This window comes from Coloeus monedula, assembly GCF_965178545.1.
Source record: "Coloeus monedula genome assembly, chromosome: Z".
Classification (NCBI taxonomy): domain Eukaryota; kingdom Metazoa; phylum Chordata; class Aves; order Passeriformes; family Corvidae; genus Coloeus; species Coloeus monedula.
This window is the reverse complement of record NC_138822.1, coordinates 60,663,950-60,736,038: the sequence shown is the minus strand read 5'-3', so window position 1 is coordinate 60,736,038 and position 72,089 is coordinate 60,663,950. Positions and strand designations below refer to the sequence as shown.

The following is a 72,089-nucleotide window of genomic DNA, read 5'->3' as shown; positions in this document are numbered from 1 at the left end:
CCAGGGCCAGCTCTGAGTGGGGCTCAGAATAAAAACTCTATCAAACCTCAACTCCACTGGAAGATTCCCTTCCTTGTCACCCTGTGAATAAGCTCTGCATTCACTTTCTGAATTGTCTGTTGTTTTTTCAAGATGGAAAGTCCTTTTATGGTGGTTTTGTTATGGTTAGGAATTGGGGAAGGGTCTCCCCTTCCCTCATCAACTCCACACTGCAGTGCCTTTGGAATATGGCCCACTGGCCGTTTTTTGCTCAGCCATGGTACTTCTACATGAGGCAGAAAGTGCAATTGCATTTCCAGCCAAAAGCCCATGAAGAGTGGGGCAGCCAGAGCATCCTGTGCAGATAGAGGCCGGCAGCTGTGACTCGAGAGCGTTTTGGTTCCTCCCCAGCACAGCAGATGCGTCTCCTCTGTGACTGCCCCTTCTTCCCAGGTGCCCGTGGATAGTAGGTACAAGGCTCTGTAGGGGGAATGGAACAGGGTGGGGACGTCTGCTGGCAGTAGAGTGCAGCGGAGAGCAAACAGTGCAGGATGTTCCTGGAGTGTGTGACGGAGAACTTCTGACACAGCTGGTGACTGAGCCCGTGAGGGAAGGCACTGCTGGACCTGCTGTTTGTGAAGGGAGAAGGGCTGGTGAGTGACGGGAGGGTTGGAGGCCACCTTGGGCTCGGTGATCACGAGATGCGTGTGTTTGATTGCCAGAGAAGGAAGGAGAGGTGTTGGGAAAAGGTTTACCTGTAACAAATTGTGAATTCCTTAAGCTTTAACAGACAGTGCTTAGTCCTGTATTCTCCCACACCAGTGATTAATGTGTGCAAGCGGATAACTTAGCCTTGAGGATAAAGAGAGGGGGCCTGCTAAGAAGACAGCTGCAATGCATTCAAGGGAAAGAAAGTGGTTTTAGGAGGCTCTTGAGCACAGAAGGAGAATTTGCAGAACAACCACCAGAGGCCCTCAAGAGACCCTTCCTCTCAATGTCAGTAATTTTGGGGAAGTGATTTAAATATGTCAAATACTTTGTGGGAATGTTTAGCCTGTGAGTTTGAGCAAAGTAATGAATATGTCTTAGTTCCATGGATTCAAACGAGTAGGTGAGATTGCTGGGTGTGCACATGTTGGAGAAGTGATCCCCCACACACCCGGTGCTGAAATAAAGTGATGCCTCCTTTCTAACGCTGAGCTGGCAGAGTTACAGAGTTTTATTATCCCAACGTTTTTGGTGACAGAGGGGTGCGCAGAAGTGCTGCCTGGGAGCACCGTGCCCAGGGGACTCTTCTCTGTTGCTGTGGATGCCAGGAAGACTAGGTGCTTATTTCCAGAAACATGTAAAAATTTTATTATTTGGGCTAAACTAAACTGCCATGTAAGATATCCCCTTTTTCACAGCTGTGCCTTTCTCCTTGACACAGCACAGACTGCAATCACTGCACAGCCTAGAGGGAACGTCTATTCCTTTTGTTCTGTCCTCATTTCAAAGGGACCCGGAAACAAGAATCAACCATTGTCTTTTCCAAACAGCAACGTAGCCATGTATGTTCATCTCCACGCCCTTGTTTCCTTCCTTCAGCTACCTTGTGGATGAGTTATGGAGTACATGGACAGAGGCACTCTGAGTGATGTCATCAGTGAGACGCACATGTCTGAAGAAGAGATTGCAGCTGTCAGTCGGGAGGTCAGGGATCCCACCTGTGCTTCCTTCCGAGGGCGTGGGCAGGATTGTCTGGGAAACAGGGGCTCAGAACAGCAGAGACTTCACGTACCAAGCTTTGTTTCTGTGTTGCTGCTATGCTATGGAGAAGCAAGAGCATCTCAAGTGAACTGTGCGGCAGTGTGCCTGCACTCACTGTACTCTGTTCTTGTACTCTTATCTCCCGCTGTTGTATTCTCGCTCTGTCTCTTGTATTTGTATTTGCTGTTCTCCACCTTGCCTCTCCGAAAGTTTGCCTGGAGCCTGTCTGCACTGCGTTCCCTGCCTGTAAAAGCAAAGGTGCTGGTGGCAGGATTTGAAACTAATGGCAAAGAAAAAGAGAGACTCCTTTCTCACAGTCCTCAGCTGAAAAGGATAGTGGTCCAGCCAAAACAGTGTTTGCTTCTTAAAAGTGAATAATGTGGAACCTTCTGGTTCTGTTTTCTCTCTCAGTTCCTGCTCTTACTCCCATTTCTTAGAGTAAAATGAGTGCGAGTATGCGTAACAGCGACTTGCATATGTACAAGCATAAAGCAATGGAACCCAGGAAAGACATTTCAAAATCCCAGCCCGGGAAAGAAAGACGGGAAACAGCGCCGGGGAAGCGCGTCCCGCCCGCAGCCGCCGGCGCTGCCGCCACGCACAAGATGGCGGCCGGGCTGAGGCGGCGCCTCTCGGCGCGTCCTGCGGCCCCTCCCGGCCCAGCCCCGGCCCGGAGCAGCGCGGGGCCGGCGGAGCCCCCTCTTTCAGCCGCCTGTTTAAATGGAGAGTAACAGAGAGCCGGGGGACTGACACAGTGTGGCAGCACCTTTGTTCTGTGCGCACAGGGATACAGGAGCCAGTTTGTAACCTCGGCTGGCAGTGCTTTAATCTGATCTCAAGTCAATTCAAATCGGTAGATATAGAAAAAAATCCAGGGTTTGAACGTTTTAAAATAAAAACATTTTCTTTCCCCCTGCTCCCCTCCCCCCCCCAAAAAAAACCAAAAAAGACCAAAAGCATTTCCTGTGCAGATGGAGGTCCTTCAATACAGAGAGGCAGCACAACCAGTTTATTCCAGGCAGGAGTCATAGTGACTGTGTGGTGATGAAGAAGGAGATGGGATCTACCTGAAGCAGATCATGCAGTGGGTGCTCACCTGCGATGTGTATCCCTCAGGGTACCTATTTATTTAGAACATTATGAAAACTATATAGAATTGAAGAAAAAAAACAAACCAAAACTGCAGCAGGAAGTCCATTGCACTTTAGGTTGTTCTTAATGAGATTCCTCAGGTTGAGCACAGACGTTCTGTTCAGCAGACACACAGGAAGGAGCTTCTTGGGCCGCTGCTCTGGCACCCATTATTTTGAGTAGGGGATTGCAGGAAAAAAAGAAGAGAAGCTCATAAACTACTGAAGAGAAACAGTCACTGACAAGAACCAGTGGCTGAAAAAGCGTGGGAAATGTGAGGGGTAAAAGGGCAGAAAATGTGAGGTGACAAGTGTGAGAAACATGAGGGGAAGAGGTTGAGAAATGTGAGTGAAAAAAGGAGAGAAGTGTGAGGGCAGAAAAGCGTAGGAACCTGAGGGGGAAATGGTGAGAAATGTGAGTGAAAATAGGAGAGGAAGGTGAGGGGAGAAAAGGGCAGGAAACATGACTGGAAAATTCTAAGAAACATGAGTGGAAAAGGGTGAGAAATATAAGGGGAATGAAGGTGTACTAGTTTGAAAACAAACCAGTGGGAGGCACCAAGTCAGAATAACAATTTAATGGGGAAATTAAAGAAAAGGAAAAAAATAAAAGAAAACGCTGGTTCAAACTGACAGAGTCAGGATACAACCTGGCACCCTGTTAGTCAGGGTGGCGGTAGCAGTCTGGTAGAATGGTGGCTGCAGTCCTCCTGAAGCAGTGGTCCTGTAGAAAGGGTCTGCTCTTCCTCAGAAGGTCCAGTGGTGGCTGTGTAGCTCCTGTCCTCTGGAAATCCAGTGGAAAGGTTGTCTCTGGAGTTCAGAACCTCAGATTATATCCAGGATGGAATGCTTGGTTCCTCTCTCTGGGTGGAGCATCTCACAATGGGGTAATGAGTCATGAGGCCAAGTGTTGATTAGGCTCATTAGCAGAAGATGGTCCAGAGGGAGTTATCTATGAGTCATGTGGCAGGACAATGATGGGCCATTAACAGAAAGTTAGTCCGGGGGAAGGAGGCAAGGAAACACTGCCCCACCTGGTTTCAACAGCTCATGAGGATGGTAATAGAATACACTGCAACCCAGGACAGAAGGGAAGGAAACGTGAGGGGGAAAAGGTGAGAAACTTAACAGACAAAGAGAGAGAATCGGGAAGGAAATGTGAGGGGGACATTTTGAGAAATGCGAAGGGAAAAGTGAGAGAAGCGTGAGGGGAAAAAGGTGAGAAACCAGAGCAGGGAAAAGGCAGAAAATATGAGCAAAGAAAGGGTGGAAGATGTGAGGGGTGAAGTGAGAAACAAGAGGAGAAAAGGGTGAGAAAGCTGAGTGGAAAAAAGGAGAGAAACATGAGGGGAGAAAATAGCAGGAAACATGAGGAGAAAAGTGCAAGAATCATGAGAGGAAAAGTAAGAAACTTGGGGAGGAAAGGGCAAGAAACATGACTGGAAAGAGAGAAAGGTGAGGGGAGAAAAGGGCAGGAAATATGAGGGGAAAATTGTGAAAAACATGAGTGAAAAAAATGGCAGGAAACATGAGCGGAAAGGGATGGGAAATGCAAGAGGAAGAGTGTGAGGAAAGTAGGTGAAAAGGGTGGTAAACGTGAGTGAAAAACGGGCAGGAAACAGGGTGGGAAAATTGTGAGAATTGTGCCTGGGGGAGAGGGAGATGTGAGGGGGAAAAGGACAGGAAATGTGAAGAGAGAAAAGGGCTGGAAATAAGGGGAAAAGGGCAGGAAAGTGCAGCCAGGTCCCTTGAAGGGGAAGCAAAACAAGCTGCAAAGTCAGCTACAAAATCCATGCTCCCTGCAGCGAGGCGCGCTGAAAGCCACTGCTTCCAACACACGATGTCATGGTGAGAATGCCAAGCACACCTTGTGCGAGTGCTGCCGGCTCTGGATACGGCTCCTGCCTTTGTTGGCGCTCTGATTGGGACACAACTGTGCCAGAAGTCACTGCTGCCCTCTCACTGCTCCCCCTTAGCCCCAAATGACTCCCCTGACGCCATATGGCCCCCCAGCCCAAGATGGCACCCCCTCACTCAATACAGCCTGCAAAGCTGCGCACCACAGCCGCTGGCTGCCCCCTGCCTCGTGCCAGCTTTGGGGGCGGCGGTGGGCAACATCTGCCTGATGGACGCTGCCTTCCTGTTCCCTCAGAGTGGCCAGGAAGTTGCCCACGGCAAACCTGCTCCTCCTCAGGCAGCTGCTGGCACCGCACATTGTCCAGCACAAGTCCACCAGGAGAATGACCTGCAGCAACCTGGCCATCTGCCTGGGGCCAAGCCTGCTGAGCCCATCCAAGGAGGAGCAGCTGGAGCTCGAGGCTGTGCTGGCCAAGACCGAGAAGGTCACGCTGGCTTCAGCAGCCGGCCGTGGCCAGCCCAGCCCGTGCGAGCTTGGCTGCCCAGAGGTGCCTGTGCCTGGCAGCCACCTCTCTCCAACGAATGCCTGCAAGAGCTGCCCTCAGCCACAGCCTTCTGTGCAGAGGAAAAGGCTCGGGAGAGATGGCAAGGGCTGCTTGGCACACTGTCAGCACCTGGGCTGAGAGCAAGGCTTTCCTGTGTGCGGGTGAAGGTGCTGGTGGAGTTTATGATGGGAAAATTGGATGACCTTCGGGGGGGGAGTAGAAGGGTGGTCTGGAGGAACCACCAGCACCCACAGACACATCCACAGATCTGAGGAGGGGTGGAGGGTTGTCACAGCCTTGGAGTTGGGATACGAGAAACGTCAGCATCAAGAAGATAACTGGGGAAGGGCTTGGGCGGGTTTTGCTTTACGTGTTCTTGTCTTGCAAGAAGTCGCTTAGCTGCACATGCTTTTGCTTTCTTGACCTGTGTTTGGAAGAGCCAAGTGTCCCTGCAGGCAGAGCAGACAAGGACCAAAAGGCAAAAACCTGTCTGGATGCATGCCCCTCTCTCTGCCAGACATCCTCAGAGGAGATGGGGGAGACACCGTGGTGGAGCCCAAGGGGCAGGGGTATGTCAGCTTCACAAGCACTGGGACAAGGGTGGGGAATTTCTGATGAGGTCAAGCAGCTGCTGTGCCTCCCCCTGACAGCCCATGTCATGAGCCTTTGGGGTTCCTTCCTCACCCCGCAGTGACACATCTAACGAAAACCGGACAGGTTGTTTCTCAAATGCCTTAGGCATGTGCTTAATCCAAGTCCAAAATACCTACAAATTAAAGGTAGGGAGGGGTAGCTGCCAGCCGGAGAGGGCTTTTGCTCAGATCCTTCTTCATCATAGCTTCCTCCAGCCTGTTGTGGGACAGGTGTCCTGGGCGAGACGTGGCTGCTGCAAAGCAACATCTCTGCAGAGCTAAGGTGGCGATTTGGCAGTCGGTCACTGTTACAACCTGCGGCTGGAGAAATAAACATCTCTCTGGAACAGCTATCAAGAATCTGTCTGTCCATATATATTTCCTTTCCACGGGACTCCTGGTTTGATATATGCATGTTGCAGTATCCCCACTGCAACAACAACCCATGTCCATGAAGGCAAGAGTAACCCATGTTCTTGTTAAAAATCCCTTGGATCGGCTTAGAGTGAATCAATACTGAACAAATGAGCGAATGAATGAATGAATGAATGATCAGCGTTTGTAAATATTTAGGGTTTCTTTTAGAACAATTTGGTTGCAATGGAAAGCAGGCATGTAGCCATTTCGGTTACTATTAGCTGTAGATGTATAGCAATATGACAACACAAAAATATTACATAAGGAAATGTAAGATTAAGATAGAGAGATAGATAAAGAGACAGAGAGAGAGAGAAAAGATAGAGTAAAAAACGTATCGCCTCTCACAGATCTTGTGATGGGACTGGGCTGCTGCAGCTTAGACGTTTGCTGGTCAAAGTGACGGTCATCATCTGTCAGGGATGGGGGAAGAAGCCCGTGAAACACAAAGTCCAGTGGATTTAAATAAGGTCAGGCTCAGTGGGAATGCCCAGGTACCTGCCTGGACAGCTGGGAGTTGTGTAAGGGAGAGCAATTAGCAAAGTAAGAAGCCTTCCAGGATTTGCCTCTTAATCAGCCTCAAAGCCCGATTTGTAGCCTCCAGGCAGTGATAGTTCACCCCCTCTGCAGTAGCTATTACTCACCAAAGCCTCACCTCCTCCCTCGAGGGATGCAAACCTGGCCTTGCAAAGCACCCTGGCCCTGCACAAGTGAGCAAATGTGTTGAGTCATTGATCCTTAAGAGATAGTGCAGTCTCTCACAGTCACTACGCCAGGCTGTCTCTTGCCTCCAAAATTTCTGGTTTAGGCACCTCCAGATTTAGCTCCAAACACCCATAAGAATCTAAACAACGCACATCAAAAGCTGTTCTTCCTCCTGGACCTGGCTTAGTTCCAGCATGCTGGGGATTGAAAGCTGGCACAGCAGGTGTGCCAGAGACATTCCCACAGCTTGGCTGGTGTGCACCAAGAGGACTCTGTCTTCTACCACCATGGTCATGCCCCCATGCCCAGGGAGAAAGGCCGGTGTTGCTGGCCAGGCCCCTAAAGGGAGGACAGAAGAGCAGGGATGCAGACACCACCTTTGCCGGCAGCCCACCAGGACGGACTGTGCTGATGGGCCTGTGGGGGTGGTCGGGGGACACAGCATTCAACCTGAATGACCTCCATGAGATACAGTTGTCCTGAGCTTTGGTGCAAGTGGGCCCAGGAGCTGGTCCCGGAAATCACCAATCCAGGGCTTGGGAAGCTTTTAGCAGCTGTGGCTCTCCCGGAATAGACTGTGTCACGTGCTTCCAGCTAAGAGCGCCTCTCCTAGAAATGGAGGGTTTGTCCTAGGAAAGACTTTTGCTGGGGAAGAGGCACCAGTGAGTGTTTGAGAGGGAGGAAAGCTTCACATAGCACAAGGAACCAGCTGTAAACAGTTTTACTTGTTTAATTTTTCTTTGTTTACTTAAGGAAGGGCGTGGAGGGCGGGGCCCTGTGTCACAACCCATCAGTAGGGGCTGTGATGTTCAGAGCTGAGTCCCGCACCCGGGGAGGAACAAGCCCTCGCACCAGGAGATGCTGGGGAAGAGCCAGCTGTAGAGCAGCTGTGCACACACCTGGGGTCATGGTCAACTGCAGGCTGAGCAATTTGGAGCTGCTGAAGCGGCCCTGGGGCAAGGGCAGCTGACTGCATGCTGGGCTGCAGGAGGCAAAGCCTTGGCAGCAGGTGGAGGAAGATGAGCCTTGGCCTCGGGTGTGTCTGGGCTCCCGAGTGCAAAGCAGGCATTGTCCATCCTGGAAGCAAGTCCTGCCCCGGTGTCCCTCCTCAGTGCCTAGCCCAGCTTCTCTTGGGCTCTAATTGTTGGTCAGTTGGAGCCAGCGTCCAGCAGAACCAGCAGCAAGGAGCTGTCCCGGCACAGATGGACACCGGGAGAAGGCAGGGTCTGGCCGAGCGGCACCAACCCAGCCCTGCCATCCTGCTTCCCATCCTCGCTGTCAGCGACTGGCCCGCGTCCTTGCGGCAAGGCCAGGGTCCTCCTGTCCGAGGCCAGGAGCTGCTTCGGCTCCAGGTAGGCTCCCCTACAGCTCGGGGACACGCGGGCACGGCCGGGTCCCGCGGCAGAAGGGGCCGCCTTCCTCACGGCCGCCGCTCTCTGCACTGCAGGAAGGTTCTCAGCAGCGGCGAGGCCGTGCTGAGCGCGGACGTGGCTCTGAGTTGCGGCCCAAAGATGAGTGACAAGCGCCTTCTCCTCCTCCAGGAGGAACTGGTGGTGGCCAAGGTGCAGTAAAACCTTCAGAGCCCAGCTGCCTTTGCCCCATCCCTGGCTCTGGGGCAAAGACACCTTGCCGTAAGTGCCAGGCCCCAGCACCTTGGTGCTGGATGCACCAGTGTCATCCCAACATCAGCAGGGCAGGATGCCAGGGCTCTGCACCAGGGAATGTGTGGGAGGCCACATGCAACTCCCTGCTTGCCTCTGCTCTCTGCAGCCGGGACACCACCCCATGCCCACGGCTCTGCCCGGACGTGGAGCAGCTGTGGGTGCTGAGCAGCAGTGGTGGAGAGAGAAGTGGAGGAGCAGCAGGAAAGCAGCAATGAAGATGGCACCTCCAACATCCTCACCTGTCCCACCAGCTCCTGTACTGCCACTTTTGGGTGAGTTGTGGTGCCACATGCCATGGCAGGGCAGGAGAGGTTTCCAGCCATGCACACACCAGCCTGGGACTGACCTCTGCCCTTCATGCTGAGCCTGGGCAGGGAGTGGATGTGGGTATTTCCACGTCCTACATCCCCCAGGCACTCTTTGGTCCCCAGAAGGGAGGGGTGAGAGCCTCTGCTTGGGGCACATCAGAGGGAACCAGGGCTTGGGCAGCAACTCTGTCCTACCCCCACCATGGGGCTTCGTCCTGCCCCTGTGTCCTTCCCGCAGGACCGGGCAGGTGCACGTCTGCCCTCGGGCTGGGGAGCAGCAGGGCCTGTGCTCGCCTCTTTTTGAGGCTCCCAGGTGCTGAAGGAGCTGTGGGTGGGCACCCCACAGGGGGAAGCTGGGGAGTGCTTCGGGAGCAGCCGTACAGGGGAGCACAGCTCACCAGCTGGGGGAGAGCTGCCCCTGCAGCTGTGGGCAGCTCTCAGGCAGAGCTGCCTGACAAGAGAGGAGAGGCAGCTTGGGGGTCACCCAGCTCTCTCCCTCTTCACAGGACCAAGGGAGCCCGAGTCACCTGTGTCCCATCCATGAAAGCCCTGGAGAAGGAGTTGAGCCGGGCTGTGCAGTGAGTGTCTCCCTGCTCTGGGCTCTGTGCCTGAGCACCGCTCCCCCAGCCGACCTGCAGAGACATCACCGCTCACCTCCTTCCACTTCTCTTTTGCCCCGAGGAGGACACTGAGTGCCAGGAGGGTGGAGAGGCTGATTGAGGACCTGGCAAATGTGAGAATGGCTGCCTTTCACCCACGTCTGGCTGCGCTGGTGTGCCAGGGATGGGGGGCTAGGGAGGGAGGAATTGTCTGTGGTGCCACTCAGCACGCAGAGGCACTGGGGAGCCACTGGCGACACTGGCACGTCCTTGCCTTGCTGTGGCCAGTGGCAGGACTGCTGTTGCGCGGGGCAGAGAGGCCGGTGGGCCAGAGGCTGCCAGCTGTGTGCCACGCTCAGGCTGCCAGGGCTGGCTGGCACCCGGCCGCCGGCCCTTTGTGCTGTTCTGCGAGCGCACCTGGCTTCTTGCAGGCTGATCCCGAGCACGGTCCTGCCGTAGCCCCGTCCGACCAGGGAGGATGACCTGGCCGCTCACTTCCCGGGTGAGCTTGGGAAGGTAAGGCGAGCTTCTGCTCTGGCCGAGCTGCGCTCGCTCGTCCCCCGAGTGCGGCTGTGCAGCTGTGGCACCCTGAGCGAGGACATCCCCTGGACGGGCAAGGGCACCTGCGGGGCGGCGGCCACTGCAGCCAACTGAGCAGGGACAGAGAGCCTGTGCTGCTGCCTGCAGCCTGGAGAAGGGCAGGACCAGGGCTGGGGCGGCTTGTCCCAGCGCCGCGCCAGCTCTCAGGAGCCCCCGTGCCACAGCCCCACGTGCGGCTGCCGGCTGCCTGCCAGGGGTGCCGCACGGCTCCGCGCGGTGCTGAAGGCAGGGCAGGGCAGGCTGCGCTGGCCTGGTGGTCTCCACTGGACTGCGTTTTGCCCTCACAGCGAAGCAACTTTGGCAGCTGTGTTTTGTTCCCTATTCCTTGGTCTTATATGACTGCTGCCAGGATTCACCAGACATTCCCCGTGGATAGAAGGAAGCGGTACGTGATTTAGGAGCTTTGTGCTACAACCTTTACTCACACCCCAGCAGTACCAAAATGCAGTACGATCACTCATGTCTGCAAACTTAAAAGAGATGAGGCCATAAATCTCAGAGCTGTGCACTATACAGCACAAGGCAAAAATTAGTAATTTTACACCCACATGGTGTCAAATCAGCTTTGAAATTGCTTCTTGGCTTGACACAAATAAAATAGAGCCTCCTCTAGACTGCCTGATTTGGCAATGAGGTATGCTTTTTAGTGTTTTCAGGACTATTCTCTAATGTAATACAACCCCCAATCTGCTTTCCTTAGAACCAATTTGCTTTTAAACCCAGACTTACCCTTCCTGTTTAGGTGACACATTTGAACATCTGCCAAAAGAAACAAAACAGCAAATAAAGCTTTTAATCCAGCAGCATCACCTACTTTGTGCACGGCGGTTCCTGTTAGAAGATGCAACAAAGGCAGCGGGGGTGACGCAACGCAACCCTGTGATCCACAGGGAAGGAAAACAGAGCAGCTAAGTGGGAACAGGAAGATGCAGAGAACACGAGACTAACTGCTAATGTTTTCCATATAGTGACCACGACGACTGAATACATCTGGAGAAGTGGCTGCTCTGACCAATCACTACAGCATCATTTCACAAAAACAAAAGTTAGAATTAGTAGCTGCAAAAACCACTCTTAACTCGCTCTAAAGACAAAGTGCCTGGGAACAACTATGGACTAATCCAACCACAAGCCTGTGGTGGGCCTGCCAGGTAGGAGCTGTGATTTCATTTCTACAACAGCCAGTGCCAAGCATTTAAAATGGAAGCTACAAAAAATCCCTCACTACAATTAAGCCCACCATGTCTTTGTAGATGTTGTGATGACGGAGCAGAAATTACACCAGCTCAATAGTGGGGGAAAAAAAATGCAAGAAAGCAAATCCTGAAGCAAATAGCTGCGACAGATTAGCGATTTCACGCTACACAGTATTTAACAACAACAACAAAAAAGTCTATGGCTAAACAGCTTGCCACCTTTACCTGTTTGCAGGAATATGTTCCTGAGGAGGCAGCACAGCTCAGCATTTTCCCATGAGACATTGGCAAAGCTCGTACCTTCTGTGTTGAGGAACATGACTGGAGTTGTCCTGAACCAGCACTTCTCAGCCAAGTTTTGTTCATGTATGAACAAACTTTGCAAAACTCTCGGCCATCCTTCAGAACCCTATTTATGTTCCCTTCCTCCACACTCTAGTTATGGACAATGGTCTAGCTTGCAAGAACTTAATTTACTCTTTAACACAGAACAACCTCCAATCTGGGATTTTTTACTGTTGCTGAGGGGATGGTCACAGGCCATTTCTCCCATTTGTCATCACCAATGCAAGGATTGTGTTGAACTGCTGGCTGTTGCTGCCCTATTACTTTTCAGATAGATTCAGGTCCTTGCCCTTCTTCCTGCTTTAGTTTTCACTTCAGGTATGATGATCACACTCAGTCATGATCAGGCAGGTGGGGTGTCTCTAAAAACTATGCTGCAGTGCTGGAGTTCTTCTGCAGGCTGATGATGCTGTTGGTATCATCACAGAAAGTGGCAGTCCACTTGTGCTACTGGAGCGTAAGGGCTTTAGGCAGCCCTGCTAAAAGCAGACGGTTACAAGACACCAGACCAACAGCTTAAGGGATAAACAGTCCACCTCTAAATACAGTGCACGAGAAAATACAGATCAGTAGTACAGTTACTTGGGTAATAATAATAATAATATCATGTAATTCACCATGACTGGGGCTAGATCTAACATCTGGGCATACAAAGACTTACCACGACCATGTCTCTGTCAGGCAGGCAAGCAAGCAGGGTACAAGCTCTTCTCCACTCAAGTGTTCTAGACTGGCCAGTGGCCTTGTGGAATGCAAATTCCATGGCTGGACTGTCCTTTTTATCATCAAGCTGCAGAAGTCCTACCTGGGCTGGTTAACCAAACATTACACCCCACCTGTGCTCCCTCTCTGGGCCAGCTCCGTCCCTGGAGCGCACAGGGCCCTGTAAATCTGTACAAGGCACTACTGCCCCACATTCCTGCGTGGGCACAGGCCTGGAAGTACTGTAAAAGGCAGCAAGAGCCTCATGCACTGTCTTGAGACACAATGTATTAGGCAGTACAGCCTTACATGCACCCAGTTAGTCCTGGCAAAAGTAAAACTGATGGTTCATGTGTGGAGGTCGCTACACAGAAGGCAAAATGGATGCACAGGGTAATATCCTGAACAGACATGAGAAAATAGGTAGAGGCTCAGCAGCAGAAAAAAGTTTTGGTTTAGCCAAAGAATGGCCACAAACAGTGCTGACAGTGATCACACTGAATTTATACCAGCCTTACAGTACAGTACGTTAAGGACTAAGAAAAAGCCAAATAAACCAAGTCAGTAGTGGTATGGAAGAAAAAGAAACAACTTGAAAGAAAGCATGAAGACTATGTTAAATGATCAAGGAAATTGTACCGGTAATTATTTTTTATACTCTTTTAAAGAAATACAACTCTCCTACCAGTGCCTAAGTTAGTGAACTATTGAAGTGCCACTTGGCCACAGGCCTCTGAAAGACTGTTTCAGCTTGTCAAGGTGCGAGTTCCATCTTAAAGGTGAAAAATAATCGAAACATCAGTGGACGCACCCAATCTCAAAAGTCTCATGCTCCTTCTTCTTTATTTAAATTAAATTTAATTAAAATAATCAAACCCAATAATAATTAAATAATTAATAAATAAAATAAATTTAAACCAATTAAAAATAATTACATTTAAATAAATTAAAAATTCACATCTCCAGCTGCTTAGGTGTTTGTATGACTACATTCTTCTCTCTTGCACTGTGGATGCAGAAGTTCAACCAACACTTACGGAGCCTTTCAACATATTTGGAGTTATTATTTTTTTAACTGAACTGCAAGACTGATTAATTAACATTTACATTCTCATACCTTGTACTGGGCTGAGAAAGCTTTAATTATAAACTGCGTATCTGAACTGTCTGCTATGCTATTTTAAACCCACAGACAACTTACAAGGGGTCCGTTGTTTCAAACTTTGTTTTGAACTTCACTGTATTTTTAAGTATCAGCTGCACACTACTGTAAAAAAACCAACTCAGCCAAAAACCAGGCTGGCAAGAAAACACTGAAAACAACACAATTCCCTCTTATTTTTCCACTTCTAGCTGCACAGCATGACTAAGAACGTCAGGAGGTTGTTGCGCCGCCTTCTTCCTCATCTTTACTGTAGACGTGCTGCTGGTTCTCGTGGCTGATGTTTCAACAACCTAAACCAGCTGGAAAAAAATCAAAATGCATATTTAGTACCAAGTGTACCTGTCCTTCCACAAGCTACAAAGACTGTACTGTAATGATACAGTGTATGCGGACAGCTTTTCCTCTACCACAAAACCAGGAAGCAACGCAGGAGTAACTACCTCTGCCATACTACTTGGCACGCTCAGTCAGGTTTTTTCCTGCCAAAGGAATACGGTCCCAAAGCTGCAGCAACTGCTCTCCAACTTGTGGTTCCAGCTCCTAGAAAGGATCAGGAAATCCGGGAAGTTATCTGCACCGCTACTATTGAGCATACAGAAACGATTTATTACTGAATTAGGTGAGGTTGCCGGTGATGGCTTTCAAACTTTCTACAAGAGCTCATCCCTTTTGCTATTGGGACAAACATCAGAACTCCCAGCAGAGCAAGGTTTTCTTACTAGGGCTCAGCAGGAGACAAAAACGTTCATAAGCCACCCTGGCCTAGAGGGTGTTTGGGGTGTTTCCATTCCCAGTGAGATGTCAGTTCTCACAAAGATAATTCCAGTGAACACACTACCTCCATACACAAGAACAGATACTTCGTACCTCCCACAGGTCACTCACTTACTAACTCAAGATCATTATTTTCCACATCTTTTAAGTTGAATTCCATCAAGCGTGGTGGAGAATGTGGAAAGAGAGGTCACAGGAAATACAGTGGCTGTCCTTTCCCTGTACTTCTTTCCTCCAGTTTCTTACAACTGGAGAGAGTTTCAGAGAAGAGAAGGTGAAACAAAAACTTTAGCTCTTGAGTCATCAAGATGTTTTGGGAGGGGATGGAGAGAGGGCAGAAACTGCCACAGAGAAATTCTGTGCCAATTCTTTGGCTTTTTGTAGTTGCAGTTAGAGCTTTAACAGATTTGAGAACAGTCCTAAGCTTTACCTCAAAACTCGGGATTCTCTTCAGGCTTTACAGAAAAAATCTTTTAATTATGAACAGTTATTTGGGTGTAACAGACTGTCTAAGAGAATACATCTCAACCAAACATGGCACAAACCTCCAGAACTAAATTACAAAAAAACCCCAACAACTTCTTTTTGGAAGCATCCACCTTTAAATCATTTTTTAAACACATAAGCAAGAAACTGTTTTGATTTTATCAAAAGGTCTCCATTACTTCAGCGGTAATTCTGCATTCGCTGAAGGTACAATGCACCAATGAACTGGGATTCAGATTAGCAGACACATGAACAAGTGGCGATAAACTGAACAAGCCAATAAAAAAATACACAGTTCTACCAAGTGAAGAAAACTTTAGAAGAGAGTAACATTACCTGGCCATCTCTACTTATCTGTACTTTCTTACTGTCGTTCCACGGGTTGAGCAAATGGTGTGCAAACTGAAAAGGAATGCTTTCTTTTCGGATCCAGTCCACCTTAAACACACCTCCGAAACCAGCAGATCCCCAGTCTTGACTTTTCTCACGCCCAATTGCTGAACCCATTCTAGCAAACCCCTGGGACAAAAATGGAAAGAACAGACATAATGGGACCACATCTGTCTGCGGCAGAACGAGATAAATAACTGAACTTCCTGTGAAACTTTCAAAATAGTTTCAAAGTGATTAACACACTCTCCACCATGAAGCTGGAGCTTCCAAAATGTTTTACATCTAGAAAGTTAGAAGTAACACTTCTTTTTCCACTTCAAATATGCCTTGTAGGGTTTGACCGTAAGGAATGTCTCTCAATGACAAAATTATCACTGAAGGTTTTTTGAGCTTCATAACAGATTAAAAAGCTGTTGCAAAACCACCTGAAGCAGAAGGAAATCAAGATGAATAGTCTAGTACGGAACAGTCCGTTAGATATTCACATTCCTCGTCAGCTGTAGGTTATTTTTGCAGAAATCCCTTTGTTCCTTCTCATGTTCCCTCTGTCTACATTAACTTTCACATAGAACCGGGACAGTGTAGCTGTTCTTCCAAGAAAGAAGTCAAAGTTGCTTTTATTTGCTTCTTTAGTGAAGCTGGACAAAATTCCACCATGACAAGTATTCAGAAGGAAAATGCAAGGAACCCCAAACCCGAGATAGCATTTAACTTACTTCAGGACATCCTGATTTGCCCACACACCAAACAAACCAGAAGTGAACCCAACCCCACAGACAACGGATCTGCTATTCAGGTGAATTGATGCCAGTTAGGATGTAGCAGTCCAAAAGATGCAGTTCACTGTGTAAATTACCAGCACTCACTGCTGTTGTAAGACATGCAGTCCTAGATAGCTCAAGGCAGACTTAAATGAGAATTAATGAAAGGAACAGTGGAAAAAAAATAAATGTGGACTAGAAAGAGACAGTTGGGACAACAGAAGATTAATAGGGAAGTTAATCCCACATTCCCATGAGGGTGCAGTGCCCTATCACAACTGGAAGGGCAGGGCAAGGTCAACCACCTGCACTCCTGACGCCGGCGTGTCTTCCCTTCCCCGCTTCCCTGCCTGAGAGCACCAATGCAACCGCCCATTTTCGGTATCAACCGGCTTGCTGAAAATTACTTGCCAGTATTACACCTGCGTTTGCCAAATCATCGTACACAGTATGTCAGTGCAGTCCTTCAGTGGTATTGCCAAGACAGCTGTGTTTTGGTTGGTTCCTCAGATTTTAAGTTCAGCTCGTTTTTACGAATAGCTTATATATGAAGAAGTAAGCGGGCCTTTCTTTAGCTGGAACAACTGAATTTAGCTGGCTCAAAGCCAACGTGCAACTTTGCACTACCAGGTCAAGGTTTTTAACTTCAAACTGACCACAGATTTGACCAACAAACTGTTGACATGTATCTCACTGAACATGAAGTCAAGACACAGCTCTGGAAGAATCATGGCCAGCTTCCTAACTGGAAGTGAATAAAACCAGCTTTTATTAAGATTTTAATAAAGAAATGTATGAGTTTCCTGGCTTTAGAAAGCTATGACTTGCCTGTAACTCCTTGCTCACTTACAATACACACTTTGGCATGCAAAGAGTAGCAATCCCTGACTTTGTCAGGATTTTTGGGGCGCTTTTTGTTGTTTTAGAGGATTAATGTAGGGTATAAACATTATTCTGACTCATGATGTTTGGAGGCAATTCTGTCTCCGCCTTCGAGGGACAAACTGAGCTAACTAGAAGAGCATGTTTCAGAGAAGAATTAAATGCTCTTTCTTCAGCAAGCACAGACATTTGCACACTGCTCTGCTTCTCAGAAGGCCAGGAGTCATAAGCAAAGCTGTCCACACTACACACAGTCATCTGCTGCACCCTCCTAAACCACCAACTACTGCTAATACTTAGTTTTAGATTAGGACTCACCTGAAAGCATCCAGACCCTTGAACAGAAAATATTAAGTAAACCACGCTGCTCTCCCAAAAGGCTCCATTCAGTTTCCCTTCATTACTTGGCGTAGTGGACCATATTCCCTTCTGTTGAGAAATATCAATGTTTTGCAAGTTGCTACTTTTCATTATAAAGTACCGAACTGGCCTATTTTGTCTTGGTGAAGGAGATCTGCAACCCTGGAAAAAATAAATTAAATTAATAAATACAACAAAATAAACCAGGCTTTATTTCTGAAGCTTTACACACACGAACATAGAAATCCTTGACTGTGCTCCTCCCTTCCTCCTCCAGATTCTGGAAGAAACGTAAAATCAGCTGGTCCTGTCTGAAATGGCTTTAAAATGTATCCGACGTCTATTTTACATTTTGAAAGCACTTCTCAATAATTCCTCCGTGAGGGGCCGAAAACAAGTAGAGCAGAATAGGAGTAAAAAGTAGAGTGATTAATTACAATTTCTTTAAGTCTGACACGCCTTGAGATGGCGCCAAAATTAATCATCCTAGACTGCAGCCTACAGCAGACCACTCCCATTTCTACCTTCGGAAACACGTTTTCTTCCTTTTACACTGGCTCAACCTAAAAGCTGAAAAACTCAAGAGGAATTACTAAATCCTCCAGTGAGTCCGTGAGGTTTCCTTTCAGTGATCTGTTTAGTATCACTGCAGTTTACCATTCAAGTATATGGGGACAATTATGACAATAAGCTCGTTAAACGTGTGCTTTGTTAAAATAACCCTCACAAAAAACCCCAAGCAGTCATAATAAGGCAGGTAACACAGATAACACAATATTTCAAGAGAATCTGTATCAATGGATGCTGTTACAGAAACAGAAAGGCAGAATCCAAAAAACTTCAGAAGTGTGTGTACAATGTACTAATTCAGTTGAAAAAAATTAATACACCTTCACCGTTTATTAGAAAAAAAAAAAAATCTCATTTTTTTACTTTGGATAGCTTTACCTCAGCAGTCCACAAATACTATCTTTGCTGTATTAAACTAGCGTAACAAGGATATTTAGTCTAGATTTTAAGTTCCAGAAGGAAGTATTATGCAGCTGTTATAAATGAAAAGTTAAGTCAGGTTGCTAATTTAGCAGTAAAATGCCTAATTGTTGCAGAATGGTATCAGCAAGACATCCCTTTACTTTCGAAGAGCAGGGTGGTACTTTGGAGAACTCTACCTTTGCAGATACTGGAGAAGAAGGACTAGCACAGGGGCTGGGACAGCTACCGCTGTCTGCAGGCTTCACTGAGGACTGAGCTGATCTGTCATCTGAGGATCGTTTGGAGAGCAAAATGTCTTTTTCTTTGTACTTCTTTGGCTGGTGGAGTGCAGGAGATGTAGATTTCACTGAAACTCTAAAAAGGACATGCCTTGAGTTTCACGAGCACTCACTGAACAATTTACATACATACCTGTCAGCCTACTGCATGGCCACGTGTATTACAGCAACTACAACATATATTAAACACTAACTAAAACCCCATACCGGTCATGCATTGTTTTTTAACGCTACTGCTAAACCTCGTCTGCTACTTCTCAAAGATCACAATTCATGGACAATATTCCTGACTGCTCTCTCAAACAGCAGGCCCATGTATGAAATACTTCTCAGTGAAACTACAATGCAGCATAGGACAGTATCACACCTTTCAACTGCTACTTCCACTATTTCCACCTCCTTATTACTAGCAGAAATTTAAGTGATGCTTGCATACATAAATTGCAACCTACAGTGTCTAGAAGACTTCAACATCTTACTTTTCAGCACTAGAGGAGTCAGAGAATTCAGTTTCTGTTGAGCTTTTTCTGCTGTTGGTTGACTTCCATGTAGATGCCAAAGGAAGCTCTTCGCAAGTCACAGGTCTCGGTCTCTGGCCAATTCCTGAAGGCTGCTGCAGACCTGCAGACTGTTCTTCAGCACTCAGAACAGCTGTAATTGCTCTTACAGTTGTTTCATCAACTTGAGACCACGGTTTAGAAGGAGCTCGCATACGACGCAGGAACAAACTGTGCCACTTCTGCCTGAGTTGCAACAGCATCCCAGCAGCCTGTAATGAATTCCAATTCTGTTACAGACTGATGAAAATTACATCAGGCAGGTGAGAGTACCCTACTCTTTCCTATCAGGCAGCACCTCGCATTCCAGTGAGAACAAGGTCCAAACTGAAAGGCAAGACCAAGGTCCTGGGGAGGGGGAATAACTCTTACTTGAAGTAAGATGTTAATTTACTTTCTTTTCCTTGGACGCAAGGTAATTTTTGGAACATTTCCTTTAGCTCTGTACTAAACTTTACACTGTATTGCAAATCCACAGATTTTTTTTTCCTTTTTATCTTTCTAGAAAACCCACTTTTTTCATGCTTTATGCCCTTCCTATCAAATCAATCTGTACTCATGCACTCTTGAGTCATACCTGAGGGAAAAGAGCTCTAAGTGACATTTTTCTTACACAGACTTCTGCTCAAATGCAATGACTAAATTCAGAAGACTAGAGTCTAATTCCCATGTTATCAGAAATGCTTCCATTGAAAAAAAATTTTTAAAAATCACTCTTCTGGACATGTCTAGGACAGACAGCATTATTATTAGAGCTGGTAAGTTCCAGTGTTTCATGATCCATAAACTACCTCCTACCACAGCCACAGCTCTTCAATGACCTAAAGCCTTCTGTTTTCAAAGAGGTTTTTATTTCTCCTTCCGAAATCTGATAGCAACTTTCTTTCAGCAGCTCCAGCTTCAAGTGCTCCTTTTTCGATCCGATGCTCTCAGAGAAAGAAAAACACAGTATGCCAATGTGACTGTTCTCTCAGCTCCTGTTCAGATTTTGACTATCCCAGCTCATGCTGTGGCCTGATGGAGCACCACACAGGCAGGACAGGAGGCCAGAAAGAGCAAAAGGGCCATTATGCAGCCACTGTCACGTGCAGCCTGCTGTCCCCTGCAGCCCTCATCTTTTGTCTGGCAGACTCTTCAGAATGTGCTCACTTGTGGAAACAGACAAAACTGCCAAGCTCAGACACATAAAACATCATATTGCCCAGAAAGTTTCTGAAGCAGATCCAACAGCATCTGGACTGCTGAGGCTTTCCTGCTCCTTCATGTGAGAGACAGGACACCCACACCATGATGGAGGAAGAGGGATGAGCACTCTCACTGTTGGATTAGGTGACCAATTATTTTTTGTCTTTTTGCTCATAGGTACAAGGTTTGAAAGGTATGGGTGGTAGGTTACGAAACCTTGCGACTTGCACGTTGAATACGTGAATTCACGTGACAACTCTGGGCCAAAGGGGATTGAAGCCCTTTAACTCTTGATGGGCTAAATCACAGAGTACTTAGTTTGACAGACCCCAACGGACCATGGCATTCTTAGAGAAAATTCTTGGCTACTCAAATGTTACAAAAAACCTTTTTACATCTTTTTATAATCCTTCTACATGAAGCAAACACAGGAGTGAATTCTTACGTACTTCAGGGTCCAGTTTGAGATGAAGCCATTCATCCAGCTTCAGTAGTGCCAGATCAGCAGTTGTTTTGTCCTCCATCTCACTGTCACTGCTATCATTAGATACCCCTCCCCCTGAATTAAAGAGAAAAGGTGCATTAGCATTTCTGTATTATTTCTACTTATATACAAAAACTTGAACACTACCGTATTACCAGCAATAAATATTTTTCCTTCTAAAATTGACTTTACAATGTAAACTGTTGTAAAACTACTTCTTCTTTTCTGCAAATACACTGCAGAGTCTTTGCTCCAGATAGGAGCAGTCAAGTAGCCAGACCTGCTGAAGATCCTACTGTGTAAAAACCTGTACTGACGTGGTCTGACTCAACTCATGTACCTTCACCAGTATTCACGAGCCACAATCCAGCTGCTGCCCAAAGCTGTTTCTAAAACCACACGTGGCTCAATTTCCTAGTAAAAGAGCAGATTTTTTTACTAGATTACTAGATAAAGACCTAGTAAGAAAAAAAAAAAAAAAATTATAGATACGTATGGCTATTAATTAGGAATCCTTATTTCCTAGAGTGCAATTCAATCAGCATGAACACTATTCTAAGGTCAACAGTTTAAAAGCAAGACAGAAAAGCTTCAAAAATAAGTTGGACTTTCAGTTTGATTCAACCTATGAGAACCAGCAGCAGTTATTTTTGCTTCCATTCCTACAGCACTCTATTTAAATAAAGAAAAAAAAGGAAATTTCTATATATTCTCCATTACTTCTAGTTAGCAGCACAGCTAATTGACATTAGAAATTATCAGTGGAAAATATCTTGAAAATGCATGTGTCGGCTAGAAGCAGTATGTCTTTTTTGCCATACTGATTGTTTCTAAATTATTCAGTTTGAATAATCTGGTCTGAAGTATCAAATAAAGCAGTCTGCAGAAAAAGAAAACACATGCTACACTTCTCAGTACTAGTATTATCATCAGACATTGTGGCTGCATTCTCTCCTTACAAACTGCACTGCAGTTTCTGAGACCCCAGAACTGTGTCAATTATGGATATGAATCTGTAAGGAATCCCAAAACTGAGACATTTGTTACAGAACCTACAAACTATTCCTGAATAGCTACAGGAATCATTACACTGTTATTTCAGAAGTCGCCAATATATGCATTAAAAATGATTGAAAAAGAAGCTTTGCACACCACACACTGGTGTATGCCAATAGAAACATTCCAAATCCACACTCCAGTGTACCTCGGAAGGCTGAAGATGCCTGCAAGGCGTTACTTGGCAGTCTGGCTGGTCCACAGAAGAGGGACACGGTGACAGGTGTCACAACAGAGCAGCACCTGATGTTTGCTGTCTTGCGAGCTCTCGTCATTTCGTCATAGATAAGCCAGTCTGTAGGGAGGGCCTGGATGGCTGCAGCTTGTCCATCTGCTGGGGGAACCTGTGCAAGAGCAGGTAAGACTGGGCTATTATACCCTCTACCTGTAGTTAACATACATTTTAATATCTTTCTGATTTTATCCAGAGACATTGTGGATGCCTCAACCTGGCAGTGTTCAAGGCCAGGCTGCGTGGGGCTCTGAGCAAGCTGGACTAGTGGAAGGTGTCCCTGCCCATGGCAGGGGGCTGGAATGAGATAAGCTTTAAGGTCCCTTCCAACCCAAACTGTTCTATGATTCTGTATCTTTAGAAAGAAATACGTATATAATTATATACGTATATAATACATACATATCATATACATACATAAAAATAAAAATAAATAAAAATACACATGCAAATAAAAAAGCATGAGAGAATTCAACCAGATGCACAAATTATCCTACCACCATGAAACAAAACACTTAGCTTTAAAAAGAGATGTTAAAGAAGAAAAGTTTCAGAGCAGAACTTCTTGCTTTTAAGAGCAGGGATCATTATATCTTTACAACAATTTTACAGCTAGGGGTGGTTTTTTGTCATTTTGCCTCGTTCCATCTAGAGAAAGGACTAATTGAAACAATGGAAAAATGAACCAACTCCAATTCTACCAACTGGTAGGAAAAGTATTTTCTAAAGCTGCAGTGTTTAATGCCCTTGCTGCTTTTAAAGTACTGACAACCAGGAAAAGACGTTTCTAAAACATCTGATAGATTCTAGTGCTCTATTTTGTGAACTATAAATTCCAAGTGATTTTACCTTTTTATACTGAGATTGACCAAGAACAGAGGTAGGATGAAATCGCACTTTCTTCTCCTTTGGTTCAGTCAACACCAGGCTTTCTCTGTCTACGTGCACAAGATTGGGATACATCCCGGCCACTAAGGCAGCTTTAATTACAGCCCAGTTCTCAGAGTTAGTATTAACATCTCTAATATCAGCCACTCCTCTGGCTCTCACAAAACCTGTCAGAAGAACAGGACAAAACGGTGCCACGTTAGCTTGTGTTTGGTTCCCAAAAGGAATTTGAAAACAAAGGTGAAATAAACTACTAATTTGTTGCATCTTTCACCACTGCCAACCTTAACAGCATCAAGAAGAAACCATTACACTGAAATCCCTCCCGATAACGGGTTGTAGACTAACACAGCATACAATTATTTTCTACAATACAAAGACATTTCCTACGGGAATAATTTACTAAAACATAATGACCCAAAGAAATTCATCTCGACACTGAAATGCAGTGCCATGTGGAGATGAGGATGCCTTTGGTTAGATCAGCCACACTTCCTCATCTACACCATACCCTGCATCAACGTGTACGTGAAGGTCTGATTCAAATTAAGTAAGAAAAATGACACCAGTGAACATTATTTCTGTTACAATTTCTGTAGGCTGGACTTTAAAACGAGGTTAAAATTTCTCCCAAGCTATTTACCCGAGGCTCTAAGCTGGCCGAGCAGCTGTGTTCTCATTCCTACGATGATTTCCATCGTGGCTTGGGATAGGAAGTTCTTTTCACAGAAGGCTCTCTCCCAGCCATCACCGCGCGCCTTCTGCCATGCCTGAAAACGTTTTTTACATTTGCCTATCAGTCTGACTAGCTAAAACTAAAAAAATGCATTTTAAAAAAATTACATTTATGTCAATAAAATGAAGGCAAAACCCACTCTGGAAGTAAACGCATCAAACTAGATTTTTTTTCTGTTCAGGAATTAGATTCTCTTTACCTATTCACTCCAGTGATCATTACGTCAAGTTAAAATGATTAATTCAATAAAGATCATTACATTAAGATCATGATTTGAAGTTATCAGTGTAGCAGGATGTAAAGAGCCACACTGTTGGCACATGGCTGGAACGCTCACAATCTTGTAAGGTTTGGAAACATCAACAAAACATACCACAGAAAGTGTTCCCTCACACACTGATGAGTCCAATACACAGGAAAGCCACTAGGCAAAAGTAACGTCTTCTCCAAGGCCTTAATCACAGTCCACCACTCTACATCCAAGTTGACTGGTACATTATTTGCCTTGATGGGTGATCTCCTGTGATGAGTACTCTCTGAAATGAAATCCTACCTGGAAAGCCCTGAGCAGGGCCATGTGGTCACTGAACGTCCCTGCAGCAAAACGCTTCCTGCACAGCATGGCTGCACGCTTTTGGGAGGCCAGCGTGGGCAGCACAAAAGGGTCTTGGCAGGCAAGAGCACAGGCAATGGTCAGAACAGGATCCAGGCACTTCAGCACAACTGCATACAACACCATTTTACCCAGGTGTGGCTCTACAGGTAATTCAGTGAGGTGGTAACCAAGCTCAGTGAGATCTTCCCAAGGGTCCATGGCATCTATGGTCTGTTTATAAACAAACAAACAAACAAAGGAGAGGGGGACAGGGACAGTGGACAAAATCAGTTTACAGTGAAAGCAGAAAGGATGTGAATACTGGACATTAACGAGACTTGCTCCCAAACACTAAAACAGCAAGTCCAACTATTAACAGAGACGACTTTGAATCACTCTCTTCCCCGACATGGAAAAACACATCCCCACACACAAAATGAAAACAGACAATAAACAAGAACTCAAAACATCCTGAAGTAATTAAAAACAGCTTCAGTACAAACAGAAGTCAGTAAGATAGGCTGCTACACCACAAATATGGAATCAAACGAAATTCCCACCTAAACCTATTCCTTTCCTGACCTTAAGCATGTGCACAGCATTTCTGACAGCTACAGCAGGCGGAGGATCAGGAGCTTTCATAAGGAAGTCTACAACTGGACAATTTATTGGAGCCAGAAGCTTTGTGTATAAACAAATCTCCTGCAAGTTCAAAGGCAGAAGAAAAAAGGTCACTAAGACTTGGAAACAAACCCAACACACCATTTTTTGCAATTAATAGTATGGTTTGATGACATTAAATTTTTTAAAGTTACAATTTCAAACTGAACATGCACCTGAAGTGGCATTCTTAGAAGTTCTGGAGACTGAAATTCCAACATATTCTGAAATCGGAGCCTGCTGAAGAGACGAAAACAGACTCCAGGCTGACAGCGCCCAGCCCTTGAAAATAAAGTATGGGAAGTTGTGAAAATTAGGATTTTTTTCTAAAAACAAAACCAACCAACCAAAAGCCAACAAACAGACACAGAAACTTAGAAAGGAAAAGCAGAAGCAGTTCTGTGAAGAAGGTGTTGCTAAGGGTAAGTCACACACAGAGTGTGAGTTTTCCAAGCGCGGATTATTTCTGATGGCATGGAAATTTTTTATTGTAATTTTAACCCAACACTGAGAAATCTGGAGAAACAAAACCAAGGCTCATCTAAGTAAAGGCTGTGGGTTTTTTGCTAACCTAAGACCAGTCCAAATCTCAATCATCCTTTGCTGTAAGGAATCTAAGCTGCAAACTTCGTTTCTTCCCTGTGCATCCCCCAAACAGAAGTTACTCTTGGAGTAAAAGGTAGAATAAAGATTAAATAACTTGTGACTGAAGGGACAGAGACAGCAAATTCTCACATTCACACACAAATACTCGACGCTTAATGCCAACAGAATTGATGAAACAGGCATTTGTTGCTACAAAACTTCCAAGCCCTCACCCACAGTGTTGGGAAGAATACGATCATGGCCTGTTAAGTCATGGATAGTTTGGAGAAAGTGAAATAGGCAGTCCTCTGCCCAAAGACAAGGTGTGAAAACAGGTGGACACTGTGACTGCTGGTGCTACGTGGGAGAAAGAGGAAGGAGAACAAATTAATGTAGAGGAATTCCTTGTGGAACAGGGGCATGAGATGCCCCAGGAGAGCTTGGGCATCCCAGGGCTGTTGCAGAAGTACCCCTGACGGGGCCTCAGGCTGAAGATAGGCTTGCAAGGCACCTGCTAGCTGGCAGCCTTGAACAGCCTTGGCAAAAGGTATACACTGGTCAGCTCCCCCGCTGCTTAGAGGCTTTCTCATGGGAAAGGGGCGTGAACTTTGAAAAAGTATAACTTGGTGAAGGCAAACAATAAAAGGGGAGCACGATGCTCAAATCGTATCGGTGTTCGTGTCGTGTCTCAGGCTGGCTCTCCTGCACCCGGGACACCCCCCCCCCCCCCGCTAAAAATTAATGGGGTCGGAAAACAACCTAGACCTTTGGGAAATGCCTGAGCATCACTTTTCTACAACTTGGGAGATGATTCCAAGGAAATACATGCTGACCCCTACTCATCTGCAGAGAACGAGTGCTGGCCATTGTCCAACACGACACTGGACTAGGCTAGAAACAGTTATTATCTTGTGTGCTTTATTCTTAACACACAGGACGGTGGAGATCTGCGAAATAAGAACCATTACGAGGCATTTATTACCTGCCTTTTCTCTGGATAGCACTGGCTTTTGAAATCCACCCCATTCTTAGCACTGTAACACGGCTCAGTGCATCAAAAGACTTCTATAAAAACAAAGAAAGGAACGTAAGCCCAAGACTGAACAGGGCACATGAAATAGAAGTTACTAGTTATTTAGATTACCAACAGAAGTTCTCTAAAAAGTATGACATAGTAATATATACAGCAGCTTCTGGCACAAAGATATCTTCTCAGTTTCACGTGAATTTATGATGGTACCTCCTTTGCAGTATCTTTGTGCTACACAGTTTTCGAAATTAAACTTTTTCTAGTCAACAGGTAATTGCAAGTCAGTAAAAGATACGTCAGGTCTGCGTTCTGAAATATCACAAAGCAAGCAAAAATACATTATTATACCAAATAAAGTTTTCCTCTTTATCTCACTTGGAAATTACCTCCTTATTTTCCTAGACTTGATGTAAAATTACCAAAAGAAATTGTATTATAAGAACTTCAGAAATTTGGTGTGTGTATATCCCCTACGAAATCCAACTCCATTTTCAAAGCCATACACTAGGTCTTAAATTGCCTCGTTCTGTTATCTCACTTTTCTTGAGCAAGTAACTTAGGAATAGGCATGCAACACACCCAAGAAAGTGCTTAAAAGCTTAAGGGGCTCTTTTTGGACTTGATACAATAGTAGGACAAAAGGAACTCCCGGTGTCCTCCAAGTCTCAGGAAGGTGGTGGTCTAAACGGAGGACTTGTTTTAAAAATCAAACCAAAATACTAAATTACAAAAAAAAAAAAAAAAAAAAAAAAAAAAAAAAAAAAAAAAAAAATCCATCAACACTTCAACCCACGTTAGTTTTTACAGGGCTTTTAGACAGCTAGCTATTTACAGTATTTGTCATGGATGTTGAAACTTCTCAGTGAGGTCTGTTGCCTGACAGGCACGAGCTCTTAGCCTACTGATAAGTTAAAAAAAAAAGTTCTCCAAAATTTATGCACCGTGTGTTTTAGAATGGCACTAGGAAGTTCACTTCCCAAAGACAATTTAAGGCAGCCGTACCTCTTTCACCTTGCCTGAGTCAATGACAAATACAACATCACTGACTGTTACGCTGGTTTCTGCAATATTAGTAGAAAGAATCTGCAATGAAAAAAACAACCAAACAACCAAAACTATAGTAACTGTGAAAGCAAAGGCAAAATAGATCACTGTCGCATCTGACCGAGTCCTCTGATACTTGCAATTTTGCGGACGCCAGAAGGTGGAGTTTCAAGCACTTTTTTCTGATCCAAAGTCTGCACACTCGAATGAAGCATGAAAACTTGGTATCTAATGCAAGACAAAAAGCACGTTTTAAGGATCCTTTAAAGAAGCAATGGAAAGCCACAGAAACTAAAGATTTTACCTGGGAGCATTATCAGCAAATCTCTTGTCATCAAAAAGAATGCGGTCCCTCAGGCTCACTATCTCATCATATCCAGGAAGAAATATTAAAACGGCTCCTAAAGAAGGAAGTGGGTTTGCAGAGTTAAACAGAAGATTCAAACATATGTCAGCGCCACATAGACCAGCACTTGGAAGGTTTTAACTTTTGGGGATTTCCAAAGAGCGAGCAGGATTCATCAGAAGCACAACAATTCACTGGGAGTGTGGGTATTTACCTACCCGCATCGCAGCTACGACAGATGGTGTGGAGTAAGTGCATGATCAGATCCAGATCCACTTTTTCATCATCGAAGCTGTGATGATAAGCTGTCAGTAGCTCTCTGTCCTCTGCACTAAGGTCACTACCACTTTTTTGGACCAGGGAACTTTCATCCAGATTTCCAAATCCGAATGAAGCACTGTAATAAAAAAATACGCAGAAGGCTGTTCCCTTCAGGTTTGCATTCAGCCATCAGCTCAAACTTAGATCAAGACCAACATGACCACCGGTCTTGAATTTTAATTTTTAAGTGTAGCAGAAGAGAATCACAGTACTAGTACTGTTCACTGACTTAAATGTTAACCCAACAAAGCATGCAACTTCAATTTTTAGTGTTAACTTTAGTTTTCTTAAACTTCATTGAGACACAACCGTAAGGGAATGAAAGTCTGAAGACATTCCTCGTTTATCCGTTCACGGAAAAATATTTAAAAGATACGTATTTTCCAAAAATTTCCCACTAGCAGAAACTACACAAAGAGAAATTATAATAATGTAACCTTTACAAAACACTACCTCAACTCTGATAGCTGTAAGTTAATCAAAGAAGCATTCTTGAATGGCCTAGTGGACACGTTACTTCGATAAAGTTTCTTTACTATGTCTATTGTGTATCAACAACACACAGATAAAAACACGTGACAGATTTGTTTCCAAACTAAGCATGTGAAGATAAAATGGTTCATAGTATAGAATCAGCAAGCTGTGCTAACCTAAACAACATGACACTGACGACAAACGTTTTTGTTCTTTGTTTTTGAAATATTCCTATTCTCAAAAAAAAGGTATTGCTATTTAGCCCAGATTTTGAAGCGTAAAAAGCTAAAACCTCTTCTGATTAAAAGAACACATACCTCAAATCTCCTTTCACCACAACTCCTTCTGCAAAGCAGTTACAGCTTACCTGTAGGATTCCAACAGATCAACAACCTCTGTCTGTCCAAAGCGCCTAGCCCAGTCCACAGCCGTCCTGAAAGAGTGGCACAAGTATTCTTACCAGATTTTCCACTTCAAAAGACGAGTATGAATAGCACATCATGCGAGGAGACAGCTGACACCACACTTTTGTGTCCATTTTTGTATTGCTAGCAATGCTGTTATTGCTAGATCTGCAACTTCCCACTCTGAAGTGCATGAACGCGCGTAACAGCGACCCGATTTTCAGGTAACTCAGTTCCTTACCACACAAGAGTGTCAGTTTTACACAGGAGTACAACACAAACACACGCACAGGGAAATGTGGAACAAGGAACAGTGTGCCATTCCTTTAAAAAGCCCGCACCAGTGTGCAGAGATCAGACCTGCCTGTTTGCAGCACCCTTTAAGTCATCCCAAAAAGTCACACCCCAGGTGTTTTTCATCAAAATGTGGGAAAATACTGGGCTATTTCATGTCTTTCAGAAGTTGTCCTCCTCGCAGTGCAGTTCACTGGTTTACCTTTAAACTGCATTCCTTCCCAAGTTTTTCAAGTGTTGGTACCAAATATCAGAGCCCTGGAATCCTAATTCTTAGCCTTCCATACTACCATTACTTACTGTACTTCCTGTTTATAGGAAGACACCCTTCATGGCCACAAAACTTGAGTCTTTACAGATTCACAGATATTTTTACATGCTACAGCATATTTAGAAACATAAGACAAAGATCTTCTTACACAGGTAACTCCATGAAAATAATAAGAATCACCAAACATTCTGGTGGAATTCAGCAGATTACAGTCTTTCCACTAACCAGTGTCTTAAATAAGACATACTGAAACCAAGCTTATAGCCCATAATCAAGACCGTGTAATTAAGAATTCCATGTAGAATTTACAGAAAACAATGTGCTTCAACAGAAGTTAGAAACGGTTTAGGCTGTCAAAATCTATAGCTCTTACAGCAGTCTGGTAAGTTAGCAAATTAATTCAGATGTTACAGAATTTTCTTTCTCTCTCCTATATTGACAAATAAATCTATCTTTTGGTTTCTCTGTTTGTTTTTTACCAGCCATTGGATGATTTGCAGTGGATACTTGCTCCCATACTGATCAGCAGTTCTACTTGACTCAAAAAGCCTCTCCCTGAAGAAACCATCAGAGCAGTCGCACCGGTCTCACTGTGCTTATAATCAACTGAGAAGTGAAAAAAAAAAAAAAAAAAAAAAAAAAAAAAAAAAAAATCAGCAAACCCAATAGAAATGTTTTTTGTTTTTTTTTTCAAAATATTCTACAAATACTGCTTTCAAATTCCAGCCCAAAGAGAATTTGTTTCCTCACTCATCTCTGCAGTCAGTTCATGGGAATCCCACATTGTTTTAGAAGCACACTTCTGCCAATACTTCAAAACAACAACAATGAACTAAACAACTCATTAATTCTGCTAGCCCTATTCATTTTTTCAGTAGGCATCAGAATGCAAAAGTAACAACATTTGAAACTGAAGATGAAAGTAGCCATAGAAATTTAAATAAATTTGTGGTTGCTTTTTTGTTATGTAATAACATACAAAACTTACCACTGACATTTTCAGTTAAAATTAGATGGAACACCTGAGCAAAGGAATCAATATCTTTATGCAACCAGATGTCAGACAGACAGGAATCCATTTCTTTTACTATCCACGGTTCAAGGCAATTCACATCTTTTTCAGTCTGATGAGAAAAAACAACACTGAAAGATGAATCTCTTCCAAGAGGTGTCTTTATTCTCACACATTACCCACAAAGAATTTGAACAGCTCGTTTTCCCAGCAGCAATCAGAAATCCACCACTCAGGCATCAGTTAAAGCACTGACTGTGTCCTATGCAAGGACTCACACAGGGGCAGTCGAGCCATTTGATCTGAGGAAAAGCTGCGTACCACCACCGTAACCGAAAAGCCCACTTCAGCCAGAGCAGCTTGTCCTAGTAAAGCGACCCTTAAAACGCGTTAATACCTGAGAGCCTACGGCGCTTCAGGTAACACACTTTAAACGGCTAGTAATGGAACACAAATATAAACTTCTCTTGCAACAAAAGGAAAAACTTACCAGTTGATTAAATACTGTGTCACCACCATCATCCAACCGACTGTACTCTTCATTTGCCCTTGGAACTGATTTTTGTCTCCGACATGCCAGTTTGTTGGTGTTTTCTTGAGCGGAACACCACTCAGCAAGAGTGGTTTTCTGTTTCTCTTCTAGAATGCAAAGTATGTCCCAAGAAATTTTTAGAGTCATCCTTATTATCCATTGTTTTCTATTAAAAAATAATTACAGCAGCTCAAAGTTTTACCTATTCAGCTTCATTTAATCTAGAATGCTGCTACAGTCCAACATAAATGATGTGTTTAAGGGTACCCAAAGGGCACCACTGCAAACAAGTGCTGTGAGAACCAGGTAAACCCCACCATTTTGGTGTTTAACCCCCTAAGCCTCCATTATTCCAAATTACTGCAGTCAAAGGAGCTTCCTAAGGAATTACCTTCTACACAATCTCAGCCCAGATCTTTCTCCAGAAGTGGAATTCTGGAGACAAGTCATACAGCCCCTGCACGTAACAACTCATTTTTGTATGCAAGTGGAAGAAACAGTAGAAGACACCAGCGTCTTAACTGAGCTTTTCTATCCACAGGGATCAGAGCTGAGCACTGGGATAAACATCCAGTTAGGACTGTATGTTATAGTTTGGGGTTTGCCTTTTTTTTAAATTTTCTTTAAATGATCATTAGGATCATTACTTTCAGTTGCCAGAAAAACTGCTGAAGTAATAGCTACTTAATCAACTGAAAACCAATTATATTTAGTTTAAGAGTGTGAATGCTTATTAAAAAATACATCCATGTCTGAAGAATGCAGTGAAAAATGCTAATAGGAACAACTTGTACATTTTATGCAAGATGTACAAAATCCTGCCTCCTTTAATAGCTGCACTTGAATTTGCACCCAAAGGTACAGAGCATCCTCTGCTCCTGTAGTTTTCATGTGGGTAGAGCCCCCAATTATATGTAATTTTACACCATAATAATCAGAAAAAATAAGACATTTATCAACTGAAAGTAAAAAGAATGCAACCACTGAATCAAAGTGAATTTTCTTCTTTAATTGCATGAACTTCCATGAACATTACATTTCAGTAATGCCAATGCTGAGAGCTTAAAGACACTTGCTGTCATCTAATCACGTCTCATTTCATCTCCTGACTTTGGAATTTTAACGAAAATCATCCTGTTAATCATTTGTTCAATCAAGCAATGCTTCTCATTGCCAACCCTTACGATTAACTAGGTCACCAACCTTGCTGCTTCTCTTTTTTGTACTTTACCATCCCTTCGTTTGTATACCCAGTGCTTCGCAAAATGTCCTCCAGAAACATCTCTTTAACTTCAAAAGGTCTTCCTTGGACTGAAAGGACAAAAATTCCATCAAAGACGAGATATTCCCCAGCTTCACTTACAGCATTATTTTTCAAAAAAAATTATCTTCACTGGAGTTCATTTTTCTTAAAATTGTACAAAACAAAACATTTCCAAAGTCAAATGCTATCTTGTTTCTCATTAACCTCTTCAATTATATCAGCTGTTATAGCAAGAGATGCTCGTAAGATTCAGAGTTGTTAGCGGCGATTTTTTAAAACGAGAAGAAGAAAACAGCCATTTTTGTTTAGGGTTACAAACAAGAACTCACCACGTAAGCCTGCCACCTGGAGTAAAAACGCAATTATTTAACAAGCAATTAATACAGCTTTGTGCAAGACTCCACAAGGAGACAGTACATCTTTGTGTTGAACTACTTTCTTTCATGAGAAGTACGTGAGGAGATAAGACTTTTCTCAGCGTCCTCAACTGATTCAGCAAAGCTGGGCTTTTCTTTACTGAATACTTCTGGACAGATGAGACATCCCAGTGGTCTTTACCTCCTAATAATTTATCCTTACTTCTTTTTCAACATGACTCTTTTCTAGACCTTATCTGTGAACATTAAAGGATGCTTTTCGCATGAAGAATTCAAATCCTGACATTCTGATTTCTGGTCCCTTAAGATGACTTTAGATCACTCAGGATTTTCCTTCAGAAAAGAACCATCTACAGTTCACGTACTTCGAGAAGCTGTCATAGAGGAAGCCTTCCAACACCCATCACGAACTCTGTGTACTACAGCAACCCACAACTACAAAATGTTGGTTTCTGCGGTCAGGATTTTGTCAGCCACATTGCTGAAGGAGAAGCAAACCTTTTTCATTACATTAACAGACAGAAGTCTAAAGCCGCTTCTTTTAATTCTTAAATTCCCAAAAACAAAAAAGGAAAAAACATCTTTCCAATTGCTACTGGCCTGCTACACAACCAGCAGAACCACTGTGGTAAACTGGAGCGACTCTCAGCAGAATTTCCAAAACAAATACACTCATCTAAAAGAATAGGAAGCTGCAAGAAGAGTAAACTGGAAAGCCACACAACAATCACAGCTGAGGCTCTCCCTTGCAAAAAAAAAATTCAGAGAACATGAAATCACGTGTAATTTCCAGATTCCCGTCTCAAACAAGTTGCAAGCCTTATTTTACTAGGCAGAAGTTCAGAACTGGGAACTAGAAAGAAACACTTCTATCTGTAAAAAAACCAACGAGGTTTCCTTCTCACAAACATTTGCTAAAACAAACCAGTAACTGATTCCACCCATTTCCTAGAACTGTTGAGATTTTTAAAAAAACAGGCTGACATGCAGGGAGTCTACCTGATCGTCAAATAAAGCATTTCTCTTAAAAGCTACTGTTCAAAATACAATAAACTTGGACATCATTGTTGAAAAAAGAAGAGGACTGCGAGCTGCCAGAGGAGGTCACCCATGCAGAAAACCTGCAAGCCAGGAGGGTGGGAAAAAGAAAACAAGCCCACGCAACCCCCCCCATCTCCCACACATCTGTATTTTGCCTCTCCTAAAGATCAGTCAAATGAAATTAAAGCAGCAATAATGGGAACTTTTCTTTGCATCTCAAAGTCATCTAACTGCAGGTAACCGCGTCTGACCATAAACTAACAGAAACTGGATGTCTTTTCTGAGTATTTACCTAGAGGAACAGCTACTGATTTCCTTTAAAACAAAGAATCACGTGATTGAAGCATGAAACCAAACCTGCCTAGGCCTCCTGTATTTCTCAACTGAACAGGTACAGTTATCTGCGATTTATCCAGTAACAACCTTTATGAGATCTGAAGAATTAGAATCTGCTGCAATGCATTAACATGCATCACACCAGTGTAGCTCCTAAGTCCTGTACCAGCACGGAGGCAGCACTTCAATAACCTTTTCCTACTTCTTGAATTAAACGTGGAGAGGGCCAGGACATTCCTGCATTTACAGAACTCCCAGCGATAAAAACACTTCCCTCTGAAGCAGGTGCAAATAGTTAAGAAACAAGAAACCTGAAGACACAAAGAACAGGCACTGCTGTAATTCTCAGTGTATTCACCACCTGCCTTTACTCAGAGTAGTTTGCTACAGTTCACTGAAGCCTGTGAGTGTGGGGCAGGTATACTCAGATTTAAGAGTTAAGAGAAGTACTTACTGTGTATTACTGGGCAGCTTCCAAAATACCTAATAAAAAGATTCGCATCTAGAGCAGCACTAGAAATAATTAGTTTTAAATTATTCTGGTTTTGCAGCACATCTCTCAGTTTTATTAGCAAGAAGTCGCTGAACCTATCCCTCTCATGTACTTCATCCTGTAATAAAAGGAAAAAAACCAAGAGATAAACAAACATCACAGATGCAAGATCATAACTTCTGACAAATACAAACCTTTTTTTTAAAAAAATAAAATACATGATTTGGTGGTACATTACAGAGGCCTTAAAATGTGTAAATCTAGCTTAAGGTAAGGGGGTTTTTTTAAACTATCCACAAGCAAAAAAAAAGTTTCAAAAAGTTTTTATCAGAGCACAGCGCACTGCAATGCACAAGCCACACACACCTGAACGTCAGAGGCCAAAGTAAATGTCTGAAACCTCTCCTAATTTTGTATTGGAAGCCAAATGTCAAGAAAAGGTCACAAACCACAAATCCTACAAATCTTATTTTAATAAATTCTCACTTCACAAATGATGAGCATTTAAAGAAATGCATGACACCACATAATCAGAAAAAAAGACATTGCTTAGACAAGTCATACGCAAAGCCTGTAAATTAAGGACATAACTGGTTAATCATCTTTGTCATTCTTCTGTTTTGTTTTGTATTATGAATGAATGAAACAAGGACTCAAATACAAGGCTTGCAGGCTGACATCAGGAATTAATAGACCACTCTCATGCTTTTTTAACTCTGATAAACAGGTAGGCACCTAAACTTACCGTGACTTTTTTGTCTTCAGTAGTGGAGTACTTAAATTTTGCCATAAACATTCTGGTTCCCCTTACTTACGGAACTCCATAGTAATAGGAATATTAACACAATCATAAATGAACGCTCCTGAACAATGTGCTAGCAATTAGATTGCACGTTATCTTGAAAACACTGGGCAAACAAATGGACTGAAAACCTGGTATTGCTGAAACAAATACATGATAACAGAAATTCTGACACAATCATATCGAACCACATCTAAGCCTCCCTAAGGTTCTTCTGCCGACAGAGGAATTTCAGAAAAATTTACACTTCTGTCCTCCTCAACTCCTCCTGATTCCACACCTAATTATTGGCATGAACATAAAATAAGATGTTTTTCCAGGGAAAAACACAAACAAACACACAGAAAAGCACCAAAACCCACAAAACATGCATGCTACACTAAGGACTCAGAAAGCCTTTAAAGTCGATTCAGATTCCACCAAACAAAACCACCGAAAACGCCTCAGCAAATTTAAATAAAACAAACGAGGACCTCATTTTCCAATGAACAAGCAACACATGAAAGACCACAGGATGCTCACCACAATCACATGTGTCACAGTGGAGAGGGTGCTGTCTCCTGCTATCAGCGTGCGAAGGAGCATGTCATTAGTGCAGAATGTTACCAGTGTCTTTGGAGAAACCCTATGGAACAGAGCACAGAGACGACTCAGGGGTTTTGCACCACTTAAAGGCTGCTAGCAGCTTTCCATGGCTCAAAAATTAAAGCAGCTGCTGACCAGATGAGGCATTACAGTTCTCTCACCAAAGAACTCCTGCATACCACTTGTTTTCAAACTATGCCTATTCCCAGACATTTCCTAACAACTCTTAGTGCTTGCGCTCCTAACTTTGAACAATGGATTAATTGAAAACACCAGATTCAAATTTTAATAAGTAAGAAAGTTAAACAGAACCATGAGAAACAGTCATTCTCCCTGTCATTCCATTTACTAGAAAATCCCATGTGGAAAAACCAGGTTCCCATTCCTCAGCATATGCTTGGATATAGCCTTTGTATTTGCCTACACGTGGTGGGATGAGCCTGGCTGGATGCCAGGTGCCAACCCAAGCCACTCTATCCCTCCTCTCCTGAGCTGGGCAGGGGAGAGGAAGTACAATGGAAGACTCACAGGGTCAGGACCAGGATAAGGAGAACATGGGTCTCTCCTCATGGGCAACAGTCCTCCGTGAGCTTCTCCAGAATGAGTCCTTCCCAGGGGCTGCAGGTCTTCTTAAAAGGGACCTGCTCCAGCACAGGTCCCTTTCCACAGGGTGCAGTCCCTCAGGAACAGCCGGCTCCAGCGTGGGACCCCCACAGGGTCACAATCCTGACAGCAAACTGGGGGCTCTCTCCACAGGGCCACAGGCCCTGCCAAGAGCCTGCTCCAACATAGGCTTCCCAGAGGATCACAGCCTCTTTCAAGCACCCACCTGCTGCAACACGGAGTCCTGCACGGGCTGCAGGGGGATCCCCGCTGCACCATGCGCCTCCATGGGCTGCAGGAGCACAGCTGCCTCACCATGGGCTGCACTCCGGGCTGCTCTGGCACCTGGAGCACCTCCTCCCCTCCCGCACTGACCTTCCCATCTGCAGAACTGCTCCTCCCACATGAGCTCGCTGTTCTCCTTGGACTGCGGCCTCTGTTGTGCAGGTTTTTCTCCCCCATTCCCTGCTGTCCCAGAGGCACTACCACCATCACAGATGGGCTCAGCCTTGGCCAGAGGCAGGTCCGTCCTGGCTGGCACTGTCTCTGTCACACACGGGGAAGGCTTCTGGCATCTTCTCACAGAAAGCCGCCCCACAGCTCCCAAAGCCGTGTCACGCGAACCTAATACACTACAGCTGACTAAATCACAAAGCAATCAGCTGATCCTTTGGCTTTTCAGGAAGTCAAAATACTGAAGTGTAACTATTCTACACCTGGGGCAGAGTTAGCTGCCCCAGTAAAAACAGCAATTGTCACTACTTTCGCTGGTGCTGCCATCCCAAAGGAACCAAAAAGTTCCTTTGTACTGTCCTCCACAGCTCTTTCTGGAAGACCATTAAGACAACTTAAAAAATTAGACTTCTTTCTTACTATAAGCACCCCTAAACACCTCCACTCCAGATCTTTTCTGTGCACACCTGGAAATACTGTCATCTCTCCCTTTTAGTGTTTCTCCAGAGTAAATGCATTGATTCTTCTCAAGATGGATTTTCTTCCATTTTCATCTGACTTTGCTCTTCTTCTGCCAGCATAGTATCCAGTATTCCAAACATTAATAATTCAGCTTAGTTGTGATACATCTTCACTAGCTCTTCTAATCCCTTAATAGCCTCGTGAGCTTTCCCATGCACATTCCAATTCTTGTCTTGGCTTTGTTGTTCAAGCACATTCGTTTTCCTCAGCCGTGTGTTACCTTCGTTCATTCAAGCAACACAACCTTTTGCCACCTTCTGGTCACTCATATCCCAACCGTCGCCCCTTCCCTGAAATGTCTCTGGCTACACAGTGCAAAGATGTAAAAACCCATTCACATCCTGCTTCACAGACAAATTCATCAAGTGATTGAAAGCTCTACTTTGACGTCACTTCATGTTTTAAAAGCTGAAGCACAGTAAACTTAACCCAAACTGGACTGGTAAATAATGCTCGGCTTCATCAGTCACTTTCCAATTTTGTTGTTCTCCCTTTTATGACCCATACCAACTCACACTATAATACGTTTGTTACAGCATGCTGGTCTTCCTACCTACCTTCAAAGCTTGCAGAACTTTTGGATCCACACATGTTAAAAGTAGAGAGGGGAAAAAAAAAGAAGAGAGGAAAGTGTAGACTTGATCTGAAAATCAGACAAGGATTTACATGCACACATTCCCTAGAAGAAACCAATAGAAAGCACTTGAAATTCAGTTCAGTATGACAAGCTACTACATGAAACGGCAAAATACAGGAAGAAAGCTGTCCTTTTCACTCCTAAGTCTTCCTTACCTGCAATAACATACCCCACCTATGATTTATGGGGCTGCATCCCAAATAGACTGCAGTTTAAAGGTACACAAGATTCACGATACCAGCACAAGATCAACTGACACTTAGAAGCACCATTAGTACCTGCTTTCCAACCGGAGCTGGTAACCAATTGTCTGGCCAATCTTCTCTCTCCTTTCTGCTGCCACCCTTTCAGCCACAGCAACAGCTGCTAAACGTCTCGGCTGAGTGCAAAACACACGACAGGGAGCTCCGTTCTTGTAGCAGTCATCAAGGATAAACTGAGGGATCTGGAAAGAAGTGGTTCAAACTTACTTTTTGAGAAAGTCACAGCTTTCTTAGCACAGGGAAACAATTTAACTGCATCTCAGTATTACACGTTGCAACAGACTTTTCAATAGGATTATCACTGCAAATATACCTGAATGGGCATAAAATAAATTTCTAAGTATAACCTGTTGAGGGGTTTTTTTTAAAAAAGTTGAAGTGTCTCTCTCCTGCTTCAGAGAGCTCTACAGGAAAAAAAGCCCTGTAGATAATCTCTCATTTTAACACAAAAAATATATTACTCTGGGTACTAAGAACAGAACTAGCCTTAGAAGAAAAAGGGTTATACAAACATCACAGCTGCTTTCCCTTCAATATTTTGTAATATTTTAATGAAAAAATTATATCTATCAGAAAACTGTGAGGAACCATTTATGCTTTTAGTACCTATCTATCTGCTGGCTTAGTATTTCAAAAGCTAGAAAGTGAACTGGAACACAACATTTTCAATCATACAGGAAAAGAAAAGCCTTAAAATAGCATAGAAATATCCCTTACCACAAATATTACAAAATTGGCATTAGTTTAGTATAAATACTGTTATCTTTTTCATGTCATTGAGGAAACATACTTGAGTAGTTTTTCCCGATCCCGTCTCTCCTATAATCAAAACGATTTTATTGTCCTTTATTGTTTGGACAATTTCTTCCTGTTTTTCAAGAACTGGCAGTGATCGCCTGAAGGAATCGAACTCTGATTCCCCTCTTTTCACTGGGACCTGGGGGATACCGTCATTAAGTCGACCGCTTGTCTTGTTCAATTCTTTGTTTTCTGTGAAGAGAAATTAAGAATTTACTTATACAGACACAGAGGAAGGTCACCAAAACACTGCTCAAAAATTATACTTAACAATTAACCTTCCTGACTTTTTCTGCACCCCTGTGGGTAAAGTGACAAACCCAGCACACATTTAGAAGTCAGACTCATAGCAACACGTCCTGTTATGGTGCTTGAAATAGGCATTTTTCAGAACAGTTATTACTTTCATAGGTATTTCAAACACAACCGGACTCTCCCAGAGCATTGCTCCATGCCAAAAAAGCCCACAAAGAGCGAAAGGAGAAAGAGAAACTAAACCGGAGAAAACCAGCCTGGTGTATTTTGGTGGCCTTCGTATCTGTGTGCACGTTTCACATCTGCAGTTTCCCTAGAAATACACGCTCACCGAGTTCAACCTTTAAGCTATTCCATGCACTTGCCCCAAATCGTATTAATCCAAGTGCGCTGTATCAGGGGTCCTGGACCCACACAGCAGCGTGGTGTGTTAGAAAGCAGTGCGTAAGTAGCCAAAAAACGTGCACGTCTTCTGAGGGAGCTGCTTCAAACCCAGCACTGCAAATGCTACTCTCTAATTCCTTGATCGTTATCTTCCAGAAGAATGAAAAGCTTGCTGCAAACTCAATTATACATATTTAACGTGATTAACAGATTCACATGCTAAATTACAAGCTCTGTTATACCAAGACAAACACAGACTAAAAGATTAGGAGAACTAAAAATACATGCTTGAAAAGCAGAGAAAGATAAATGTTAGACTCTTCATTAGCTTACCCCTTACATTTCTAAGACATCGTGTTTCAGTACTTTTATTATAGCTGCCCTCTGTTCATTAAACAATCCTATTAAACAACTGAAACAATTGAAAAAAACAGCAAAGGAAGCACTTTAAGAACAGACACCACATATCAGAAATATTTAATTAAACAAGGCATATTGGCACAAGTGTTTCCCTTCGCTACAGCCACCTCTGCACACAGAAACACAGTACAGCTCTTCCACTCACAGCTGTTAAAGCAGTAATCTAGATAAAAGCGTTGCTTTCAAAAAACCCCCAACGTTTTATCAGATGTTTGTCTTCAGTGAACTCCTTCACATCCTAGAAATCAAGAAGTCTGGACAGTAGTGTCTTAAGGATCACATCTATTTTGTAGAGATCAAGAAACAAAAACTAAACTTCTTGCTTTGTCAAGTACGTGAATTTCTGTAAGCAGCACAGCCAACCTCATTCTTTCGTAAGGGTGCTCTCACACGGCATCACGGTAAGACCTGACTCTTCAATCCCACCTCATGGAACTTGTATGAAGCCACATTTCACAAATGTGCTTCCAAAAAGATTTGGCTGGAACTGGCTCAAAGATCCTAAATTAACTCAGCACAAGGTAGGCATCGCAATGTGCGTGATGTGACTGCCCAAGTTCCTCACAACACCAGTTATAAAAGACCTTGAAAGTAAAGAAAATTCATGCGTTTGTTTAAAGGTGTATGGTAGGGCAGGCAAGGGGACAGAACAGAAAGGGGTTTGTTTTGCACTCGGGTCGTACGTTGTTTTTTCAAGTGGTGTTGACGGACAAGTCCAAATCCGAAGACACGCTGAACATACCAGATTCAATAGCACGGGCACTTCCTCGCTCTGTCCTTGGCAAGAGTTCCGTGCGTTCCTTGTTTGTGACGGGAAAGCTCTGAATGAGGCTCCGAACGGTGTGTTTCGTACGGAGAGCCAAGTCGCAAGCCATGACTGCGTGTGTCAGTTCTGAGACATCCTTCTTCCTTACAGTCAGGTATCGATTTGCTCCTTTTCTGTCGGGGGGAAAAGAAAACATATCATAGGAATAAGTGACCTACTCTAGGTTAACTTTTATCTGTCAAAGTATGAGGTTCTATGCAAAACCTTTAAAAAAAAAGCAGAGATCATGGTGAGAAGCCTCTTTTATGGACACGTGAAACCCATGAAGTATAAAAGCAAGCCATCTCAAAAAGCATGCCACAAGTTCTTCCGAACAAACAAAGACACTTATTTCTATGCCCACTTTGACACTTTTTTCTCTAATACTATTCCTTGCAGCAGAGTCAGCTATGCTGGAAATATCAACCATGTTATCATTAGTCATGAAATTCCATTCATCTGCACCCAAAAAATGAAAATTGTACCCCAACTTACCCTTTGCTTTTAGACACCAGTCCAAGAGACTGACAGAGCCGGTGAACAAATGCTCTTTCAGTACTAGTGAAACTAGAAGGAAATTCCATCTCTAGAATGATAAATAATAGTAAAAAACCAGTAACAATGTAACAGGTATTCTTGACATGTTATCTTGGTGTTACAGAATCAAAGAATTGTTAGGATTGGAAGGGACCTCTGGAGATCACCCAGAGCAACCCCCTGCCAAGGCAGAGTCACCTGGAGCAGGTGACACAGGAACATGCCCAGGTGGGTTTGGGATGTCTCCAGAGGGAGAGACTCCACGTCCTCCCTGGGCAGCTGTTCCAGTTCTCTGCCACCCTCACGGCTAAAAGGGTCTTCCTCATGTTGAGGTGCAACTTCTTGGGTTTTAGTTTATGGCCACTGCTCCTTGTCCTGTCACCAAAAAGTCTGGCACCACACTCCTGGGACTCATCTTGGAGATATTTATAAGCATTCACATAAATACGTATACTTATACGTATTTATACTCAGTCTCCTCTAGGAGACTCAGGACCTCTAGGTCCAGGTCCCACATCTCTCCTCACAGAAGAGATGCTCCAGACCTCTCACCTCACCTCACCTCACCTCACCTCACCTCACCTCACCTCACCTCACCTCACCTCACCTCACCTCACCTCAACCTCACCTCACCTCACCTCACCTCACCTCACCTCACCTCACCTCACCTCACCTCATCTCATTTCATCTCATCTCGCCTGTGGCCTTTGCTGGACCCTGACCAGTAGCTCCCTGTCTCTGTGCTGAGGAGCCCAGAGCTGGACACAGCACCCCAGCTGTGCCTCACTAGGGCCGGGCAGAGGGGCAGGATCCCCTCCCTGACCCGCTGCCAGCGCCCTCCCGACACCCGCAGGGCCGCCCCGGGCCGGGCCGGGCCGCGCCGCGCACCCGCCTCGTCCCCGCTCCGGAACCGCTCCAGGGCGAGCTGCACCGCCATCTCCACCTCCTCGTCCACGCCGAGCTCCCTGAGGGCCTCGGCCCGGGCGCGCACCGCGGCGGCGGCAGCCGAGCCCCCCGCGGCCCCGCCGGGCTGCCGCCGCGCGACCCGCCTGTGTCGCGACATGGCCCCGACAGCGCCGCCACACGGCCCCGACAGCGCCGCGACACCGGCACGGATCGGCGGGCGCTGCTCCCGGGCCCGGGGGGCGACGCTGGCGGCGGGGCGGGGCCGGGCGTGCGTGGGGTCATCCACAGCCGGAATCGGCCCCGAACGGAAGGAAATCGGGTCTTTTCCCCCGTTCGGTGTTGAAGCCTGCCCATGTGCCGAGGCCTGTGCATGGCCGTGACCAAAAAGTGGCACTGGTACCCTGTCTGGTCATAAATTACGTGATCTAATTGAATGGCATTGAACGTAGGTGTGGCGAGGGTCATCTCGGCCCTCAGCCTCCTCACGTTGTACAGTGCTGCTCGCCCTCGATTTTGGATCGTCTTCTCCTGCTGTCCTTTGACTCCACGCTGAGGACATGAGATAGAAACGAAGCCCAAACCTCTTGGGCATGACACAGGGCTCGGTATTGAAGGCTGCTGCTTTAGAAACATCATTAAGTCAGAGGGAGAGTACTTTGAAGAAGAACAAACTACTCCTCAGTTGTGAACTGGAGAATTAAATAAATAGAAAATAAACACCCACTGTCTGATGTAGCTGGCTGAAAAATAGCTCTTAAGAGACCTCTACCAAAGCTGTGTACAAGGCTCACTTCAGCATAATTCTGCACTGAGAGGTCGCACTGGAGCTGAACAATCGATCTATTATAAGGTTATTCTAAGTTTTTTTTTTCAGTTTTTCAGTTCAGGTGTCTGCCAATGCATCTTCAACCAAAGTACATAATGCTAGCTCCTCATAGCTGCTCCTGTGACATTCAGGACTGTCACCTCAGAGCACATCACAGTTATTATGGAAAATTAAACAGCTGACTAAGGTGAGGATTCCTCTTACCATCTTTGGTATCAAGAGTAATAAAGGCGAGCTCATAACTCATTTGAAAGAGTCACATCAGAAATCTTTAATTATGAACCCAGACCTGTTACCAGTTTCTGCCTCTTGACAGCATCATCTTGCCTTCCTACAGAAGAAACCCCCATGATCCTGAAAAATGACTCCTCAAGCCCAGTTCTGCTCTCAGTTTGCAATCCCGTAAATACAGCAGGGCACAGAGGTAACTGTCTGTTGGGTTAGCTCTCATTTATACAGCTAAGAGTGGGGTGAAGCCTGAGCGCATCCTGCATAACAAAGTTCTTCACACATGCCTTGCTTCTCTCACTGCTTTTTTGACTCCCTGATGCTATCAGAGGGTGAAAAAATGGGAGAATGTAGTCACCCATGCATTGCCTGCTGCAGCCCTGCTAAAGACTGAACTGCAGTCTGCACTCAGCATATGAAAAAACATGAGCAAAGACAGAATTGTGCTTGCCCAAGCTCTTAGACATGGAGGTTTATATAGACTCTTTATACGTATTCTCTTAATAAAAATGACTAGCTGTGGATTTTCTTATTAGAATTAACAAGCTGTAAGTCTTTAAAAATTCAGTTTTCGTGATTGGCCTCAGAAATACCTTCTAATGTTTACTCAAAACAAATAATTCCTGGAATAAGAATTATTTCCTTCTATTAACATATAGCTAAATGCCCATGTATTTTTTTTTTATAAGAAGGATTAAGAGGCAGCACAGTTTTATGCAAAAATACATCTGCGTGTTTAAATACAATTAGGCATTCTTATTTTACCCTCCCTGGAGGCACTTCTATTATGTAGCAGGTTTTGCTGACTTTTTAGTTTGCAGAATATTTTCTCTCTTGCAAACACTCCTATATTCCCCAAAAGATGCCAGATCGAAGAGAAAAAGAACTGCAAAGGAAGTTTATGAAACAATATTATCTATTACATACTGTGTTAGATAGCGTCAGATTTGACTGCAAAGTAGTTTGTCTTTTTGGGTTTTGTTTGTTTGGGATATTTTACAGATTTTAAGTGTTGTAAGGCTTGTTAGCTCTTGAAATATGATGCAAGGATTACTGGTGAGCTAATACTATTCTTTAAGGTCAAGTTAATAAAAGAGCACAAGATTTATTTCTCTTTTCAGTTCCTTGACTACAAAAAGTAAAAGGTATTGCAGTATGTGGGGTTTTTAAGCATCATAGTAAATTTGTAACCAGATAGCTGTTGGCTGCTGTGGTTATTAGTGATCCCATCAAATAAGTTATGTATTTACACACACTTAGGGAAGTAAGACTAATGTCAAATTATAAGGAGCAATACTTGTTTAATAAATGAACTGCAGTGAAAATGGGCATCTCTTGCTTTACTGCACACTACTGTATACACTGGTAGTTAGTTCCCCAGAACTTTGGCTGCTGATGTGGGCTCTGTGGGGGTGATTGCCTCTGCCCCATTTCTGTAACCTCTCCTATCATCTACTGACAGATCATTTCTTATTTATCTGTCTTTCCACTTGCCTTATTCACTGCCATTTTAATTTCTTTTTGAGACATCAAGGAAAAAAAGCCTTTCCATCAGTTCTGTCCTTGTAAAACAACCTCTCTCAGGTCCTCACTTGCAGCAGTCCAGAGCTTGGGCTGTTGAACTTCCAGGGGAAAACTGCAAGCCTTCAGTGCAGCTCAAGGCATGCACAGAGTTCAGCAACGTCTCCAGAATGAAGGCTGGCAAGAGCATGATTCCCAGCAGGGTCAAATATACCCCAGTTCTTCCCACAGTTGTCTCCACTACTCCTCACTCCTAAATTGAGAAACTGTAGTTTCCCGGGTGAGCAAATGACAGAGGCCAGGAGGGAGAGTGCAATGATCCTGTGCTAACAGATCCTCCTGTGTCTAGAACATGTTACAAAGGCAGCATGAAAACTGCAGGGATCCCATGTCTTGTGAGCCTGAGGGGTAGACTGAAGGCAGAAGGATTTCATACCTGTGATTCATGTGCTTGTCTCTGCTGAAACTGGAACTGCGTGGAACTGATGTGCTTCCCAGGGAGATTTATTTATCCAGAATGTAATTTCCTGTTAGAATACCGTTTCACTGAAATACTTTGACTAAAATGATACCTATGTTGCAGAAATTTTCTGGAGCACAGAACACATTTAACTATCGCAGTCATCAGCGGCCTGCAGAAAAAGGTTACTGAGGTTACCTCATGGTCACAGTCTACAAAAAGACCAGTTATCTTTACAAGTGCCCCCACTTTTTTCGATCAAAGTAGTATTTTGTTAACAGAGATACACCTTCAAATGATAGACTCAATAACAGATAGTGAAAATATTCAGTATCTTTATTTACACCTATATAGAAGAAATTAATGAAGGAAAATGAACTTCTTACTTTCTGTATCCGAATTGTGGATCCGTATGTAAGATCCAGGAGTAGCAACCTGTTTGAATAGGAGGGCGGTTTAGGATATTTTTGGAAAAAGGGGCAAACCTGTTCTCATTTATATTCATCATCACAAAAAGGTTGCACTTTTTAGGACAGTTTTACAAGGCGGTTGAGCATTTATGAAGGTGAAGAATGAGTAGGAAGCTTCTCAAAAGAGGCACCAATAGTCTATTTAGAAATTAATATTCTATCTAAAATATTTTCAATCCTAGCTAAAATATCTCAGTTTTGCAGATCACTCTTGGAGCAGGAGGAGAAAAATCAGAAAAATTGGCCTCACAAAAAAGGAAAAAAAAAGTATTTTCTTATTTTCTTTTGAATATACTGTTTTAAGAGTTTTCAAACAGCTCTACTTGCTGAAAATTCCATGGTAGAGGCCGCACAAGACTTAGATTTCTAGATGGAGCTTTAAATCACAGGTCTGTGATGTGAAGTGGATCTAAACAAAGTAATGTGAAGGAGGTAAGACAGTGACTTCAGACACAAGATTTTGATGAGAATTGAACTAGCAATTTCCTAGCTAACCCATGGCTCTGTTAGCAGCAGATGCAGTTGGCTGTACACAATGATGTTATTTAAATAACATTCATTTGAACTGACATTAGATGTCTGTTACTTTAAATTTTGTTACCGTGAAGATCAATAAACAGAGATGGTCTTCATCTGAAGCTGACTGAAATACAGGATAATCTCTCCTTTGATACCACCAGGCGTTGCTTTTGATCGTCGTGTACGTCAAAGTCTCCAGTCCAATACCTAAGCAGTGGCAGCAATTAGAATAGCTAATCCCCCTGTCTGCCCTACAGCAACATCAGAAGTATGCATTTTCTAAGTTACATCATAGAAAATAAAGTAGGTTTTCAGTTTCACTTCCCTAATTTAAAAAAACAAAAAAAAACAAAAAAAAAAAAAAAGGAAATAACTTTTACTTAGCCCTTATATTGCCTGGGCATGGTTTATATAGGCTAGGCACAGATTTAGGTCTGGGCATATCATCCGCATCTTAGTACCTTGGTGTACATGTGCAAAGTCATGTGATGTGAGAGTACCTAGTGGCCAAGCCAGCTCATGTCCCAGGCTGGCCTTTGTTGTCCCCAGGGAGGTGTCTGATACCCTAGGCTGACCTGGCTGGAATGGCTGGGTGCCATGCCCTGCCGTGCCTTCCCAGGCAGCCCCCGCAACCGTGGATTGGGATCTGACGTGATCCGCAGAGGGTCCAAGTGATTAGAAACTAGAAGTTGAATTGTCTTATAAATTCCCTACCATGCTACTTACAGACTGTACTAGGCTGACTCTGCCCGTAGAAATCCCGTGCCATTCTAATAATAAATTCTCTTCTATGTCAATCATAACATCCTGTTAGGAAAGCAAAGCTTTAGTTGTACCTCTGGTTTAGTGCCATCGTCACTCTGCCAATATCCCTAAGAGAACCCGTCTGTGTTGGGTGACAGTGTCACTCAGATAACAGTGTCTGTTCACCAAGAACCTCATGGAGCTACAGGGAACTTTTTAGCAAGTGTGTGAAAAGGGCTGATGCAGTATTTAGGAAGTTGAAAGGAATGGTATTCTGGGCAATTGGACTCCTGATAGTGAGAAGGTCCTGTATTGCACACCCTGGCTACCTTGCTCAAAGGAATATTACTAAATTAAAACTTCCTGCTTGCAAATTAAGATACTGTTTGTTTTGTTGGTGGGTTTTGAAAGAGGTTAATTGAAAAGTGCTATGGCTGAATGCTATCTAGAAGGAAATTTGTCTCTTTTTTTGGTCGATTGATTTTGGTCATTTGGCAGCTTTTTATGCAGAGTGACTTAAGCTGTTTTCTACTGCAAAAGCATTTATAGTTAAATTTCGAGAGGTTTACAGTGCTTTTCTTCTTCTATTGTTCAACACCTAATTTGAGGCAGACTTGACTTTCGGAGATCACATGAACTTAAGTGTCCTGTTGATTGGGTGGAAAGTCAGAGAAGTCCAGCATCTCTGGAAATCGGGTGCCTCCTGCCCATCTTTCAGAGATGTCAGATTTTGGGTCTCTAAATGTTGGAGAAAAAGTGCAGCTAGTAGTGCTCCAGCATTGTTATTACCGTTTGCATCGACTGTCTGGTATGTGTTTATTTGCATTTGGAAATCAGGGCATTATGGAAAATTTATATTGTAGAATATAGATTAATATTGAAAAATTACAGATCCATTTAACTTCTATGAAAAGACAAACAAACAAATACCCAATGGATTGACTGTTAAAATCCACAGTCTTAAATAGAAATCACACAAACTTTTCAAAAATTTCTTTTGAGAAATATCAAGCCTATTTTGCTACTCACAGCAGTTTGGAAGTCTCACTCCTTGCCCTCCTTCCTTCTTCTCTCTTCCTAACTTTCTAGGCACCACACATCCCTCACAGCAGGGACACTTCAGGAAGAATTGTGCTTTCTGCTGCACAGCACAGTCTGTGTTTTAAATGTGGGGGGTTTGCCATCTGAAGTTCACATTCTTGGCTGTAGGAGTGAACTGCCACATAAATCACAGCAGGCACAGGAATGTGGCGAACTGCAGCTTAGGGCATTGCTTTCCAACTGATGTGATGCATCTTTTTAAAAAACTAGATGGGCATCACGGTACAAGCCAGCAAGCTCAGCTGGTTTTACAGTCTTGCATGCCGTACCACAGCTAGCATATCAGCTGTTCCTATCAGCAAGGAGGAACTGGTATGGGGGATTTGTCATCAGGGGAAGTCAGAACCCACTGCACCAGGTTTGCCTGGGACTGGTGCAAATGCAAAAAAAATTAACTACAGCTGATCCCCAGAAACGAAAAAGATAGCAGGAAAAATTCAATTCAACCAACTCAGAAATTATTCACAGTGAGCAGGGAGAAGATAAGGAACGGGCGAATTCCTCATCCACAGAGAAAGGTACTGTGTGAAGCATGTGGCTAAGATGAGAACAAAAGATGAAGTGTTACCTAGATTAGAGGAGAAGTGGGAGACTAGTTTAAAAAAAGGTGAGAACTGGCCAGCTGTGAGGCTTAGCAGATAGCGTCGGGATGGAGAGAGGTTGTTCTTGGAGATTCTCATTGCTGTATCTTGGACCCGATCTTGCTCCATTGATATTGGTGGCCTTGTCAGGAAACACTGTTTCAGGACTCTGTAAAGAATCACAGAATATCACAAGATGACAGGGACGCAGACGAATACATCGCGTCCAGCTCCCTGTGGTTAAGAATTTTCTTTCTTAGTAAGAAGCAGTTACTGTTGTTTGCAGAATGTGTGCACGGATTCTTGTCGGTGGTATTGAACAGCTCGTCTATGGGGTCTGGCTGAGCAAAGTGGTGTTGTGACTTCACATCCTCTCCAGTAGCTGCAGTAATCAGCTGGTATCACACATCAGCAACATCCTACCTGGGACTGAGAAAAAGCGTGCGCTAAGACTAAGAGTCAGACCACTGTAGGTCAGAAGATGGAACATCTGAAAGGGTAGTTGTAGTATCCTCTGGTTTCGGTGCCTTGAAAGAGTGTGGAAGTGTGTTGGCTCTGTTATAAATAAAATCTGTAACTCGTGCTATTATATATATAAAACTGAAATGTGATTAGACCCTACAGAGACCGAGTTTCTAAATCCCTGCACCAGCCTGGCTGAGAGAAAAATTTCACAACACTAAAAGTATTTCTTTCACAATAAGTGAGGATTCCACCTAGGTGGGGTTGGATCTTATCACCGGGACATTTGCACCATGACGACTTGATCACCACACTCTGATATCTACATTGCATCTGATAAGGAATCCGGACATTCTGGGAACTAAAAATAACTGTTCTGGGAACCAGAGATGGCCCATCCATCAGCAGAAATGGCCCACTCATCACCCAGGATGGACAATTCATCAGACCCAGGAAAGGCTTTGTGCAGCCCAACTCCGGGACAAGAAAACTTCATGAATACGAGAAGAATAGAATTAATTCGGACTCTGCCCAAAAACTGTAGAAGAAGGGACCAGCCAAAGCAGCATTCGTGAACTTGGGAGGTCTGATGCAATAGAGATCAGATCTATGAGTGTTCACCCAGCTCCGACCCCGGGCTCGGTGCTGTTTTTCTCGATCGTGGCGTTTCAAACCGATATTTCGGTCACATAATGTATGTCATTTCTTTATTAATTTTGATTCGGCAATTTTGTTTATATTCGCTCCATACCACAGTGCCCTGGTCATCCAGCAAGAACTAATGTGAGCAACCTAATTTGGAAGTCTGCAGACACCGAGAGAATCCGAGAGTGAGTGTATGCGTGCTTGCACTTGCAAGCAGCTCTAGTTAATAAAATGCCAGAGGGACTCTTTACCTCCTAATGACTTACTTAATCAAGGTACAATAAATATTAACAATTAGAACTGTTGCCATCAGTTAGCGTACTTGAAAGGGCCTGTGCAACAAGTGTGATAACTTTGCTGAATTTATATATTCATTAATCCCTGTCAGCAACAAGGAAGATGTTTTGTGGCATGAACTGGATGTCTTCAAAGACTTAATGAATAGGAGGAGGATAATACCCGATACTGTGAGAGAAACGCATGTCCTTAATAACAGGGTCTTTTTTTTCAAATACAGAAACAGGTTAGGAAAAAAAAATCAGTTGTCCCACATTAATCACAGAGTGATGGAGTAAGAAACGTAATGTGTGGTGATGCGATACCTTTATTGTATTTTTATATAAGTTTTCTGTACCCCAATGGTTCATCCCTACCTTCCTCACTCCTATTCCCAGTTGGTTTGCCCCACACCCAAGCCGCTCCCCCGGTGCTCCCTACATGGTTGTTCTCCTCCCCTTGTTCTAGCTCTTTCCCTATCAATCACCCAAACCCCTCCTGTTGTTCCCGAAGGTCCAGTGTCCATCATCTGAAACCTCCCAATTTACCCTTATATGGTCCCCATCAATCCCCCGAGACCCTACCCCTCTAGATACCTCCCCCTTTGGAAATCCCCTAAACTTCGACGCCCCATTGGGGCATGTGATCCCTTTCCCTCCTCCCCTTGAGGCTATTGGCCCAAGGAAATGTCTATATCCCTCCCTTAGAGATTTCTATTGGTCCCCAGTTAAGCCATCCCCATTGTAACACCTCCCTTTATAAGGGGTTCCCTGGAGCTGCTGGAGGCTTGTCTCTTGGGAGTTGCTGCCGATAAAGTTGGTTTATGCCGTGTGGCAAGCCTCCTTGCTACTTTTTATCCTCTCCCTCGTCAGGGACTGCTGACAGCCACTGTGCCTGGAGCTTCAGCTCCCCTGGGCAGAGCTGAACTCCTGAGGAGCAGCTTTAAAGAGTTTAAAGAGTCTCCAGCTGCTCCCCACTCCTGTTGCAAACCGCAGGAGCCTAGCCTGGGCAGTGGTCAGTGGTGGTCATTGCAACAGTTAGTAATTCATTCAGAATTGTACAGAGTTACTTCTTCTGTTGAAATATATGGGGTTGTGCTAGTGTCACGATCCGGTTACTAAAGTTCTTAGAAATGCGTCTGCCCGAATTAAGGTGCAAACGAAACCATATGCCAGTGACAACAGTATGGGTTTTCTTTGATAGTAAATATGAGAGAGAGAGAGAGGGTGAGGGGCACAGAAAGAGAGTGACAGCGACAGAATAAGGGAAAGATCACCTCTCCGTGGATCAGGGAGGAGATGCCACATAGCAGGTGCCCTACAGAGAGGAGCCTGCCGGAGCCTGCCAGAGGAGTGGGCAGCGTGGGATCTCCCCCATATAAGCACATTAAGACTGTGTTGCTGACGTGGCAATGCGTGATAGGTCGCTTAGTGAAAAATACCACCTAAGGAAATGCTGTGCCTTCAAGAAGTCTATAAACCCAGCTTGTTTTTCTCAGTAAATGTCTCCATATCCCTGCCAGTCTGACTCCATGCCTTGGTCGTTACAGATTATGACACCCCCTCAGCTTCCTCTCCTGTGAATGTCCCATGGATGTGGCCTCTGGGGTTGGAGGTTGCACAGCTGGGCCAGTTTGTGTAAGGGAGGATGTGTGTTCACTGCCTCTGACCAGAGGTTACACCCAAAACCTCCTCCCCCCTGCCTCATTTCGGGGGGGGGAAGTCTATGTAAACCTGGCTTCTGCAGGCTGTGGTCTCCCCCGCTCCAAACTCAGCCAGGGAAGAATCTCTGCTGTGGAAACAGACAAGCTGCTCTGAAAGTTTCACAGAGCTTGACTTGGACACAGTCACTTTGTACCCTTGAGAATTTGGTTTGTACCCATGAGAATTATAGCATCAACAGAAGCAAGAAACCATAAACAGATGTAGAAAGCACAGTTGGTTTAGGGAGGCTGATATTTGCTTTACATTGTTTTAGATGGCTGTTAGTTGCAAGTAACCGGTAGTTTTGTAGGGCGTTAACGTAGAAGCCAATGGGGACACAGCACGAGTGCCAAGAAACTGTATAAAAGAGGCTTTGTAGAATTAAAGATGCTGTTTGCCTTCTGAACAGGGTTGGTGTGATTGAGTTGTGAGTGTCACATCCGTCTCAACTGTGACACTCTGCTGCTTTTGGCTCTCTTGTGGATGCATTCCTCTCCTTCAGCCTTGGTTTTTTTGTTTTCCTAGGCCTGAGATAATTAAAGAATGGGTCTTCTCTTTATCTAATCTTAGTGGTTTAACTTACAGTCCAAAGTCCCAGTCAGGTACCTTCAGGGAGGCTTCTTTGGCTGTAGCTTCTTTATACGGTTCTTGTTGTAATGGGCAAAACTCTTTTCTATCAATGTTTGAGGCATGAACTCTTTCAGTCTCTGAAAAGGGGTTCTAGAGATGGAGCACAGCTCACAGATAAATAACCTCAGACGAATGTTTCATAGACGAGACAGGTTCTATTACCCACGGATTGACAGACCTGTTAGGAATTGGGTGCCACAGCCTGTCACAGACTCGCCAAAGCGTAAGGATCAGTGAAGAAATAGGGACAAACATCAATGCGGTCACTAATCCTGGAAATGAGAAGGGCCCCAAAGCCAATGTCAGTTTAAAAGGGAAATTTATTACAGATTGCTATGACTGCACTGCTTATATAGAATGACCAATTTCAGTTAAAAGCTGGCTGCAGAATGGTACAACTCTGCTGACTATAGATAAAGATACAAATGTCCATTTCAGTTCCTACAATCAAGTATGTTACAGGTTACAAAGTAGTGCCTTTATATTTATAGATATATATGTATATGTACGTATATATATAAAGAGCCAAATGATCTCAATGTCCTCAGAGCAGGAACTAAACTGTACAATACTACACGTGTGTACACTGGACTTTATACATGAATAAATATAACAATCTATGGTAAATAAATATATTGATACCTGTATAAAAATAACTCTACAGAGTGAACTTCTACATAACTATCCAAACACCAGTGTCCCCATCTAAACTTCCATACAACTGTAACTCAAGAAATAGGACTGTGTAGCTATCGAGCTCTGCACGTACAGAAACAGACCTCGAGACATACAGAAACATAACTATGTACAGGCACAAAGGTAACTGGGTACATGGATGGGTGGGACAAGATAGAGAGGGAACGCGGCCGGCCCATTTCCCCCCGCTCCCCCTCGGTCGCTCGGTCCCGCGCAGAGCGGCCCTTCTGGAAATGCAGAGCAGACGCAGATCTGGGAAGCAAAGGGAATGCTGAGTCACTTCCAGCGTGCCCTCAGCCCCACCACAGCCTCAGCACACCTGCAGCCCGCCAGTCCCTTCAGACCCTCCAAGCCCATCGGCCCCCCGGTGCTGCCATCGCCCTCAGTGTCCGGGGTGCCCTGAGCCCCGCCAGCCCTCTCAGCCCGTGCCTTTTCCCTGTCCTCTCAGCCCCCACCATGGCCCTCAGCTCCCGCAGAGCTCCGCTGCTTCCCCTCAGCCCCCACCGCCTCACTGTCCTCTCGGTGCCGTAGGCACCAGCAGCAGCTCAGCAGCACGGGGCCTTGGGCGGCGCTGTCCCTGCGGCAGCCCCGGTGCCCTCAGCCTTCCCGGCCCTTCAGCGGCTCCCCGGTGCCTTGAGCCCCGCGGCCCCTGAGGGGGACGGTGCCCGGTGCCACCGGCGGTTCCCGCCGCTCCCGTCAGCTGCGGCCAGCCGGGACCTGGGGCTGAAAGCGCTGCTCGGCCCGGCCCCGCTGCCAGCACGGACCCCAGCATGGAATAGTGTAATTCACTGTAATGCAGCACTGCCAAAAAATGATCCCAAAAGGATAAGTTAAGCACTATACCTAATCATTACTACAAAAGGTTGCCTCTAGTGATTAAGAGAGATACATCTCCAGATACCCTAATCCTTTCTCCTTCATCCAGATCCAAACATCAGCTGGGGGAAGCTGTCCCAGCAAAGTCCTGCAGAGCCACGGCCGGGAACGGGGACATCCTGCAGTGCCTCCACCTTTGCTGGCCACAAGGCTTCCAACTGCGCTGTGAGAGTAGCCTGGCTTGGACAGTGCTGCAGGAGCATCTGACAGAACTTCTAGGGCGAGGACATCTGATTTAATTCTCCTCTTGGTTTTCTCCCCTTGAGCCTGGCAACAGCTCAAGGAGGAATCGAAGGAGTTGTCTTGGATCCTACACCCCCAGACAGGCCCAGGTGTGGCCTTGTCTGGATTGTAAATGCCAAAGGTAAATACCTGTTTTCCCAAGGAGCGGATCCAGAGATCCTGTTGATAATAATACTTGATTAATGTGTGGATACATAGATCCAATTGCTGCCTGTGTCCTTACAAAGTTGATGCCAAGGCAACAAGATACTGCTTGAGCTCTGCAAAAAGCTGTAGCTATGCAGAAAGAAGTAGTTGGTCTGTACAGGGTATGTGCATGAAGCACTTGTAGAAATCAGCACATTTAGCAGAACAGGCTAACTGCAAAAGCTAACCACTGGCTATTTGAGCAGACAATGTTAGAGAGCATGCACAGGGAACAGGGGTGAGAAGTTCAAGCCCGAGGAAGACTTATGCGCCTTCATCAGAAACGATCACCAGGAGGCTGATGACCACCTCATGCAGAAACCACACGTGCTGCAAGGGCTTTTATAACCATGTGATTAGAAAATGTGTTGCAATATGAAGGATAGGAAAGTAGAATGTGCACATTAAGGAAAGTAGAATGTGCACATAAAAGCTACTACTGTGTGAAGAACGGACAAGTGAGTTTGTGGTGGAGTTATCCCCCTCACTCCCGCCGTTGAATAAACAAATACCTGCTCTGTAGGCCTTATACTATGGAGTACTGTTTTCTGGCCTAGTTTTTGGGCATCAAAGTGCACCAGTAGGGTTGAGTTGCTGAGCATGGGCACAGTTCCCTGCAGTGCTTCCCGTTCCTGGTAGCTGTACATCCCATTGTCTCCTCTGCAGAAGACACAGCCCATGAAAACAAGGCAAAGTTCTTACCTACTTTTCCCACAAGACTTGTTTGTCCCAGTGTTTTCTGAGAGGACTGCATTTTCCTCTCCTCAGCTTTTCTTCTTTCTCATTCCACAAACTAAGAGAGCTGAAGGAGTTTCAGGCATCTGAGTGCCTCATCTCTCTTTCCCTCTAAAGGCTCTGCCTCACGGAGCCCTGGTGACCTGCCAGTGCTTTGGCACGGGAGGCATTCATTCCCTAAACACGAGGGCGGTGGACTTCAGCTGCAAAGCCTCTCTTTGGAACGGCATTGCTCTTACCCTGCAGGCTCCATGGGCACGGGGTTTGTGTGAGCAGGGCGATCACAGCCTGTGTCCTGGAAACAGATCCAGCAAAATGAGCAGCTCCTGCTGTCTCCTGGTACTGCTGATCCCAGCAGCAAGTCCCCTGCGAGTTCCTTCAGGGAGCTTCACTCCAAGGGCTTCCATCATTTCAGCGCTTGTGAGAACTTGCTGCTTCCCAGTTCTCCAGCATCCTTCTGGATTTTGGAGCATTTCAGCACTTGGGTCAGTGGCCCTTCCCTCATCCCTGCCCTGCAGCAGTTACAGTCACTGTTCCCTCGCCCTTGCTCCAGACCCTTTGCCAAAGTGCTGCCAAAGGCAGCGCAGCTGGCTCAGGATCCCTGGTTGCTGCTGCTCTCCAGGATGACCTTCAGAGGGGCACTTGGAGCGCTCCCTAAAGAGCTCCCTGTGGCATGGGGGTGGATTTCTCCTCGCCGGGTGGCTCCTGGCTGCAGTTCTACGCTCAGGGGAGTCCCGTTTTCTCAGCAGGCCTCTGCAGCGAGTCTGTAGCCAACGTGTGGCTCTGCTGCCATCCCAAATGTGCCGTTCCCTTGCCCAGCCTGGCTGCAGCTGGGGGATCTGCTGGGCACAGCTGGAGACTTTATGGCCAAAATCCTCCAGCAGCATCCCGTTTACATCTGCCCAGTCCTTTGGACAGCACAATCTACCCTTCTTTCAGTTGAAACACTGAATTTATTGCAGATTGTTACACTTGCACTGCTAATGTACACATAGACAAAAAGCAGCTTCGGTTTAAAAATGACATTTATTTTAAATTGATACACCCACGCTGCCAATCTATCAACATACAAGTATCAGTTGAAGTTTAGAAAACTAATTTATTGTTACAATCGTGCTATGTAAATATATACAGAGATCAACTTCAGTTAAAAACGTTAATTTCTTGCAACCCTCTACAACCACTCACTATACACAAATATGAAGTTTAACAATGTAATTTATTACATATTACTGTAACTGTACAGCCCATATACAATTACAGAACTATTGATATCCCTCCCTAAAGAATCCCAGATCCAGAATAAATAAAATTATGGAACTATACAACTCCATATATATATAAAAATACAAGTAAATACAGATATAACTATAACAATATACAGATTTAATTATGTATTACATATATCATGACATCTAACATGAAAAATACATTCCATACATAACAAACCTATCTATAAACATACAACTATCAATGGACCAATAAAAAATCCGTACAGGCCCAGCAACAGAACTATACAGCTGCACAACTGAACAAGTATGAAAATATGACTACAGATGTAATATAACCACATACATACATATACACCTATACAAATATCAGGTTACATATGTAAATATCCATATACTTCTAGCTCTCCTAGTCCAACTGTAAACATCTAGAACTAGAACTAGATCGGGAGGGATTGCAGGCGCTGATGTTCCCAGGCTCTCCCTCGGTCTCTTCCTCCTGTGCAGAGCAGCTCTCCTGGACGGGGACAGCAGATGGGACACCTGGGAAGCAAAGGGAACACCGAGTCAGGATCGGGATGTTTCCCTTGGCAGCAGCTGCACTTCCATCGGGGAAGAGAAATCTCAGAGCCTCCCCAGGAGGCTTAGAAAGAAAAACCAGGCCCAGCGGGCCAGGCTGTGGCGAGCGCAGCCCCGGCGGCGCGGCACAGCCGGCACCGCTGCCGGGCCCTGCCGGCACAGCTGCCTTGCCCAAGGACAGCCCCTGTGCCGGCCGGGGCAGCCGCGCTGAGCGGCCCCAGCACGGGCAGGGCCCGCTCCTGCCCAGCCGGCCAGTGCCCGCGGCCAAAGCCCACGCCAGCCTCACGCCCAGCCCACCCTGCCCCACCGGCCCTGGGGCCTCACCCAGGGTCTCGGGCGGCAGCAGCAGGTCCCCGTTCACTGCTCTTGCTGGCGGCCTTCAGCTTCTCCCTGCTGGTTCTCGTCAGTCCTGGGTCTTCTCAAGGTCTTCAGGGCAGCTGTGGCAAAAGTGGAGGCTCTGGAATTGGTTCCAAGGGCTGGCAGAGCCACAGGCCCAGATCCCTCTGTGCTCCCTGCTGGCCCCCTCCATCCCCTCAGCCCTGCCATCCCCTCAGCAAACCCCCAGATCCCTCCCAGTTCCTGCAGACCCTCAAATTCCTCTCACCCCCCTCACTCCCTTCAAACCCATCGAGTCCCCTTAGACCTGCCACCCCCCTCAGCCTGTGCCACTTCCCTTGTGGAACTTCTACCCCTCAGTCCCACCATTCATTCCCCACTTTTCCCAGTTCCCTCAGCCCCACTGGTCCCCTCAGCTCCCTCTAGAGCCCTCAGTTCCTGCCACTCCGCTCAGTCCTCCCAGTTCCCTCAGTCCTAACACCCCCTTTAGCCTGTGCCACTTCCCTGTCCCCTCAGTCCCCACCATCCCCACCCAGCAGCTCCTCCACACCTCTCTGCTCCACCAGTCCCTTCAATCCCCACCATTCCCCTCTGCTCCCCCACCATCCCCTCAGCCCCACCAGCACCTCAACGTCACTGTCCCTTCAGTGTCACCTCTCCCCAGCCCCCTCTGTCTCACCGTCCTCCAGCAGCTCCTCAGGGCACAGTGCCGGCGGCCACCGGCAGCTCCCACCGCTCCAGGGACACCGGGGCTGCAGCTGCTGCTCCGCCCGGCCCGGCCGCCAGCTCGGAGCCAGCACAGGAAGAGGGGACAGAGGGGGCACAGGGGCAAAAGCAAGAGGTGAGGGAGGAAGTAGAGAAAGAGCTTTAAAAGCAGCCTATATTTATTCAAATATCAACCTATCTATCTAAAGCTCCATATACCTACAGATATATAAATATAACTATGCCCATTTATAACTATATACATATATAACTGCACATCTATAAATGCAACTACATATATAAAAAAATAACTATATACATCTACAACTACACATATATATTTAACTACTCAGACCTGTAACTACAACTATATAGATATTTAAATACAGCTACATAAATCTATAAATATAACTACATAGATACACAAATGTAACTACACATCTAAAAATGCAACTAGAGACAGAGGGATTGTACCTGCCTGATGGTCACAGGCTCTCCCTCTGTCTCTTCCTCCCATGCAGGACAGCCCTCCTGAAAATGTCAATCAGATGGAATCTGGGAAGCAAAGGGAACACTGAGTCAATATTGGCCCTTGTGGTTTCCACTGGGCAGCAATGGTCCTTCTATCAGGGACTGTAAAAGATGGCCTGAAAGGGCCATCACTAGAGAATTAACTTCAGAATTTGAAGGCTGCTCTTTAAAGAGCAGGGAGCATTCCAAGTTTTCAAAACCTCCAAAGGTCTCAAGTATCCTGAGAAAGTCTCGGCACCCGCAGTGCAAATGGCACCCATGAGTGCTTGAAGCACAGACAGTCCCAGCTCCCACACAGAAGCCCAGCCTTGTTCCTCCTCTGTGCTGACAGAGACACCTCAGTCCTCACTGAAATGGCTGAAGCTGATGGGTGCTGTGAGCTATGAACCAGCTCCATTACCTGGGACCTGCCCTCTGCAGTGAGCAACAGCGGCTCCAACTCGACCATCAGCTCTGGCAGGAAGGGAAAGAGCTCCCCACGAGCTCCCCACGAGCTCCCCACGAGGCCTGCAGGCTGCACCAGCTTGGCTAACTAAGGAATGGATCCAAAGTGCTCCCTCTCTCCTCTTAGGTCCTGCTGATCTGGGGTCATTCAGGCTTTTCCTTTTGTGACTGGATTTTTGATTTTTCAGGGGGTTGGTCTCTGATGTTCACCTCCTTGTTTTTCTTGTGTCTCAGGATAGATACCAGAAGACTGGTACTACCTTCAGTCAGTGATTTGAGACCAAACGTTTGGACTCCTAGCCTGACTTTTTGCCCTTTCTTTCCCCTATTCCTTCAAGAGTCTCTCAGCCCGGCCTCCACCCCATGCGGCAAATTCATCCACGGACTTCAGCACAAAACTGGGACACCCGGGTTGGTGACACAATTCCCACAGGTCAGGTTTATTCACTGCTCTCTGGCCACAGCACAGCACTCGGTGTCAGTGCCTCTGGAGAAGCGTGGAGGGCAGGGCTCGGGGAGGCTGTGCCAGGGCAGGATTTGACCTGAAGGCACCAGGGAGCACCAACCCTGCAGACAAGAACTCAACTCTTCTCATCTCCCTTCCTGCCAGAGGCAGGCTCAGAGCAGCCGCCTCAGAGCTCTCTAAAGCAGTGTGGGCTCTCTCCTTACCAGGCTCCTCAGGCTCTGGGGAACTGTTCCCGCAGCTCTCGGTGCCAGGCGAAGCTCCCTCTGCTGCAGCCCTGTTCCCGGCCTCCCCTCCTGAAGACTCGGCAGCAACATTAGCATTCCCCTTGAAAGAAAACCAGAAAGAAAGAAACCCAAAGATCACTCCATATTTTCTTGGAATCACATCGGGGATACAACACCTCCTCTTCTCCACTCCCAACAGGAGGGAAACGCTGCCCACACGGTTCACGTGACAATTGTTTGAAACTCAGGATTCGTGTGGCCAGGGTGCTACTGAAGCTCTTACAAAATGACCTTGGAGGCAAACCATGAACTCAGAAAACCAGGAGACACCAAGGGAGGGGACGTGCCCTCACACCCTGAGCCTGGCTTCTCCCACCGGCTGTAAGAAATCAGCCAGCAGGAAGCCAGGGGCCCTCCTGCTTCCCAACACGGCCATTGACAGGGGCAGAGCTCGCTGCCAGCACTGCCCAGGGCTGGGTGCTGCAAACCCGCATGCAAAGCACACATTTCTGCCTGGCTCTCTCACCACCCCCACCCAGCCACTCAGACCATCAACCACAAGGTGGTGCTTTTTGGAGCCCTCTGCTGCTGTTCCGTATGGATGATCCAGGCAAAAATTTATGGACCTAGGGTATTTCCAGGATCCAGTGGCAAAAATCTTTCAAGCTGGAGGGTAGAAAAAAACCACCAGCCCAAAAGACAAGAAAAGCCAGACAACCAAGTTGTGTTTCCTAATTCCACTGAGGAAGCAAATGCCCAAGATTAAGCACCTGCAAGTTACCTTTAGACAGAAAGATATTTTCACTATGACCACTTCCAGAATATTCATCTCCTCTTCAACAGCCTGTCCACCAGAATCCTAAAGATTCTAAAGATGGTTCAGAGCCTGCAATGTTTCCTTTTATTTAGGGAATAAAATGCCTTTGAAAACTGCTGTGTGGGAGTTTGCAGAAGACAGAAGACATCACACTTGAGAATAACATATTGGTAAATCCAAAAAGCCCCACTCCCCACCTTAAATCTGCCCTTCCTCAGCCAGAAATCTACTGCAGGCAATGGGGCTGCACATGAATAGAAAGAGAGACATTCTCTGGCCAACATGTAGAACAACCTGCCAAAAGGCCTGTGCCAACACAGACACTCCAGGCAAGTCTGGGAAGAGGCAAGAGTTAAGAGAAACGGGATTCCTAATCCCAAGACTGCATCTGTCAAACAAAAGGAGCAGAAAGCTGCAGCTCCAGCCCATCCCCAGGCACGGCTCTGGCAGCGCCTGCACGCTCGGCACGGCTCACACAGCAGCAGCAGCAGCAGCTGCAGCCCAGCCCTTGCTTTGCCTTGGCCTTCCCACCCAAAACAGGCAGAGCCCACGTCTGCTGCTGCTGTCAGGGAGGCACCTTTCGCATGTCCCTCCCTGCATGGGACACTTTGCCTTCCGTGGCAATTCTCCCCACACTCTACTCTTCTTTTCCATCAAACAAAGCCTCTTAGAACCTACAGAGCATCACCACAAATGCCCCTGCACCAGGGATTCTTCCCAGCAAAAGGAGCACCCAAATCTGGCCACCACAGGCTCAAACCTCTCATCCTCACTAAGGGGGGAGACTTTGTCATGCCTCTTCTCTTAGAAATCTTGCTTGACCAACAAGAATTCAATCACTAAATAATCATGAAATCAATTCAACTAAAGAAGCCTTTGCAGCAATGTTCAAAAGCTCTCAGCCCAGCCCCTTCATTCCCACCCAGTGGGGTTACCTGAGCAAAGGGAGACCTTTCAGACACGGATCTCCTGATCTCCCGAATCATTGCCGCGACCTGAAGGCCCAGATCCGCTGAAGGCAATTCCTCTTGCCCAGGTGCATTTTGTGACCCGCTGGAGGCCATCGATGCTGCACAAGCAGCACTGCCAGCTGGAGCACTGCAGGCTGAACTGCCCGGTGTGGCTGCAGGAATCCAGACACATTGGTCAGGCTCCAGAATGTGGCTTTGGGATGCAGAGCTCTATTGCTGCCTTGCAGCAATCACAGGAAGCACACAGGAAAACCAGACAGAGATTCTTCTGGCTTTCCAGGTCCCCCTTCCTAGCAGGTTTGACAACTTCTGTCTGAGAATGACAGAGCGTTGTGGGGAAATACTTCAAACGGTCACTTTTCATGACCTTTGGGAAAAGCAAGGGCAGTAGAACCCTTTTCCTACCTGATGGCGTGCAGGCTGGGGACTGCTGCTCCGTTTGGAGCTGCTGGAAGCTGCAGGGCGGGATCCTGAGCAGCTCCCGCCCGTCCGGCAGCGTCCGCTCCCTGTGCAGGAGCAAGAAGCCGCTGGGCGGCCGCCCCGCCGGCAGCGGCGGCCGCTCCCGAGGCAGCAGCTGGAAACGCCCGCGCCCCTCCGGCCCCGCCGGCCGCGGCCGCTGCTGGGGAAGCTGCTGGGAGCCGCAGGGCGAGCGCCTGCGCCGCTCCGGCCCGGGCGCCAGGTGGTGCTTGCTGGCCGTGCTCCAGCGCCTGACGCGCAGCAGGAGGTGGGGGCGGTCACGGCGAAACCAGGGGTTGCTGTAGTGGAGGCAGGCCCCGGCATCGCCCGGCACCTTGTAGAAGCCGTAGCGGTTCAGCTGGCGCACGATGCTGCGGAACTGCGTGGCTCTGAAGGTGCGCAGGGCCGGCCCCTGGACGCCGGCCGGGCTGAGCAGCTCCTGCTCAAAGAGGGCGCGGTCGATGAGCAGCCCCTGGCCCTGGCTGTCCCAGCGCACGGAGCGGAGGCGGGGGCTGTTCACCAGGCGTCACAGCTTGGCGGGGAAGGTGCTGGCATTGAGCCCGGCGGGCAGCGGCAGCTCGGCCATCGCGCCTGTCGCCCACTGGCGCCGCAATGGCCGCAGCGCAACGGCCGCAGCTACACCGGTGCCCTGCAGCCTTAGGGGGGGTGCTGTGCTTGGCCCCACGCGCGCCCAGCGCGGCCCTGGCGTGGGCCGGACTTGGCAGAGACGAGCGGCACAAAGCCGGGGCTGCGGGCACAGCGTGGGCGGGGCGGCTCCCGGGGCGGCTCCCAGGCATGGCACGGCATGGCATGGCACGGCATTGGAAGCCCCTGGCAAGGGCACTGGGAGCAGCAGTAGTCTGTGTCCCCACGCTGTGCCGTGCCTGGACTGAGTCAAAGGAATCAACTCCACAGCAAGGTACTGTAAAGTAAAGCACACCTTTATTGGCCAAGCCGGGAGCATCCTGGGGTAAACTCCTCTGTATGCGTGTCCGACATGGTTATCTTACCGAGGTTTTTTATATGTTTACAAATTTGTCATTCTGCGTTTACAAGTTCGTTGTTATACGTGTACAAGTTCGTCATCCGCCCTTGCTTTGGTCACTTTAGATCTAGAGTTACAGTCCTAGTGGGTCCTACATGATTTGGGGTTTCCTTATCTTAGGGTTACAAACACACCACAGTATTCTTAATACATTTATTATGTCTATTTTGCTAATACACACTTAATTCTACTGTTACACACTTTGTTACTATATTAGTTGTACTTAATTTATAACTGTGTATTGATTATATCCCTATTCTCTTGTTACATTTCTCCACCCTTTGTGACCGTTCCTCTGTTTGTCATTAAAACAGCAGTTAGCATGCATCTTCCTCCTTATCGCTCAGCCCATAGGGACTCAGCCCCTGTTCTGCAGACAAGCGGAGAGCCAAACCCATTAGCTCGTGTTCCTTTCCCTTATCATCCTAGTCCACTCGGGTCTGTTTTTTTCAAGAGCAGTTAGCGTTAGGTACATCATTTCCTATTCACTGATCATCATAGCCCCTTTCCAGGGCCAGGCTCCTTGTCTTGCAAAAGCAGTTACGGTCGAGCAGAGCAGCCAACACCCAACTTTTCCTAATCTACACTTTATACTAAAGCACCTATGTTAAAAGAATTCTATATTTCATATGTTAAAGGAGTCCTGTGTTTAAAGGAGTCTTGTTTATCAAGTCCCCCCATTCTTTTTGTATCTTTTGCAAATTCTTTTGCAGTTGTGATGTTGTCCACACTTGGGATGCTAAGGTCCGTATTTTACACCACATCCATATTTTTACAGCCGTGAGGGCTGTGGTTGTTAGTAACAAAATTAAAAGTGGGTGGATTAAGAAATTAAAGAGCTGGGTCATTGTGGATGATTGAGTCCATCCAAGAAAAATGTCCCACCAATGGTATTCTGTGGAAACCATGTTTTTACTAGAAAATGGACATATCGTGAACCAGCGATAAAATAGAAGAACCAAAACACGTAAGACAGAAGGACTTGAGCATGTACACAGGGAAAAAGTCCATGGGAAGCTTGTGAGAAAGGAACAAGTAGCATTGGGGAGGATGTGAAGGAGGAACAAGCAAAGGAAGAAAAGGATAAGAAAATGCAAACTGAAGAACAGTTGTGACATACACAACAGATGATGTGACACACGTACAAGAACCAATCATAAAGCATAAAGTAGCATGTGAAAATAGGCCTTAACCAGTAATAATTATGCATGATCACATGTAGGGAAAGCAAGAATTGTATATTAGGGACAGTAGTTCATCAATAAAATGGCTTCTGCTTGATTCACATTGAATTGTGTAGAGTCCATTGTTTCTCTCTGCAGATGGTGATGCCAGACATGATGCTTCAAAAAGAAGGGGAGGATACACCCCGATGGAGAAGACCAGCTGGAGCTTCTGGCACAGCTGGACTGTGAGCCAGGGGAGCAAAGAGCTCCAGGATTTATCGAAGTATGTCGCGACAGGACATCCTGGAGGTGAGCAGCCGGTGTGGCTATGGGGCAGAAAGTTTTTGCAGAAGAAGGGGCCATAGTTTGGTTACTATTAAAAATCCTTGCTACGAGAGGGTGAAATATGAGGAGTCCACATTGAGACGGTTGTTGCTATGGTGCCAGCAAAACGGCTCTGCACCTGAGCCAAGTACAGCTTTTAATGCAGAACCTTGGAAGGGAGTGGATGACCGCCTATGGGACGCAGTTAGCAATGGGGATAAGGAAGCCTGTTCTTTGTCTACAGCGTGGAAATTAGTTTATGTGACCTTACAAGATATGAAAGCGGAGTAGGCAGCTGCTGATGGGGCCACACAGGCATTTGCGGCAGCCCCAATAGCCTGCCCTGCTATCACGGCTTTTGAACCTCCCTTACCGTATCCAAGTGCCTCTGAGGAGCTACCTGCTGTGCCTACAGCCCCAACACAATCTGAGCCACTCCTGTGGCTCCTATGGAAGTTGACACTGAGTATCCACCTCTGCCACCTACCCCTCCATGGGGAGACTTCTCTTTTCCACCTCCACCACCTAGTGTTGTTCCCGCACTGCCGCCGGCTGCAGCAGACTGGGGTCTCAATATACTTCGGAAGATAGAGGAGCAGGAGAGTCCATGGCTGGCAATGGAACAGCAATAATGAGAACAACAGAATGTGGAGTGGGAGAGACTGCTGTGAACCTTACGGGAAAGTGACATACAGAACATCAGACGGGAGGAAAGACTTAACCAAGTAACTCAGGGTTTAAGGGGAGAGTCAGACTGGCATCGTTTGCAGCGGATTAGACGTAAGGAAATGGAAGCAGAAGAGTTACGGAGGAGAGAGGGAAGACAAACGGGGTGGGGGGGATGGATCAGCGGGTGGTGGATCAGGGCCAAGTGATGGGTCAGGGCCAAGCTATTTTGAGAAATGCTGGAAAGGAGTTATACAGAATGCCATAATAGAGGGAGAATTTATTCCTGAGGCTTATCCAGTAGTGTTGGGAGGCTCAAATCCTGACGGGGGCTGTAAACCTAATCACTGGACACCATTTGTTTGGGAGGTCATTAAAGAAGCTAGAAAATCAGTTCGTGATTACGGGTTGCAAAATCTTTACACACAGTCATTTATTGATAACATCTTTGGGTCCAATATTCTTTGTCCTTACGATTGTCAACAATTAGTGCAATTATTACTCACAGGGATGCAATATATATTGTGGAAGTCTAAGTGGATTGACTTATGTCAGCAAGCTGCTGTAGCTGACTTAGACAGGGATGATGGTGACCCTTTGAAATTTGCATCTGTAGAAATGCTAACAGGAACAGGCGCATTTACTGATGTTCAAGTACAGAGCTGAATGCACGTACAGATTTTACATCAGTCAGCCCATGCAGCTGGAGAGGCTCTGAGGCAAATGCCTGAGGAGGGCAAAATAGTGCCACCTTTTATTAAAGTAACACAAGGACCAACTGAAACATACATGTCCTTTTTGGATTGATTGCGAGAAAGTATTCAAAGGTCTGGCGTTCCTGAAGCAGCAAGGGATTCTGTCCTTACGTCCCTAGCAGTTCAAAATGCTAATTCAGCATGCAAAAGAATTCTGATGGCACTCCCTCGCACTGCTTCCATAGTAGATATGATGGAGGCATGTGAGAAAGTTGGGATGCTGGCAGAAAATGCTATCTTAATGGCTGAAGCATTTGTTGCGGCTGTAAAGCCGCTTGTAAAACAAGGTCAGGGAGATAAGGGACCGCATTGTTTTAAATGTGGGAAACAAGGGCATGTAAAAGCACAGTGCTGAGCTTCTAAAACTGAAAAAGTTACCTTTTCTGGGGTTTGCAGTCGTTGTCAGAAAACTGGACATCGGGCCTTTGAGGGCAGGTCAAATTTTAAAAAGGATGGTACCCCACTGGGAAACCAGAAGAAGAGCGCGGGGCCCCAGTGCGATGACCAACACAGGGAGCCAGCAGAGGGCTGCTTGGATCGCCTCTCGGCCGCCACCTCAGGGAGTGACAGAGTGGACGTTTCCACAGCCCGGGAAGTAACACTGCTTGACTCACAAGTGCAGTGTGTCCCTACCAATGCAAAGGGACCATTAGGGAAAGGATTAAGTGCACTTTTGCTGGGCCGGTCGTCAACCTCCCGTCAAGGAGTGTTTGTGCTGCCAGGGGTTATTGACGCAGACTATCAGGGCGGTCATACGCATCATGGTTTGGGCTCCAAATCCTCCAGTGCGAATACCAGAGAGAGAAGAAATTGGGCAATTGATACCATTCCAATCTTTGTACCTAAGGCAACAAATCAGCTGCGTGGCACAGGTGGCTTCAGATCCACTGGTAGTCCACACATTTATCTAGCAATGGATATAAAAAATTCAAAGCCACAATGCAAAGTTTTGCTAACATAGAAAGATGGGAGTGCTTGCAAATTGACAATGTTAGTTGATACAGGAGCAGATGTCACTATAATTGGAATTAACAACTGGACGAAAAAATGGCCCATAAGAAATGCAGAAAGAGTGACTGGGGGTGTGGGTGGACAGCAAAATACCTGGATAAGTGCTGATATTGTATCCTGTAGGCTTTCGGATGGTAGCCAGTGTACTGTGAGGCTGTATGTTATGCCTATCCCACTGAATTTATTGGGAAGGGATGTTTTAAGTCAGTTGGATGCAACCCTGGTAACAAAATCACCTTTTTAGGGGTGGCCATTGAGGGTGGGCATCCTCCTCTATTAAAACTTAAATGGAAAGTGACTGAACCAATCTGGATAGATCAATGGCCCTTAAGTTCAGAAAAACTGGCCCACATAACAGAACTGGTGCAAGAACAAGTCCAGAAAGGACACTTGGCACCAACCATAAGTCCACAGAACACACCTATTTTTACTATTCCTCAAAAGTGGCGTTTGTTACATGACTTAAGGGAAGTAAATAAGGTAATGGAAGACATGGGAACACTTCAGCCAGGATTACCATTCCCCAATATGATTCCAAAACATTGGGAAATATTGATAATTGATTTAAAAGATTGTTTTTTCACTATTCCATTGCATCCAGAAGATTGAGAAAAATTTGCTTTTTCTGTTCCCTCTGTTAACAAGCAAGAACCCTACAAGAGATATAAATGGACTGTTTTGCCGCAAGGTATGAAAAATTCCCCTACTATGTGCCAATTGTTTGTGGCCTGGGTGTTGACGCCATTCAGGCAACAGCATCCAGAATTGATTATTTATCATTATATGGATGATCTTTTGATTGCAGGAATGCAATTGGACAGAGAACAAATTATTATAGAATTAGAACAACAGTTAAAAATGAAGGGATTGCTTACTGCGCCAGAAAAAATACAACAGATGCCACCTTGGAAATATTTGGGTCCAATAATAGATCAAACCACAGTAAGACCACAGAAAATTAGTTAAACCCTACTATTAAAACCCTTAACGATGTTCAAAAAATAGTAGGTGACATTAATTGGGTTCAGACAATATGTAATATCACCAATTCAGATTTACTGCCTCTGTTAAATTTATTGTCAGGAGGAGCGAGTGTTAATGCTCCTTGAAACTTAACTGAAGCATCAAAAGGCTCTTGAAAATATTGGGCAAAAAAGTTGTACAAGGCTGTACATCCTGCTGGAATCCAGATCTGAATATTGCAGTAGCTATATTTAGCCAAAGAGCTCATGTGTTTGCAGTTATGTTTCAATCGGCCCAACAGCCAGATCCATTGTGTATATTAGAATGGATCTTTTTGCCAGCACAACCAAAGAAAACTATAATGACACCTGTGGAATTATTAGCCCATATTATAATGAAAAGCCTAAACCGGGTAATAGAAATACCTGGATCTGAGCCTGCAGAAATTATTGTGCCAACAACTCGAGTATATTTAAATTGGATGCTAAAACATAGCAGAGACTTGCAAATTGCTACTTTGGAGTTTACAGGCAAACTCGGTGTTCATATGCCAGGACATAAAATGTTCACATTTGTAACAAATACTGAGATGATTTCAAAATCCCTTTGTTCTCCTAAGCCGGTTCAAGGAATAACAATTTTCACAGATGCCAGTGGCAGAACTGGGAAGGCTGCTTATGTTTGGAGAGACAAAGGGCAGTGGAAACAGGAAGTTTTACATGAAACAAACAGCCACTCTGCTTAGTACTTAGAATTATTGGCAGTAGCAGTAGTACTTGAAAAATGGAATAATCAGCCAATTAATGTTGTATGTGATACAGTTTATGTGGCAGGAGTAACTTGTCGCTTAGAACATGCACTGTCAAAGGAATTGAATAACCGTGACCTATATTTGCTTTTTCGCCGCTTGCTTTTTGCTTTATCAAAGGGACACTGTGTTTATTTTGTCCCTCATATTCGCAGTCATTCTAAGTGTCAGGGTAGCCCAGCCAAAGGCGATGCACCAGCAGATTACTCAGTTTCTCCTGCCTGGGCTGCTCCTGCTGGAAATAAGTTTTAATAAGCAGCGCAGTTGCATCAATTTTTTTACCAACCAGCAAAGGTCCTGCACCAACAATTTCACATTTCCTGGACTGATGCACGAGCTATTGTGGCATCTTGCAGTGATTGTCAACAACTTCATCAGCCATTGGGAACAGCAGTTAATCCTAGAGGACTTGGACCCTTGGAATTATGGCAAATAGATGTAACGCATTTTCCAGAGTTTGGCCAACTTCAGTTTATTCATGTGTCTGTTGACTGTTTCTCTTTTGCAGTCTGGGCCACTGTACAAATAGGAGAAACCACAAAACATGTTCTGAAACATTTATGCACAGCTATGCTGTCCTTGGGATTCCACATACCTTGAAAACTGATAATGGCCTGGGTTATACCAGTCGTAATTTTGCCACCTTTTGTAATTTATGGAGTGTTGTTCATATCACTGGGACTCCACATTCTCCCACAGGACAAGCTATCGTGGAACATACCCATCATACCCTGAAGCAATTGCTTCACAAAGAAAAAGGGGGAGAATTGTCCCGTTGCCTCAAGCCCGCTTGGAAAAAGCTGTCTATGTAATGAATTATCGACGTATCCTAAGTGATACTCTTGTTCCTCCTGTGGTAAAACACGGGGCAGGACTAAAAGGAGACTTGAATGAAACTCCACGGGAGAGCATGGGTAAAAAATGGGGCTACAGGGCAGTGGGAAGGACCAATGCAATTACTAACCTGGGGAAGGGAGTATGCATGTGTTTCCACAGACACAGGATCACGCTGGGTGCCTGTGAAGTGGGTGAAACCACGGCTGGGGAAAGACAGCAATCCCAACCTGTGTGCTGATGCCGAAAATTGAAATCTCACTTCAGCTACAGCTCAAATGTCCTGATTCAGACTGTGGAAAGTGTAAACCGTGGGTATTGTGTGTATGCTTGTGATGCAAGGTGGTATTGCAGTAGTATTAATCTTGTTACGAAAAAATGTAAAGAAATACATTCTGCAGCGGAACGTAAAGTAGGAGTAGAACAAGTTTTGTGTTGGAACAAGATTCCTTTGCCAAAAGAGGCTAAAGATTGGTGGGTACCTGAGGATGACTGGTCATGGCTTTTAGCAGACTGGAATGAGAGAATGCAGGAAAAATAGGGTCTAGTGGGGAAATTTCAGTGATCACATTTTTACTGTTAAGCCTTATCGTGGTGGTGCAATGTTTTATTATATTTCTGTATGTTCTCTGCACCACAATGGTTTGTCCCTATTTCCCCCACCCCTATTCCCAGTGGGTCTGCTCCAATTCCAAGCCGCTCCCCTGGTGCTCCTAATATGGTTATCCTGTTTATTCTGGCACCTTCCCTGCCAATCACCCAAACCCCCGCCCCCAGAGTTCTGGGCAGTTCTATGCTCATCACCCAAGCCCTCCCTAAGTTGTCCTTATATGGTCCCTGTCAATCCCCTGAGACCCTGCCCCTTCTGATACCTCCCCCTTGGAAATCCCCTAAACCTCCACGCCCCAGTGTGACCCCTCTCCCTCCACCCACCAAGACCATTGGACCAGGTGTAGGTACTCCCCTCCAACGCCCCCCCCTTCTAATCCTACCATTGGTCCCTAGTTGGGCTGTTCCCCCTGTTCAACCCCCCTTTATAAGGTGGTGTAACCCCGCAACTGTTCGCTTGTTCATTGTGGATCCTCTTCAAATAAAGCTCGGATTGTATCCCATGGCAAGCCTCCCCGCGACTTTTTATCTTTCCCTTCCTCGAGGGCTGCTGACAGCCACAGCTGTTGGGGAAGATGAAACAGGAAAGCCTTATAAATATGATTGCCTGACAAAAGATTTTGGGAATATGAAAACTGTAAGTGACATCGAAATGAAAGCCACCTTTGAGATACCAAGTCTTAGTTACTGAACACCTGGAAAACAATGGTATGACCGACTGAAGGAAATCCCCTCTTGATTGAACAATACCCTCTGCTTGCAGGCAGGTCCAAGGGTCAGAGCAGACCCTACTAGCTCAGCAGAAGGGGTCCAAAGAGTAGTTTTAGAAGTTAAGATGTAACACTCTATGGTAATATAAGAACTCTTATAGGCTGTATGTAAATGCTATAGGATTTGTATCTTGTATTAGATTGGTTAGTGACAATTAGAATATTCAGTACAGAAGATGATTTATTGTATTGTAACCAGGACTTCAGACACTCTCATTCCTCTCTCTCTCTCTCTCTCTCTCTCCTTACTTACTCGCTTACACTCTTGCTCTCTTGGGCCTGCTCTGAGCTGTGGCTGGCAGCTCTAAGCAGTGCCCCTGTACCCACGCCCTTTGCAATAAACCGCATGTTCCAAGATCTGACTTCAGAGATCTCTCATCTCCATCTGTCCCGACCGTCCGACCCACCCCAAGCTCCTACACACAGCAACTGGAGCTCCAGCTCCTCTGGGCAGAGCTGGACTCCAGAGGAGCAACTTTGAAGCCTCGCGCCTTTGGTTGTTCCCCACTCGTGCCGCACACTGCCGGAGCTAGCTTGGGCTGTGGTCAAGCAGTCACTGCAACACCTTATGACAGCAGTCAAAGCACACAATATTCTGGAAGTAGTGCCACGACACAATGTGTGGGTTATCTTTGCTAATGTTACTAAGCAGGATTCATTCCGTACTTGCTTGATAGGCATACCTGACTTCAACCCTGAACGATTTAAGGGATATATAAATAGACCAATTCCTGCTACCTGTAATGCTACAATGCTTCATGCTACATTATC

General features: G+C 45.6%; 1 protein-coding gene across 1 annotated transcript; it reads right to left on the bottom strand.

Moving 5' to 3' along the window:
- Positions 1-14,043: 14,043 nt before the first annotated feature.
- On the bottom strand, positions 14,044-42,750 carry LOC309585296 (3'-5' RNA helicase YTHDC2-like; the record flags this gene model as incomplete). The annotated part of the gene is made up of 29 exons (XM_082301944.1): positions 42,690-42,750; positions 41,760-41,850; positions 41,202-41,398; positions 39,393-39,592; positions 38,618-38,784; positions 36,062-36,164; positions 34,699-34,855; positions 32,430-32,537; positions 31,185-31,333; positions 30,671-30,806; positions 30,162-30,288; positions 29,081-29,146; positions 28,137-28,315; positions 27,877-27,973; positions 27,713-27,800; positions 27,531-27,611; positions 26,481-26,563; positions 25,090-25,195; positions 24,836-24,955; positions 24,212-24,484; positions 23,566-23,692; positions 22,884-23,089; positions 21,951-22,146; positions 20,712-20,821; positions 19,000-19,289; positions 18,419-18,596; positions 17,208-17,411; positions 15,190-15,372; positions 14,044-14,133 (listed from the first exon to the last, which is right to left on the bottom strand). The coding sequence occupies exons 1-29, from the start codon at positions 42,736-42,738 to the stop codon at positions 14,044-14,046; spliced, it is 4,161 nt and encodes a 1,386-aa protein (XP_082158070.1). The 5' UTR covers positions 42,739-42,750.
- Between the last annotated feature and the right edge of the window lie 29,339 nt (positions 42,751-72,089).